Source organism: Dermacentor andersoni, chromosome 10 (genome assembly GCF_023375885.2).
Source record: "Dermacentor andersoni chromosome 10, qqDerAnde1_hic_scaffold, whole genome shotgun sequence".
Taxonomy (NCBI): Eukaryota; Metazoa; Arthropoda; class Arachnida; order Ixodida; family Ixodidae; genus Dermacentor; species Dermacentor andersoni.
In genome coordinates, this window is record NC_092823.1 from 30930083 (window position 1) to 31002171 (window position 72089).

At 49.3% G+C, this 72089-nt stretch overlaps 1 long non-coding RNA gene across 1 annotated transcript; it reads left to right on the plus strand.

The window, feature by feature from the left end:
• Window positions 1-20729: 20729 nt before the first annotated feature.
• Window positions 20730-24547, plus strand: LOC140213714 (uncharacterized). The gene is made up of 2 exons (XR_011890610.1): window positions 20730-22009; window positions 24367-24547. It is a non-coding gene; the product is annotated as an uncharacterized lncRNA (long non-coding RNA).
• Window positions 24548-72089: the final 47542 nt, after the last annotated feature.

Consider the following 72089-nt stretch of genomic DNA (forward strand, 5'->3'; position numbering starts at 1 on the left):
ACACAAACGGAATTGGCAGCTGACGTTAAAGCGATTAAAACTGGACAGAAATCAATTGAAACCAAAATCACAGCGATTCAAAACCGTTTGGATGAGCTGGAGGAAAATTATAAAAGGTTAGATGAACTCAGCCAGGATATTGCCACCATTCACACTCAAACAGACGAACTTTCTGCACTGGCCACCACTTTGCAATCACGGCAGGATGATCTTGACGACCGGTCACGGCGTAACAATTTAATTTTCTATGGCATCCCAGATTCCGATGAAACCTGGCAGGCGACTGAGGAAAAACTGACTTCTATCCTTAGTGCGTGCCTAACTGACCCCCTTTCCCCTCACGAAATTGAACGCGCACACCGTTTAGGAAGATTCGCACCTAACAAATGTCGCCCTATCATTGCAAAATTTTTGAACTTCAAAACTAAAGACTTAATACTCGCCAAACGCAACAGCCTGAAGGAAAGTAAGGTCACCATTAGCGATGATTACTCGGTCGCAACACGTCTAGCACGAAAAAAGTTGCTCGACTTTGCGAAAATCCAACCTGGATCCCCAACCCATAAGTTGCGCCACAACAAGCTACTTATGAACAAGAAATCTTACATGTACGACCCTATCACTGCCACTGTCATTTCCACTGATACGAAAAGCGCACATGCCAGCCCGCCCTCTGCTACTATCTCTGCTAATACTTCCTAGGGACGAGTGAGGGGTAGTGGCCAGTCATCCTCGGCTTCAGTATCGCTTCTTTTTACTAATATCAGAAGCGTCCTTAACAAGTACAACTCACTCACATCAGCAATCGATACATGTTCTGCTAAAATAATCGCGCTAACCGAAACATGGCTCACTGCGCATGTCTGCGACGCTGATATCTTCGTCAATGCTCACCGCTTCTCATTCTATCGCTGTGATCGTAGCACGCAGAGAGGTGGCGGTGTGCTTCTCGCAATTTCCAATGATATACCATCATCATGTATACACGTGCAGACTGAACTAGAATTAGTATGGTCAGCAATAACACTTAATCATCAAAAAGTTGTAATAGGGGTATGCTACCGTCCACCTTCGTCGTCACCAAGCTTTAGTAACGAACTTTATGACGCTATTAACACCGTTGCAACACGCTTTCCTTCATCACCGCTGTTCCTACTTGGCGATTTTAATTTACCAAACATCCCATGCAATACCGACCCCCCTTTAATATCCCCACTCTCACCTCAAGCTCGTGACTTTTTAGATGTGTGCTCAGTATTCTCACTCGTGCAGATCTGCGTTCAGGCAACTAGAATAACAGCTACCACGGCGAATACACTAGATTTAGTCTTCACTAATCAACCCGACATAGTATCGCCTGTAACGTTCCTGCCAGGAATTAGCGACCACTTACTTCTACAGTTCGATATTAAACTAGACCGTCCGAAAACTAAAAAGAAGAAAAAAATAATACGAGACTACTACAGAGCAAATTATCAGGCCATAAATAATGCACTATCTTCGTTTATTGACGTTTTCCTTAATGGCTTTGAACACCGTAGTGTACAAGCTAATTGGAACATGTTCACAGCTACAGTCAACCATCTAACTGAACAGTACATTCCTCAACGCACCATTACAACTCACACAAACTCTCCCTGGTACAATAATTACATTAAGCGTTTATCAAATAAAAAGAAGCGTCTTTACCGCATTGCAAAGCTTTCACCCACAATTGAACGCTGGGCATCGTATACTGCGGCGTCAAACACATATGTACAAGCGCTCAAAGACGCCAAAAAGCACTTCGAATCACAGCTCCTCCCTTCAATGCTTACCACTAATGTTAAAAAATTTTGGCGTGCAATTATTCCTTCGACTGACAACAGCCTTGCCTTAACAGACTCTTCCGGTGTTCCAATTCCTTATGACCTTTCTGCCACAATACTAAACCATACATTTTCAGAAAATTTCACAGCCACATCCAGCACACTTATGCCACGTACACAGCACCGTAATTATGTTACCATGCCCTCCATAACTGTTGCTCCATCCGGTGTCGTTAAGCTTATTGATGGACTAAGCATTCATTCTGCTCCCGGATACGACTGTATTAACTCGAAATTCTTAAAAAACACTTCATATTATTCTTCCATTATACTATCCAAACTTTTCCAGCAATCCCTTGACCATTGTACGTTACCTAATGAGTGGAAAATAGGCAAAGTGATTCCAGTGTATAAATCTGGCAGCAAAGCATCCCCTAATAATTATCGTCCCATCTCTCTCACCAGTACATGCTGTAAAATGCTCGAACATATTATTTTTACTAACCTGGTTAATTTCCTTGAATCGAACTCATTTTTTACGTCAGCACAGCACGGTTTCCGGAAATCTTACTCTTGTGAAACCCAATTAATATCATTTACACATGCACTACACCATATTCTTGACAAATCATCACTAGCTGATTGTATATTCTTAGATTTTTCAAAAGCATTCGACAAGGTGTGTCACAAACTATTACTTCATAAACTAAAACAACTTAACATAGACGGTAACCTTTTGAAATGGATTGAATGTTTTCTTCTCAACCGCTCGCAATTTGTTTGTGTTAACGGCATTAACTCCGGTTTTACAGAAGTCCGTTCAGGTGTTCCACAGGGTTCCGTCCTTGGACCCCTACTGTTCCTAATTTACATTAATGATCTTCCCTCGCTTATCAACTCCCATATCCATCTATTCGCTGATGATTGCGTCATCTTCAGAGAAGTTACCAATGCTAACGATATTGAATTACTCCAGTCAGACCTTACCACGATAGGGAACTGGTGCAACGAATGGTTAATGGAGCTCAATATTAACAAATGCAAAGTCATGCGTGTTTCTAGGAAAACATCTATTATACCGTCGTACTACATTAACAACATGTCGTTGGAATCAGATTCTTCATATAAATATCTTGGTGTTTACATCACTTCTAACCTAAACTGGTCTCTTCATACTGAAAACATAATCAAAAACGCTAATCGCATGCTTGGATACCTACGTCGCAACTTTTTCAACGTACCTACTAATTTGAAACTTTTGTTATATAAAACACTAATACGACCCAAACTCGAATACGCGACTCCAGTATGGGACCCTGCTCATGAAAACCTAATCGCTGACCTCGAGATGGTTCAAAATAACTCTGTACGTTTTATTCTTGCTAACTACAACCGCACAGCGAGTATAACTAACATGAAAACTAATCTTTCCCTCCCATCGCTGGCATCTCGCAGAAAAGTGTCTCGTATTGCCCTCTTCCACAAGTTGTACCATCACCATACTCTACGAGATCACCTCATCCCCCATCCAATTTATGTATCCCGTCGCATTGATCATCAGTACAAAGTTGGTATTTTGTCATGCAACACTAAAAGTTTTTCACAATCATTCCTGCCGCGAACCTCGCGTGACTGGAACCATCTTCCCGCCGAAGTTGTAGGCCTTATTAATTATGAACAGTTCCGTGAAGCCTTAGCTAATATTGTATATACAGGTGCCATTTAAACACTCATGTAACCAACTGTCTTTGGCTCCTTTTTGTATTTACCACTCCCCCTCTGTAATGCCCTTGGCCCTGAGGGGTATAATAAATGAAATGAAAAATGAAATGAAATGAAATGAAAATATGTTGGGGCTTCCCTTTCTTTCGCAGCCATGATATGGTTTGATTTAATGGCGTTCAGCGTCCCAAAACAACTCAGGCTATGAGAGACGGCGTAGTTTAAGGTTCTCGATAATTACGTCCGCCTGGGATTGCATTTCACAGCACACGTGATATGAATATGTAGCTTTCACACTGAGGCAAAAGCATATTGCTATGTGATATGTGTCTGGTGTGGTTGCAACCCTTCTTTAAAACAATGTGCAGGTCGAGTGGATGGGTTGTCTCTTTGTTCATGATGTGCTTGGCGTGTCATTTCTTATTTGAATTCCACTGTTATGGCAAAGTGTCAGCTGCGTCTTATGAGCAATGTTTGCAGATACAATCATCTTGTCTAGGTTTAGAACGCCTATATGACATGCCAAGAAGCAGAAAACATTCTGGTGTATTGCTTAACAATGCCTGGGTTTATTTTTGTACTCAATTTTCTTGCTTGGGTTTTGACATTTAAGATTTTTCTGTGCCCGTGTTTCTATCCACTTTCTAGCTATTTCTCAAATGTGATAAAACTATCGCATAATCAAATAGGGAATTATTGTTGTCCAGGGCAACATACGTGTACGTCGGGGGCATTAACCTCAGTGATAGCATTTTCCTGTGCATTTAGTTTAGAACTGACATCATAAATGATTTCCATGACTGCGATACACTTGCGCAGTTTTCACATTAACGCAAAAGAGCATCTCTAGGTGATATGTGTCGTCTTGTGACCACATTTTGGAGCAGTGTTCAATGCCTATGTGTATGGGTTTCCCTGCATACATAATATGGTTTCCTGTGCCATGATTCCCTACCTCAACTTGTGCTGTTCTGGCACCATGCACCACTTTAACATAAAGAACAAGATTTAAGTTCGCAATCATCTTTTGTATTTGAGGTTAATTACATACATGAAATGATAAGCAGCAGTAAATTTCTTGCGGGACTTTTTGTTAACATTCACGTTTTCTTGTGCAATTGTTTACCTTTTTAATCTTTAGTTTTTTGTTGTGTACACAAACAAAATAAGATGTGTTCCTGTTCACTGTCAAACTGTGTCGGCAATTATGACAAAAGCACTGCACATTCAGCAAGGGCTTTCGTGAAGACCAGGGCATGATATGTTAGAACTGTAACACAGAGAATAACATATTTCCCCTTTTCTTATTTCAGAATTACATAAAAAGCTTGATACTTACACTGAGAGAAGTGTTGCTGCACTAGTGCATTTCGCACTGTGTTGCCATCATCAGCCATGTCACTGGGAGGAGTTGGCACCTCTGGTGGAAGCAGGCATTCATCATCACTAGTGCATGCGTACAGCTTGGCAATGTTGTGCAGCACACAGCAGGGGACGGTGACAGCTGAGCACCGGTGAGGTGCCATTCGCAGTTCCCCAAGCAAACAGTGGAAGCGCCGCTTCAGCTGCCCGATCGACCTACAAATGCAAGGGGACACTCTTAATTGGCCCAGTCACACCCAAACATAGTAGTAGCATGCAAATATTGATCCATATGTCTACATCACACTACGTGTCTTTCCGGCTGTTATCTGTAAACTGCATATACTGTACATTCACATTCTGAAAGTTACGTTTTCTATTGAGCAGTGCATATTTTCACTTGGAAGAATATCACAACAAAATGCCGTCCCGCCCGAAGCGTACGCGCCGCTGCAGCTCCTCCTCGCTGACGGCGTCAAGCGGATTTGTCCTGTCGCGAAACAGACGTTCGCGGCGCAGCAGGTGCCCCGAGAGCATCTCGAGGCAGGCCAACCGCAGGGCAGCCATGTTGGAAAACACTGAATAAGATTTTTTCGATAAGTCAGCTTGAAGCAGCCTAGATTCCGGTCTCATTTCAATCTTCATTTTGTGTCTTGTTCCCGTCTAGTCTCTTGTGCAAGCGACTTATCGGCTAGGGAAGATTAAGCCTGCAACAATATTCGATTGAGCCTGAATATCAGAATAAGACCGGACTAAAGAGTTTTATGCAAGCGGGCTCTGGAGTGTATACGAAAGTTACAGTAATATACAATGCATGTTCCTACACTGTGTTGGCTCTACGATGCCCGGCGTCCAACTACGCGTTGCCTACGAACGCCGTCACACTGCCGCTTCGGAGCTCCGACGCTGAACGCGTTGCTTGCCGGCGTTTGATACGCACAACGAAGTCACCGTACAAAAGCTGTTGTGGATCTCCACTTTAAAAAAAATATGCAAGAACTGTCCAGTATATTGCTTTGAGAACGCTTAACTACTACACGCAGAGAAAAAGCAACAGCGCGCGCATGCGATCCCATAGATGAGATGGATATATATATATTATGGCAAAGAAGTCCGACACGGCCGTGGACGACACGAAGGACGCGGACAAGAAGACGCAGCAGCGTAGGCTTAGCCAGTCACACACCAGGAACAGCGTCTAGCCCGAGCCCCACTTCAGTAGCGCTGGCGATCCGGCTGCGGAGCTCGGCACGGCGCACTTCTTCTTCCTTACAACTTCCCCCCTCGCTGAAGACGGAGCTGCACAGGAGGCCTAAGGCGTCGTGAGGACGAAGGGCTCGTGATACGGCTTGAGCCGATCTGCGTGCACAATTTCACGGCCTCGGCGACGCAGGTCCGTAGGGGGCGTCAGAGGTTCGATAACGTAGTTCACCGGAGAAGTTTGGCGTAGAACCCGGTAAGGTCCATGGTATCGGGATACAAACTTGGAAGGGACACCTTGTGTCGAAGTAGGAGGCACCCACAACCAAACAAGAGCGTCAGGCGAAAACTGGTGGTGGGGGCGCCCGTCGTCATGACGAAATTTCTGTAGCGCTTGTTCTTGTGTTGTAAGGGAGCGAGCTAGTTGCCGACATTCTTCTGCATACCGGGCGGCTTCGGAAACCGGTGTACCTTCTGATAAGTCGGGACGGTAAGGGAGAATAGTGTCAATGGGAAATGATGGTTCGCGGCCATATAGAAGAAAGAAGGGAGAAAAGCCCGTCGTTGACTGGGGTGCCGTGTTGTAGGCGTACGTGACATAGGGAAGGATGAGGTCCCAGTTGGTGTGGTTGGAGGCGACATACATCGAAAGCATGTCGCCAAGAGTTCGGTTAAAGCGCTCTGTCAATCCGTTTGTTTGCGGGTGATATGCGGTGGTACAGCGATGAATAATGCGGCATTCAGCGAGAAGTTCTTGAATGACATCGGCGAGAAAGACGCGGCCACGGTCGCTCAGGAGTTCGCGGGGAGCGCCGTGACGTAGAACGAAGCGTTGAAGGAGAAAGGAGGCAACGTCACGAGCCGTCGCGGCTGGCAGAGCGGCCGTTTCTGCATACCTCGTGAGATGGTCTACAGCTACAATGACCCAGCGATTGCCAGCAGCTGTGTATGGCAGAGGCCCGTAGAGGTCTATCCCAACCCGGTCAAAGGGTCGCGAAGGGCACGGCAAAGGTTGCATTGGTCCAGAAGGGCGGCAAGGATCAGGCTTCCGGCGTTGACATTCTGTGCAAGAGCGAATGTACTTTTGCACAAATGTGTACATACCACGCCAATAAAACCTATGACGTAGTCTGGTGTAGGTCTTGAAGAGACCAGCGTGCGCGCACTGAGGGTCGGCGTGGAAAGCGGCGCATACATCAGTGCGGAGCTGCCGAGGTATTACAAGCAGCCATTTGCGGCCGTCGGAACTGTAGTTACGGCGATAGACTATTCCGTCGCGGATGGCGAAGTGCGAAGCTTGTCGGCGTAACGCTCGGGATGGTGGGCGTGTAGGTGAATTAGAGATGTAATCAATCAAAGATGAAATCCAGGAGTCCTTGCGCTGCTCCAAAGCCATGTCGACAGAAGCGAATGGGAGAAGTGGGTCGTCTAGGACGGACACACTGACAATGTCGGCGTGGACAGGCGAGCGCGAAAGAGCATCGGCATCGGCGTGCTTCTTGCCTGAGCGGTAGACAACCCGGATATCGTACTCTTGGAGCCTCAGTGCCCACCGGGCTAGGCGGCCGCAGGGATCCTTGAGAGACGACAACCAGCAAAGTGCGTGGTGATCGGTAACGACATCGAAGGGCCGGCCGTACAGGTATGGGCGAAATTTTGTGATGGCCCAGATGATCGCGAGACATTCTTTTTCCGTGACGGAATAGTTGGCTTCAGCTTTCGTCAGAGTGCGGCTCGCGTAAGCAACAACATATTCTTGGCAGCCGGGCTTTCGCTGGGCGAGCACAGCGCCAAGACCAACACCGCTAGCATCCGTATGGAGTTCTGTGGGAGCAGTTGGGTCGAAATGGCGTAGTATCGGTGGTGTTGTGAGGAGGCGACGTAGCGTCGCAAAGGCATGATCGCAAGCCGGGGACCATGAGGAAAGATTGGGGTCTCCTCGAAGAAGCTCTGTCAGTGGTGCCATAATCGAAGCGAAATTTCGAATAAAGCGGCGGAAATACGAGCAGAGGCCAATGAAACTGCGCAAGTCTTTTAGTGACGTTGGCCTCGGGAATTCTGTAACAGCACGGAGCTTAGCGGCATCAGGGAGAACGCCGTCCTTCGACACGACATGTCCGAGAATTGTCAGCTTGCGTGCGCCAAAGTGGCATTTCTTCAGGTTTAGTTGGAGGCCAGCGTCACTGAGACAGCGTAAAACCTGCTCCAAGCGATGAAGGTGAGTAGGAAAATCGGGTGCGAACACTACTACATCATCCAAATAACACAGGCACGTGTTCCATTTGAGGCCTCGGAGAATAGTGTCCATCATCCGCTCAAAAGTCGCGGGCGCGTTGCAAAGTCCGAATGGCATCACACGAAATTGGTATAGGCCATCTGGTGTGATGAAAGCAGTTTTAGGCTTATCGTTTGCAGCCATAGGCACCTGCCAATAACCAGAGCGCAGATCGAGGGAGGAAAAGAACTCTGCGCCTTGTAAGCAGTCTAGGGCGTCGTCGATCCGCGGCAATGGATAAACATCCTTTCGGGTTATTTTGTTTAGGCGACGGTAATCTACACAAAAGCGGATCGAGCCATCTTTCTTTTTAACTAAGACTACTGGCGATGCCCATGGGCTGTCGGATGGTTCAATGACGCCACGCTTTAGCATGTCACCTACTTGCTCGTCAATGACGCGCCGTTCGGTCGACGATACGCGGTATGGTCGCTGCCGTAGCGGTGAGTGAGAACCGGTGTCAATCCGGTGACATACAGTCGTCGTTCGGCCCAGAGAAGTGGTATGGCTGTCAAAAGCAGGACGAAATTTCTCGAGGAGACGAAGAAGGTCATGGCGTTGCTTGGGGTTTAAGGCATTGTCGATGACATGGTTGAAAACGTCCTCAGGCGATGTGGCAGTCACGGGACTACAGTAGAGGGTGTTGACTTCTGACGATCCAATAGGAAGCTGCAACGTGGTAATCGTGTCATAAGGCTCCACAGTGCCGAGAGATTCACCGCGAAGCAACGTAATCGGGAACGGGAAGTAATTGTATACAGGAAGGTGAGTCGCGCCAGCTTGAAGGCCAAGCATCGCAGTTGGGAGTGGTGAGAGGTGGCGATGAACGAAAGCAGTTGAAGGTATAAAGAGTACGGTGGCGTCGGAGGCAACGGAACAGGATACAGATGCCAGAACGGATGCGTGTGGAGGTATTAGGATGTCGTCAGTGAGGGACAACTTGGTGCAGGAAAGCGAAACGTCATCAAATATGGCATTGCCAAGCGAAGAGAAGGCGACTTCTGCACGGGAGCAATCAATAACAGCTTGGTGACGGGAGAGAAAGTCCCAACCTAAAATAATATCGTGGGAACAGTGGGGAAGAACGACGAACTCGACTGTGTAGAGCACACCTTGAATTTCAAGTCTGGCGGTACACGCAGCCACCGGCTGGACGTGCTGTGCTGTGGCCGTGCGGAGTAAAGGACCGAAGAAAGGCGTCGTGACTTTTCGTATTGAGCGGCAAAGTTTTTCGGCAATTACAGATATGGCGGCACCTGTGTCAATGAGGGCAAGCACAGAGACACCTTCAACAGCGACATCAATAACGTTAGGCGGCGAAAGAAGAGGGCTTAAGCGTTGCGGCGATGACGCAGTTCTTGCCTCAGGAACTGCGCCACTTAGTTTTCCGTGTCAGCAGGAGAGGGACGTCGACGCATCGGGGAGGGCGAGCGACGACGAGGAGAAGGAGAACGGCGGTCAGAAACTTGACGAAGGCTTTGGCGGGGAAGGGGTAAATCGCGGTCAGGAGCGTAAGGCAACGGATGGTCATACGCGGCTGTGCGTGGGTCGTCACGTGGATGAAGTGGACGGCGGCGGCACAGGCGTGCAACGTGACCGGGAATACCGCACGAATAGCAGATGGGCCGATTGTCCGCTGTACGCCAGGGATTCATTACTCGATGGACTGGAGGTCGTGGCGGCGTGGGGGTAAAAACAGGGCTAGGCATTGGAGGCGGAGCCCGGAAGGTCGGTGGTCGTGGTCGTGCGACGGCGTCGGCGTAAGTCAATGGGGCGGTGAGTTGAGGCGCCCGTTCCTGAGGAAGGGCCTCGGACACTTGTTCTTCTATAACGTGTCGTAGGGTCGGACTAAGGGACGAACTTGACTCCGGTGGATTGGAGATGAGGGAGAGCTGGCGAGCAACTTCTTCCCGGACGAAAGCCTTGATTTGCGAGAGGAGGGTGGCATCAGGAAAAGGAGAGGTCAAGCCGGACAACGATTCCTGATGGGGAACAGGACGGCGGGTGAGGAGGCGTTGACGGCGGAGCTCGTCATAGCTTTGGCACAGTTCAATAACTTGGGCAACAGTAGAGGGGCTCTTTGAGATGAGCATCTGAAACGCGTCCTCGTCGATACCCTTCATAATATGCTTGATTTTATTGCACTCAGTCATGGATGCATCGACGCGTTTACAGAGATCGATGACATCTTCGATGTAGCTGGTAAAGTTCTCACCAGGCTGCTGAGAGCGCGACTGCAGACGCTGTTCGGCACGAAGCTTTTGAACAGCAGGGCGGCCGAAGACCTCGCTGAACTTTGTCTTAAACATCGCCCAGCTTGGGACTTCACTTTCGTGGTTCCGAAACCACAAGTGGGCAATTCCGGTGAGGTAGAAAGGGACGGTGGTCAATTTAGTAATGTCATCCCATTTGTTGTTCCGACTGACGCGTTCGTATGATGAGAGCCAGTCATCAACGTCATGGTCGTCAGTGCCGCTGAAGATAGGAGGGTCCCGCTGGCGGAACGTGCCGGGGCATACGGTATACTGGGGAGCAGGTGGTGGTAAGCTCGTGGCGCTTTCGGTGGTCATGATGGCAGGGAGAGTCCGGCTGCGCAATTCCAGGATTGCAGGAGACCCAGCAAACCTCCACCAATTATGGCAAAGAAGTCCGACACGGCCGTGGACGACACGAAGGACGCGGACAAGAAGACGCAGCAGCGTAGGCTTAGCCAGTCACACACCAGGAACAGCGTCTAGCCCGAGCCCCACTTCAGTAGCGCTGGCGATCCGGCTGCGGAGCTCGGCACGGCGCACTTCTTCTTCCTTACAATATATATATATATATATATATATATATATATATAATAACTTATCAGTCATATCTCTCGTAGTATAGCCCTCTGGGCCGTTTCCTTTTTTTTTCGAAAGTAGTCCGATTAGGGTTATTATAATTACACGAAGGTATTTCGCGCTCGTCAGCAGCAGTCCTTGAGATAGTTATTCTGGCGGCTAGCTTCCCACGCTACGCGTGCCGCCCTCGCACGTGGTTAAGCTGTTCCTAGACGCTAGAGTTATACTATGTCCGCGCAACCTTGAGCGATCGGAAAGCGCGTTTTCCCCTCTTGGCCGGCGGAGAAGGGAGGCTTTGTGTCCACCCTGCAGAGCCCCCCCCCCCCCCCCCCCCCCATCTCAGTAAGGTGCCTGGTGGTGGTCCCGTGCAGACGATGACCTCTCGGTGAGCGCATATTTCCCCCTCATCTTTTAAGAGGTTCAATACTTACAAGCATTTGTCTCGCAAACCATATTTATTTCAAGGGAATTTTCCACGTCTCAATAATTTCTCTCGTCGTATTCGAGTGCTGATTGCCGTGTTATAGTTTGTACACGAAGCTTTCCCTCAAGCTTAAATATTTTAAAGCAGTTTTCCTAGTCTCTAAATCCGCTCGAGCTCGCTCTTCTCCTCGGGCGGCCATTTTTCCAAGAAAGTATGGCTATCGCGGACAACATCAGTCCGTTTCCACGTAAATATGAGGCTCGGAGCAGGAGCTATTGCGCTTCAAAGTAACCTGGGGCCTGACCAACCAACCGAATTGAGCTATCTTTTCGGGCAACATCCAATGGTCACGAGTTCAAATCGCCTGTCATGTTCCTTTTTCTTTCCGCTTTTTCTTTAATTTTTCTTTCTTTCTTTTCCATGCATTTTCCTTTATTTTATCACTGTACGGGTACTCTCCTAAAAAAAATGAAAAAAAAAACCGTATATATCTTCAATTATGTATGGCCACACCATAGCCGCTGTGCAGGTCATAAATACCAGGTTCTCTAGCCGAGTGCCATCCGTGCGGTGTAACCGAGCTCAGATTGGTCCACCTTGACTGATCAAATAGGGCACCACTGTAGGTTAAATGAGGCGCACAACTCCTGCGGGACCCGCCGTGGTTACTCAGCGGCTATGGTGTTAGACTGCTGAGCACGAGGTCGCGGGATCGTATCCCGGCCACGGCGGCCGCATTTCGATGGGGGCGAAATGCGAAAACACCCGTGTACTTAGATTTACGTGCACGTTAAAGAACCCCAGGTGGTCGAAATTTCCGGAGTCCGACACTACGGCGTGCCTCATAATCAGAAAGTGGTTTTGTCACGTAAAACCCCATAATTTAATTTTTAATTTAACTCCTGCGGGGACGGTAGAGGATCCGCCTTCCGTGCAAGAAAACCGTGTATTGAGAAAATTGCACAAACAGGCCTGGAGTGCGGCCTGATCCCGGTGACCAGAACCGGTAACGCACTCTCTCAACAGAGCAGGATTGGCCACCCCGGTGCAGTACTTGGCCACAATATCCTATGTGAACCCAACAATCAAACCCCGGCCCTCAGTCCCAAGCGGCTGCGAAGCAACTGACCACGGCGGCGGTGCAGAGGGTGCTAAGAATCCCTGGCTCCGGACAGGCCGCCATTGGAATATGAACCTGGCAACGTTTAACGCTAGAACGTTATCTAGTGAGGCGAGTGTAGCAGTCCTATTGGAGGAATTAGAGGGCAGTAAATGGGATATAATAGGGCTCAGTGAAGTTAGGAGGCCAAAAGAAGCATATACAGTGCTAAAAAGCGGGCACGTCCTGTGCTACCGGGGCTTAGCAGAGAGACGAGAACTAGGAGTCGGATTCCTGATTAATAAGAACATAGCTGATAACATACAGGAATTCTATAGCATTAAAGAGAGGGTGGCATGTCTTGTTGTGAAACTTAATAAGAGGTACAAAATGAAGGTTGTACAGGTCTACGCTCCTACATCGAGTCATGATGACCAGGAAGTCGAAAGCTTCTATGAAGACGTGGAATCGGCGATGGGTAAAGTCAAAACAAAATACAGCATACTTATGGGCGATTTCAATGCCAGGGTAGGCAAGAAGCAGGCCGGAGACAAGTCAGTGTGGAAATATGGCATAGGCTCTAGGAATAGCAGAGGAGAGTTGTTAGTAGAGTTTGCAGAACAGAATAATATGCGGATAATGAATACCTTTTTCCGCAAGCGGGTTAGCCGAAAGTGGACGTGGAGGAGCCCGAATGGTGAGACTAGAAATGAAATCAACTTCATACTCTGCGCGAACCCTGGCATCATACAATATGTAGACGTGCTCGGCAAGGTGCGCTGCAGTGACCATAGGATGGTAAGAACTCGAATTAGCCTAGACTTGAGGAGGGAACGAAAGAAACTGGTACACAAGAAGCTAATCAATGAGTTAGCGGTAAGAGGGAAACTAGAGGAATTCCGGATCAAGCTACAGAACAGGTATTCGGCTTTAACCCAGGAAGAGGACCATAGTGTTGAAGCAATGAACGACAATCTTATGGGCATCATTAAGGAGTGCGCAATAGAAGTCGGTGGTAACGCCGTTAAACAGGAAACCAGTAAGCTATCGCAGGAGACGAAAGATCTGATCAAAAAACTCCAATGTATGAAAGCCTCTAACCCTACAGCTAGAATAGAGCTGGCAGAACTTTCGAAGTTAATCAACAAGCGTAAGACAGCGGGCATAAGGACCTATAATATGGATAGAATTGAACAGGCTCTCAGGAACGGAGGAAACCTAAAAGCAGTGAAGAAGAAACTAGGAATAGGCAAGAATCAGATGTGTGCATTAAGAGACAAAGCCGGCAATATCGTTACTAATATGGATGAGATAGTTCAAGTGGCTGAAGAGTTTTATAGAGATTTATACAGTACCAGTAACACCCATGACGATAAGGTGAGAGAGAATAGGCTAGAGGAACTTGAAATCCCACAAGTAACACCGGAGGAGGTAAAGAACGGCTTGGGAGCTATGCAAAGGGGGAAGGCAGCTGGTTAGGCTCAGGTAACAGCAGATTTGTTCAAGGATGGTGGGAACACTGTCCTAGAAAGATTGGCCGCCCTATATACACAATGCCTCATGACCTCAAACGTACCGGAATCTTGGAAGAACGCTAACATAATCCTAATCCATAAGAAAGGGGACGCCAAAGACTTGAAAAATTATAGACCGATCAGCTTACTGTCCGTTGCCTACAAAGTATTTACTAAGGTAATCACAAATAGAATCAGGAATACCTTAGACTTCTTTCAACCAAAGGACTAGGCAGGATTCCGTAAAGGCTACTCAACAATAGACCATATTCACACTATCAATCAGGTGATAGAGAAATGTGCAGGAATATAACCAACCCTTATATATAGCCTTCATTGATTACGAAAAAGCATTTGATTCAGTCGAAACCTCAGCAGTCATGAAGGCACTACGGAATCAGGGTGTAGATGAGCCATATTTAAAGATACTGGAATATATCTATAGCGGTTCCACAGCCACTGTAATCCTCCACAAAGAAAGCAACAAAATCCCATTAAAGAAAGGCGTCAGACAGGGAGATACGATATCTCCAATGCTATTCACAGCATGTTTACAGGAGGTATTCAGAGACCTGGAGTGGGAAGAATTGGGGATAAAAGTTGATGGAGAATACCTTAGCAACTTGCGTTTCGCTGATGATATTGCCTTGCTTAGTAACTCAGGAGACGAATTGCAATGCATGCTCACTGACCTGGAGAGGCAAAGCAGAAGGGTGGGTCTGAAAATTAATCTACAGAAAACTAAAGTAATGTTTAACAGTCTCGGAAGAGAACAGCAGTTTACGATAGGTAGCGAGGCACTGGAAGTGGTAAGGGAATACATCTACTTAGGGCAGGTAGTGACCACGGACCCGGATCATGAGACTGAAATAACCAGAAGTATAAGAATGGGCTGGGGTGCGTTTGGCAGGCATTCTCAAATCATGAACAGCAGGTTGCCGCTATCCCTCAAGAGGAAAGTGTATAATAGCTGTGTCTTACCAGTACTCACGTACGGGGCAGAAACCTGGAGGCTTACGAAAAGGGTTCTGCTGAAATTGAGGACGACGCAACGAGCTATGGAAAGAAGAATGATAGGTGTAACGTTAAGGGATAAGAAAAGAGCAGATTGGGTGAGGGAACAAACGCGGGTAAATGACATCTTAGTTGAAATCAAGAACAAGAAATGGGCATGGGCCGGACATGCAATGAGGAGGGAAGATAACCGATGGTCATTAAGAGTTACGGACTGGATTCCAAGAGAAGGGAAGTCTAGTAGGGGGCGGCAGAAAGTTAGGTGGGCGGATGACATTAAGACGTTTGCAGGGACAACATGGCCACAATTAGTACATGACCGGGGTAGCTGGAGAAGTATGTGAGAGGCCTTTGCCGTGCAGTGGGCGTAACTAGGCTGATGATGATGATGATGACCTGACTTCAAAATATTCCGCTTCTCTTCTGACTTTTCTTCCGTGCACTTCTGTTTTAGGTTTCCCCAGCACTTCTTGAATTGTTTGAAGTCGCGAGTAGTTAAGCCGTGCTGGGCGTTGTACTCCGTGCACAGCCGTTTCCATGCTTGCGTCTTCGCACTCAGAGACACATCTCTTTTCTTGCATTCTATGACTTTCTTGTACTTATTAACGAAGCTTATCAACATCGATTTTTCTTCTGCCGTGAATCGCAGCACCGGTTTTCGAGAGGCATGCAACGCAACGTTGAGTTCTGACCTAATGCTTGCTTTTCTGCTTGCGGGAGCTGCTGTGGATTGCTAGGATGCTAGTGTCTATTTGCGCACGTTGGATTATACTTTCTCTGAGGGTATTTCTTTCTTTTGGATGTTCTGAGTGGTCAAAACGCGCTTTTCAAACCCTTTTTGTTTAGCGTAATTTTCTGCGACTACAGTAAAGATATTACGTTCGAGTTACTATTATACTCTCGCTCCCAGATGCGCCGCACTGTGACTTGGCGACGACTTGACGAAGGACGGCAGCTGGAGAGTATGTGAAACGCAATGCCAGTCTCGATCGTGTTCAAGTTACGCGGTGCCTTTCGGCAGACTTGATCCACTCAACTCGTGGCCTCAAGTTGAGGCGCGTTTATAAATACGGTGGTTATTGTTTGTATGGCCTTCAGGAACCACTGCAGCTGTGGCATCAGATGACGCTGTGGAGGAGCGTGTGCAACAGCAGCTTGATAAGAAATTTTCTATATGCCACTGCTTGCATAGTTCTTATTATAGACGACTTGTCATTTGCTTTTAGAAAGTTTCCATCTGGAGCTGCTTGCATGGAAATATTTACCGCAGTTTAAATTTATTGCATCATAATAAGGTAAAACTTCAGCAAAACTTCTGTAGAGGTGAGTTGGCACATGTCCAGTAAAAGAGAATAGCTAAAACCAGAACGACCACAAAATGAGAGGGACACACACAGAATCGCTACTAACAACTACTTTTATTCATTGCCACAACACACAAATACCGGGTGTCCCACATAACTTGAGCCAAGAAGTTAAAAATGAAAGGCGCGTCGGAAGCGAATTCAACTAAACGCATACTATTCGCAATAGCCTAAAGTAACTCAGGCAGGTTTTCGTTTTCACCATTACTCACTAATTAAGTTTAATTACTCAACTTCTTAATTATTGGCTGAGGACCCCAAGTACGATACGCAGATTTGTAGAGCACCTTCAGTAACCAGTGATCGAGTTGTTTCCTTTACGATACGTCTCACGTACTCCTTTTTTTCCGGGTTCCAAAAAAAGCCCGCGAAATATGAAAAAAGCCACGTGACGGAGCACTTCTGTAGAGATATTGTGCTGCTCTCAAGCGTGCGTTCGGTGAATAAGGTCGGCTACATCGTGACTAGCGACGAAGAAGCGGCAGAGAGTTCTTTATCTCAGCGGCGGCGCTAGGCCGGCAGCATGCATTTTCGCCGTTATCCGACGGGAGCCGACGTTGTTCACCAAACGCACGCTTGGGAGCGGCACGATGCCACTGCGCAAGTGCTCCGTAACGTGGCTTTTTTTATATTTCGTAGGCTTTCTTTGCAACCCGGGAACAAGGAATATGTGAGGCGTGTCGTAATGGAAACACCTCGATCAGTGGTTTCTGAAGGTGCTCTACAAATAGGCCTGTCATACTTGGGGTCCTCAGCCAATAATTAAAAACTTGGGTAATTAAACTTACTTAATTAGTCAGTTATGGAGAAAACAAGAAATTGTCTGAGTTACTATATGCGAATGCGAATAGTATGCGTTCGATTCAATTCGCTTCCTACGCGCCTTTCATTTTTAAATTATTGACTCAAGTTATGTGCGACACCATGGCCACACATGTGCAAACGTAGTCAGAATGAACACATCACTTAAGCCAGGCAGTTCACAGATATGTGAGCTTAAAACTGACACTCTGCAGCGCAAGGAGATAAGGATGTATCACTTACACAGTCATCTGCTTTTTACTTTGTGTGATAAGCTTTAGTACTAATCGCGCTTGCTCGCTTTTGCTTCGCCCCAAATCAAGGTCTCATGAAGCCGTGGAGCACAAATAAACAGGGAAAGGTTTTAAAGCTTTATAGATACGTCGACGACTTTTTAGTGTTTTAGAGTGTGACTCCTTCTACCTGGATACTGTTAATGAGGTTTTAAGTGTTTTTAATCAATGTTGTCAAGGACTAAGATTTACCCATGATTTACCCCACCTAAGCATTTGCAGTTACTTGATCTTAACCTAGAGTGCTGTCAACGTCATGTTTGTTGGGTTTACCTTCTTCGGGCACAAAAGGAACTTTTGTCGTTCAAGTCAGAGCATTCAAGAATTGTCAAAAAGGTATAGCATCCCAATGCATGGAATTAGCTCTTAATAAATCGTGTGCGCATAAAATGCAGGCAAGGTTTGACAGTCAGGTTCGCCAGTTTTCGGCAGCAGCGTTCCCTATGAAACTTTTGACCACTATAGCCGGAAATCTGTTGCAGAGGTTGAAAATCAGAAAGCCGAGTACGAGGTCGACGACACAACGTGAAGCGTTATGAGCTGTGGCGGTGCCTTATATACATAAGGTTTCGCACAACATTAAGAAGGCCGCAAGTAGGCACGGCGTCCCTCTGGAATTTCTGCTCCGAATAAGCTCCCAAAACTGGGCCCGCACATTCAGTGATAACAGGCAAGGCTCCTAAATTAGGCATGAGATATCGTACGTTCCCTATGCAATTGGAGTGGTTTACGCCCTACCTTTATCATGTGCGAAGACGTACATCAGTCAGACCGGGTGATGCATCAACGAGCGAATGAGGGAACATGCCAGAAAAGCAATCAGTAATGCTGACAGAGGGGCACATATTGTGTCCAATTTGAATATTTGTTGCTGTTGTGCACCGCGCTTTGATGAGACCTTCATTCTGGGGCGAAGCAAAAGCAAGCAAGCGCGATTAGTGCTAGAAGCTTATCAAATAAAGAAATGAAGCAGATGACTGTGTCAGTGACATCCTTATCTCTTTATGCTGCGGGGTGTCGTATTTTAAGCTCACATATCTGTTAACTGCCTGGCGTACTTGATTTGTTCTTTCTGATGACATTTGTGCATGTGTGGCCATGGTGTATATATGTGCGTTGCGGCGGGAGAATAAACGTAGTTGTTAGTAGCGCTTCTGTGTGTGTCCCTCTCATTTTGTGGTCGTCCTGGTTTGCGCGATTCTCTTTTCCTGGTTAATAAGGTACTTCAGGCCCGTAAATTGGTGCCGCACTCTGTCCAGGAATGTCCAAAGTATGTAGTTACCACGATACCCGCCGTGGTGACTTATCAGCTTTGGAATTGTGCTGTTAAGCATGTGGTTGATAGTTCGATTCCTGGGCATGGCAGCTTCAATTTGAAGGGGCGAAATGCAAACACACCCATGGTATTTACATTTAGGTGCACATTAAAGAACTCATGTGGTCAAATTAACCCAGAGTCTTCCACTATGACATCTCTCATAGCTCCAGTGTGGCTTTGAGATGTTGAACCCCATTAATCAACCCATCGGAAGAAGGTCCTGTTGACAACGTCAACATGACCGTAGATGCTATGTGCTTGCGTCAGGCATTGCCTGATGCAGTGGCCGGCCAAGTTGGGCCAGTAGTACCTATTTACCGATAAACACATTTTCTCGTCAGTAAATCGCTCACAAGGAGACTCAGGTTTAGACATTATGAACAAATGTGTACACGTGATGATCATGTCTAGAAAATAGTCCATAGGCATGTGCCTAAAACAGGTGAAAATTCAAGCAAAAGTTAGCGCTACACCCAATTAGCTGTCAGCACAGCTCTTGCTTACCATGGGCTTGTCCGCAGTGCACAAGTTGACAGAACACCGCGGGTTTTCTGTGAAATGCATCCCAGCAAATTTGGAAATATTCCAAGCAGAACAAAGGGAAGAAAAAAGTGGTGGAGCTTGTAACATTAACATATCATTAGCTCTTGGCTCGATTATGGGACAAGGCAGGAGAAGAACGTTGTGAATGCTGTTCAAGGCAATGAGAAAGTTTGCTCTGGAGTGGGTTACTTGTTCGAAGTCCAAAAGAAGTTAATCAGACATGGCATTGCAAGTTGCTGCATTGACATCTTTACTTTGTAATGTATGAAAGTAATTTACAAAGACTTGTCGGTGTGTTGACATTGCAGAGCCTAGTGACAGGTTATCTGGTGTGAGTGGGTCAAGAGCTTCGCAGCCTTCGAGTAAGATAATACTTCATGGACAGGGCCAGTTTTTTCTTGTTTGCAATCCTCGTGTGTGACTGTTGTTCTGTCTTAATTATTGTTGAAAGTGAAAAAATTGTCCTCCACCCTACAGCAGCAGAAAGCTACTAATTTCCTATGGTGCTTCATGCTACTGTTGGATGCATGACATTTTTTTTTACTTTCATGAAGCTTCCTCTAGTGCACGAATTTTCGCAGAATGATTTGCAATAAGATTGCTTGTGCATTATCTTCAGGATGCAGCACTGCTGCTGCGTTCTCTGACAGCGCCACAGTGGTCCTGCCCGACCAGATTGGTAAGATTCCTCTGACACCATTGCTTAGTTTTCAGGAACAGATTGTGAGACACTTGCTCATGCTAACCAATATTTTATGTGTGCACTCGCTCATACTTATCGAGTCACTTTCACCAATACTCACCTACATACCTGTAGAACTTTTGAAAGTACTTTCTCACACATTTATATGTTCACCCCCGTCTTTGTGGAAAACATTCAGATAAGCCCAGTCTTATCCAGATGTGCCTTGACTATTTCGAAACCAACCGCTTTTTTTTTTCAGGAAGCCATCACTAATCTTTATGCGCAATTTTTATGGATAGCTTTCGTTAATGTAATATCAGCAGTTCATTTGATATTTTCTCTTGTCTGTCAGTGTTTCTAAGTTGCCACTCATTTGTGGCGCTCTGTGGATAAAAGAAAGCCTTTGGACAAGTGAGACTCATTATATTTGTTATAACTTAGTTGATGCATAGTTTCCATAATTAGTGGGACTGTGTGCAAGCAGTTGTTTCACCAGAACTAATCGATTAGAAATGGGCAGAAAATCAAATTGATTTTTTTCCTTTGCCTCAATATGTACTGCCACGCAGCAGCGGTGCGCAGATGGTTCCAGATGAACTCCGTAGGAAATGTTTTCTTAAGCATGCTCTTTTTATGCATATATATATTTATGCATCTGTTTTTTTTTTTAGAGTACTCGCAATATTGTGCGATCATAAATTACACATGGCATTTTAACCAATGATCAGAATGCCTCTCGTCGATGCCATTTCCGCCACATAAAGGGCACAAAATCACTGTCATGATGGTGCTATTGATGCCGCTCAACAAGCTTTCTCGGAAGTTTTGCAGGGCTCCTTTCACGTCTCATGTGGATAATTTTATTCCCTGCTACATGATAGGTAGCTTTGGAGCTTAATATGCACTTTCAGCGTGGCTTGTAATGTTAAACGCCATCAGTTATTGATCACGTATCCATCCTTTTTTGTTTGAAATCTCTTTCTATGCACATGTGCAATAGATTTTGCAGGTGCGTCTCGTGTTGCAGAGCACCATTAAGAGTTGGCATCCACCCACTTCCTTTTTTGACTGCAGTTGGTTTGTTCTGCCATTATAATGAATTATTAGAAAGTAGCCTGGTTATCAGTTGTTTTGTTAGTTAAGGTAGTGCTGTAGAATGAATTGCCACACGTCAGCAACATTTTACAGGTTGTAAAAAATTAATGAAAATATTTAAATACCATTGTTCACAGCTAGCAGCATTCACAAATTACGAAGATAGTACTTGAGCTCTAGTAGTCTGCTACATCACAATTTCCTTTTGCTTTACTGAAGTCTGATCGCAAACTAATGCGACGCTCCAAGGTTTTACTCATAGGCAGTGCAGGTGGAAGCCTCGAGCAAAGTGACACCAATGAGTGCAAAGCAAAAAATAAACTGCATGTTGAAAACTGCACAAAGAATTGCTTCAGGATAAAACTACGGACTGTACACTTTTACTGCATTTATTACTTTGAGAGCTATCGTGGTCACGCTTTCGAATTGTGGCAAAGCTGTATTCATTTCATTTAAAATTTCTGCCAGTGTAGCTACTTTGATTTGCAATGTGTACTACGTAACATGTCCTTTACTTTTGTATGTGTCCAATTATTTTCCTTGTTAAGTGCTTGTCATTGTAGGAGAACCCTGGACCTCACAGTAGCTAGTGGCCGCTATCATGAGCGACCTGCCAGAGGGCCTCCAGACTGTGATCCACAGTGAGAGAGATGATGGAAAGGTAATTTCATTAGGCATTTGGCTCTGGCTTTTTCCTTCATGGCAAGAGAAGTTATGGTGCAGGAAAACTTGCATTTGTGTCCTAGGCCATGTAGCCTGGTATTTGAAGGTACGCTTACATTTTTGAAAGCGTTGCATTGCAGTCATCTCGTAACTGCTCACTTCGCAAAACAATTCTGCTGATTGCATAATTTTTGTATTACCTGAGCCGATGAAGCGTGCACCTTGGGGTTGATGGCTATGACACAAGTCCATGCATAGGTCCTTCAAGATAATATACCGTATCGTGGGCACTGCCTTATCTCTGGGCTCATGCTGGACAAGTGGTAATGCCAGCATTTTCAATTTTAGTATAACAATATGGTTGATCCCTCTTTCCTAGGAATCTTTAGAACACCAAACTTAAGTGTGTCTTCACGGAAGCTCTTCCATGTTTGACTCCTGAACTCATGGTCCACTGCAGCGAAAGGCCCAAGATTTGCAGGTTTGTGACCGTGTTGCAGGCTTGCTTGGGAAGAGCGTCCTATCGGTGAGCGGAGTCCTGCTGCCGAGTCGCTTTGGCGACGGTATGAGCATTTTGGCCCGACTCTGTAATGCCTTGGGCAGCCAGTTGCAGCGCACTCAGCTTCAGGATTGCAAGTGGCAGGGTTCGCAGCTTGAGCTGCGAACGTGCGAAGGCGTTCTGTTACATGCTGGCGTGTCGCTAGCCGGACTAAAGCGAGATTCACCCGTCAACATTCTTACCTTTCTGAGCCGCTTAGTGCACAGTTTTCCTAGTTGGTGCCATCATGAGCGAAGCAGTAGGCGGTGTGTAAGCACTGATGATGCATGTTGAAGCTGCAATCCATAGTCGACGATGTGTCCTAGGCTAATCGGACCGGAAAGACAAACCATGTGCGGAAGCTGCGTAGTCACCTCAGCCGAACGCCTATACTGCCTACATCAGGCTGAAGGAAAAAACCAGTCACAAAACACAATGGACAAGAAGAGAGTTTCACACCACCACGACTGGAATATCAACTGAGCTGTATTAGAAACGGCGTAGTCTCAGGAAGGCCAGCCGAGCATGCGCAACAGCAGCATCACTAATCAGAGCATGAAAAGTAAAATTATTGCATCTATCGTAACCAATCTAAAAAGGCAAATTCTTTTTCAAGTAAGCGCCCCGCGGTTGTACTAATGCAGCCGTCACATAATAAACTGATGTAGTTGGCTTCCAGGATGTCTCGCTCTTCTGTGCCTTGCCCCTACCAAGAATCATTGCATTGCTGAACAAAGGGCAACAACCACATTCATTGCAATTTCTAGGCAAGTTTGCACCGTTATCGGACCCCAGGGTGGAGTGGTGCTGACGCAGGCGGTCATTAATACATCGACCAGTTTGGCCTATGGAAACTATTTCGCGTATGAGAGGGAACTAAACACAACCACGGTTTTCATGCTGCGTTGTGCAAACGTGGTTCCTTGCCCTGCCTCGAGAAATGCGCGAGCACAGACCTGAAAGCTTGTAAGGGGCAGAAAGCACTACTTACTCCCTGTTTGGTGGCAACCTTCTTGATCTTGTGGTTCACTTTATGCACATACGGCACGACTATGTTTCCTATGTTCCTATGTTCAGTTGCCCCAACATCTGCCAGCTTCGTACGTTCTTTCTTAAGCCTCTGAAGTAGCGATTTAGCCACCGGTTTCAAAAGGGGCTGAGGAAATCCTGTGGCTTCCAAACGTTGGAATTGTGCGTCAAAGCTACTTTTAATAGTGTGGTGACAGCTTCTTTCGAGTGCTATGCGGAAACAATTTATTCCAATCCCTCTTTTTACAATCTTCGTATGTGCTGAACTAAATGGTAAAAGAGCTTTCTTGCCTCGAAGTGAAAACATCCAGCATGAATGCCCGTCATCAAAGAATCTTAGTCGCAGTTCTAGGAACCTGATAGTATGATTCCTAGGAAGTTCATGAGTGAAAGTAAGAGTGCGTGAAGAAGCTTTAAAAGCAGTCAATACATCGTGTACTGCTGCGGGCAGGGTGTCATTAGATAAAAGCTCTAGTCTTTGGGTATGTGGACGATATTGTAGTACCTTTAGAGCTTTTACATAATGCGAAATGTGAAATTGTGCAAATGTGCAAATGTGAAATAGTTCAGAAAGCCACCTTGCCTCTTTCAACCCCTATAACGCAGCTGCGTTGCATTCATGGCCAACATGCCACCTAAATTCACTTTGCACTCACTTTGACTAAAATAGCACAATAGCACTCGAGCCTCAGTTATGCATATTTATGGAACACTTCGCTTTATACATATACATTCCGACTGCATTGATAAGCATGTTTTTGAATTTGATCCTCGCTTTTTACTTGCAGCTCTCGTGGATTTATATACATGGGCAGCGATGTGCCCGACGAAGACCAGAAAAAATGGATGAAGAATGTTAGAAAGCACCTTGCACAGAAGCCGGCTGACGTGCGACGGAAGTGATTGTTTGTGCCGCAAAACTTTTTTGCCGACTGTGGTACTTTCTGTAAATAAAAATAATTTCAAGTATCCAGAGAAATACTCATTTTCTACCAAATAACACAAGGCTGTGTATGTCCAGGCCTAATAGGCTTAGGCCATGAGCTCAAACAGGCCGATAAGCATACAGACCGATATGCCAACAGGCCGACACGCCTACAGGCCGATAAATTACCAGGCCAAGAGGCCGATAAGCCAACAGGCCATCAAACCGACAAGGCGATATGCCATATTTGCGCATAGCCTGGTATAGACTGGAAACGACTGTACAGACTGTACGTACTGTACAGACTGGAACAGACTGGTAGCTTGTTGGAATTTTTGACTGGGTACCGCCTGAGCAGTTTTTCTTAAAGCCCTCGTCGACGCATGGGGCTCCCAACCCACACTTTAACGCTTGGCTGATATGTAATGTAGCGGCACCGTACATTCTAGCGTTGAGCGTCGTAGTCCTGTTGTCGGGCGATTCTGACGCGGGCGAGTTTTCTCGCCTCTTCAGCACGTTGAGCGAAAGCTTCAGCGTCCCTGCCTATATCACCGCACTCATGTAGCAACATCGCATAGAGCATCGTCGTCACTTCACGGCCATAAAGAAGGCTAAATGGTGCCTTTCACGTTGAGCAGTGTTGTAAGCGAATGTGATACACGATAGATTGTCATCCCAATGTTTGTGCTCCACGTCTACGTACATACTCAGCATGTCGGCGACAGTCTTGTTCAAGCGTTCTGTTAGGCTGTTCGTTTGCAGGTGATAGGCTGTGGTCTTTCGGTGAGCCGTGCCGCTCAGGTTAAGCACTGTCTTTAGGAGTGTAGCCGTAAAGGCAGTCCCTCTGTCCGTTATTATAATCGCTGGTGCGCCGTATCTCAGAACCGCGTTTTCAAGAAAGAATCGCGCTGCTTCGACTGCGGTGCCACTTGGAAGGGCCTCGGTTTCTGCATAGCGCGTCAGTTAATCGGTGGCGACTATTACCCACTTATTGTCAGTATTGGAAGTCTGGAATGGTCCGAGAAGGTCCATCCTGATTTGGGAAAATGGGGTCGTGGGCACTTGGACTGGTTGCAGCACGCAGCTGGTTTCATATCTGGTGGCTTGCGTCACTGATAATCGAGCCACGTGCGCACGTAATGTTTCACACAGGTGGCTATCCTTGGCCAGTAATATTTTTCTTTGACTCGCGCCACTGTGCGCGTGTAGCCGAGGTGGCCAGATGTCGGTTGCTCGTGGCAGGATTGCAAGACCTCTTGACGGAGGCACGTTGGGATGACAAGTAGGTGGCTGCTTCCGCTTGCAGAGTTCTTTTTGTAAAGAACATCGTTACGGAACCAGAATGATGGCAAGCTCCTTGCAAATGTTTTGGGCGCGCTTGTAATCCGGTCTTCTAAAAATTCACTAAGTGGAATCAGTTCGCTGTCTTCCAGTTGATTACGAATCAATCGTGACCGTGTCTAGAACACATATAAAATCCATGTGTTCGTTACCTTCTGTGACTTCCTGCTCAATAAGTGACATTGAAAGGCAGTCGGTGTCGGAGTGCTTTCGTCCGGACTTGTACACCACTGTCATATCGAATTCTTGAAGCCTTAGGCTCCAACGCGCTAGTCGACCGGACAGATCCTTCAAGTTCGTCAGCCAGGAAAGTGGGTGATGATCGCTGACAACAGTGAAGGAACGGCCATAGATACGGGCGAAACTTCATAACTGCCCGTACCACCGCAAGGCATTCCTTTTCTGTGGTTGAGTAATTAGACTCAGCACGTGAGAGCGTCCTCCTTGCGCATGTAATAACTCTCTTGGCTTTGTCTTGCCACTGCACGAGCACAGCGCCTCGACCAACGTTGTTAGCGTCCGTATGAATCATAGTAGGATCGTCCTCGTCAAAGTGAGCCAGTACAGGAGGGGCTTGCAGGCGCTGTCGGAGGTCATTAAACGCTGCTTGTTCTTCTTCGCCCCGTACTAAGGCAACGTCTTCTCTTGTAAGGCGCGTTAACGGTGAAGCTATATGTGAAAAATTGGCTATAAATTAGTAATACGAGGAGAGACGTAGGAAACGCGTCACTGCCTTCTTATCCGTTGGCGTTGGAAACTTTGCGATGGCCGTGATCTTGTTGGGGCCAGGGCGGACCCCTTGATGACTTACAGCATGATCTAAGAAATGCAGTTCCTCGAAACCAAAGTAACACCTTTCTGCTTTCAGTGTTAAGCCGGCGGAACGGATCGTTTGTAGAACCGCCAGCAGCCGTCTCAGGTGTTCCTCGAACGTTTCCGAAAAAACTATGACGTCGTCGAGGTATACTAGGCATGCCTGCCACTTCAGGCCTGAGGGAACCATATCCATGAGTCGCTGAAAAGTTGCTGGAGCTGAGCATAAACCGAAACGCAGGACCTTGAATTCGTAAAGCCCATAAGGCGTTACGAAAGCAGTCTTTTCTCTCTCTCACTCGTCAGCCTCGATTTTCGGATAGCCACTTTTGATGTCCATCAACGAGCAGTAGCGGGCAGGCCTCGGCCTCTCGAGAGAATCTTCGATACGCGGTAATGGGTATACCTGTTTCTTTGTCACCCGGTTCATGTTACGGTAGTCGACACATAAAGGTAGACAGCCGTCTTTCTTTTTGACCACCACTACCGGCGATGCTCACAGGCTTCTTGATGGTTGGATAAGGTCATAGCCGAGCATTTTCTTCACTTGCTCTCGGATCGCTTCACGTTCCTTTGGTGCTACACGGTACGGGTTTTGTCGGATTGGTCTCGCTGTGTCCCCCGCGATAGTCTGGTGCTTCGTCAGTGGCGTCTGACCAACTCTGGATGTCGACAAGAAGCAATCGCGAAACTGGTGAAGGAGGTCCACAAGGCGCTGAATTTCCGCTGCTGATAAGGTCACGCTCACGTCAAGAACAGGAAACGGACGGTGCCAATGTGTCTTGCTCTCCTTGTTGTAATGCAAAGCATTCACCGAATTCCGCAATCTCGTCGAGGTAAGCGACTGCTGCGCCTTTTGCAGTGTGTCGTCGTTGCTTGCTGAAGTACGTCAGCAGTAGGTTTGTTTGCCCATGCATTACTTAGACGAGACTTCTGGGCGTGGCAATACCTTGAGTGAGCAAAAGCGTAATTATCTGCTGCACAATACCTTCCTCATCGTACTCTGTGTCACATGTGACGCAGAAAAGAAGGCAAAATAATGGCGGTACGCTTACGCCGTCTATGATGCGCAAAGACTTGCGTGGTAATTCTCCGCTTTCGTCCCCAGAAAAGGGTAGTATACCTTCTGGTATGTTGATGACTGCGCCGTACTCGCGTAAGAAGTCCATACCTAAGATTACGTCTTTGCAGCAGTCGGGGAGAATAAAATTTGCGACGAATGACGAATTCCCTATGTTGACCCTTGCAGTACACTTGCTAGTCGGTGTCAGTAGCTGGCCTCCAGCACCTCTAATGTGCGGCCCTGACCATTCCATTTTCACTTTGTGAAGTCTGTCCGCCAGTTTTTCAGTTACTATTGAAAAGTCCGCGCCAGTATCGTCGTGGTGGTCGATTGATACAGTAACATCGGCGCTAACAATCTCGTCTGTCAACAAATCATCCGGCTGTATCGACTTCTCGTTCGACGGCAATGGGGGATTTTCGGCACGTCGACGTGTGGAAAGCTACCGCCCAGAAGTCGCGGCCTTCACTTTCCCCGGTGTGGGCTGGGAGATCGCCCTCGGGCCACGTCGGTAGAACTGCGTCTTGCAGCTGGAAAACGACGTCCCGATGAAGGGGAGCGCGACCGATAACCGGGAGAATCGGCTTGCCAGCTCATCGAATTCGCGTCGATGTTCGCTCGGCTGCCGTCAAAAGAATGACGAGAAGCAGTGGATGGGAACGCTTGGTACCCTTCGACGCGATAAGCGCTATGACGGCAGATGTGGTCCGCTTCCCCACAGTGGAACAAGGGCCTGTAGTCAGCTGTGCGCCAAATGTCGGAGCTGCGAAGCGGTGGTCGCGTCGGTTGTTCCCTATGGTACCAAAGTGATGCCGGTGCTGACTGCTGGGGATACTGCGGCGTCGGCACCGGAGGTCGCAGTCGACTGACAACATTTGCGTAGCTGGGTTGCCACGTCTGGGAATTTGGCTCGGAAGGCGCAAACGCTTGCTTCATTTCGCGCGGCAGTGAGCTTCTTAATTTCTTCCTGAACAATTTCGCGTGTCAGCCGGCGCAAAGAACCCTCGTCTGTGACCGTCATCACTGCGGCGCTCGCCGGCCCAGTGCTCGTCAGGTGATGACATTGGCGGCTGCGTAGGTGTAACGTGTTCTCTATTACCGTCGATTCTTTAATAAATTAATCGACGCTCGTCGGCGGGTTCCGCACAAGATCGGCAAACAGCTGCTGCTTTGCGCCGCGCATGAGGTGGCTGAATTTTCTTGCCTCGGGCATGTCGAGGTCAGCACGACGACAAAGGCGAGCCATGCCCTCGGCGAACTTGGCAACAGTTTCATTAGGCTTTTCAATCCATTATTCGAGAAGATGCTGAGCGTGGTCAAGCCTTTCGGTGCTCCCGAACGTATGGAGGAACTGGCGGCGGAACTCATCCCAGCTTGGCCAGATTCCCTCGCGATTTACGAACCACGTGCGGGCTTCATCTTCAAGAGAGAAATACACATGGAATAGCTTCTGTCCAGCATGCCACTCATTATACTTGGCTACGCGCTCATATTCCTCGAGCCAGTCTTCTGCATCCTCGTTGGCATTGCCGTGGAAGCTCACGGGAGATCGAGGAGTTGAGAGTCACCTGTGCGGGGCCTGGGTCTGCCATGGCTTGGGCATTCGTGGTAACAGGCAGACTTTCTGGTAGGGAACCAAATTCTGCGCTTAGGCCTAGTAGGCGACGGCTGGAGCGGTGAACGGGTGTTTTGACACGCGCAAAATATCCTGGGCTTGATGTGGGGCTCTTGAGAGTCGTCCCAAACATTTACCCAGCGCCTCCACCAGTGTCACGATTCACAAGCAGCAGCAATTGATAAAAAAGGGTAGCACACTTTAATTGCAGGCCAACTGAAAAACGATCGCGCAGGGACCTCTACGTGCCGCGTACTGGATGTGACATTATAATTAGATCAATAGTGTCAATGAGACAAATGTATAGAAACATGAAAACCTCTCTGCAGTTGTCTGTTGCTCAATACGTGCTAAATAAGTGTTTCGCGAGCGTGAAAGAAGCCTGCGAATACAGGAAGAATTGCCGCGTGACTGGAAGCTCGAGGCTGTTGGCTTCTTATGTATTATTACGATATGATCAAGCGATGCTCAAGAAACGAGCCGCCGCGAGAACGACGACGAAGTTGGTCGGTGCGCTTGGCGCGAGCGAGGGTCGGCCTGGCTGCCTGGCTGTGTAAATAGCCTGTAAATAGCCTGTAAATAGCGTCTTCTGTCTGTGTCTTTCTACACGCAACATTCTGGTGGAGGTCAGCGATCCCCGTCCTCACCACGGAACTCAGAAGTGGTCGGCACACCGAGGTTGTCACCATGCCTCCCGGTGACGCGCCCACCTCTGCAAAGGCTTCGGCTTGTCCCACTGCTCCAATCGTCACGGTCGCCCCACCTCGCGACCCAGGTGTGTTCTCTGGCCTGAAGGAACAGGATGTTGACGACTGGATCAAACTCTATGAACACGCCAGTGCTAATAACAGGTGGGACCCAACGGTTATGCTCGCCAATATCATATTTTATCTCGGCGACACCCTACGCCTGTGGCGCCAAACGCATGACGACGAGATAACCAGTTGGGACAATTTCAAAGAGAAGCTACGGGAACTGTTCGGTAACCCCATTGGGCGCAAGGCTGCCGCGAGAAAGGCTCATGCGTCTCGTGTTCAGTCATCTACGGAGCCCTACGTTTCCTACATCCTCGACGTCTTGGCTCTATGCCGCAAAGCTGACGATGCTATGTCCGAAGCCGATAAAGTGTCACATGTTCTAAAAGGCATCGCCGACGACGCTTTGAATTTGCTTGTTTTCGGCAACGTCTCGACTATCGACGCCATCATCAAAGAATGCCTGCCGCCTTGAACAAGCTAAGAGCCGCGGAATCACCCACCACATCACGCGGCTACCCAACACTGCTGCTACGTCGACATGTGAGGGTCGCACACGTCAGACCAGCACCTGTGACGACGTCACCCGTATTGTTCGCCGCGAACTCGAGGCCACCTGTTCGCCAGCTTTCTCCACGACGCCTCCCGATGCGCCAGCAACCACCATTGCGATGATCCAGGCCATCGTCCAACAGGAATTTGAGAATATGGGTCTGAACTCCGTGTGTTCCACGTCTCAACCCAGCGTTCCCCAGTTCTCGGTAGTCCTTTTCCGCCACATCTCGCCGCAACCCGTCCGATTGGCTTCCCCTGATGACCGGCCGATCTGCTTCCACTGCTGTCGCATCGGCCACGTTGCTCGTCACTGCCGCAACCGATGGCCACCACCTCCTGGAACATACACCGCCACTTATTCCCGCACCTTTGGACCTTCCGTTCCCTACACCATCCGCCATGAATCCACTACCGCTGATGCTCCTGCTCCGAACCTTCGGTACAGCCGCTCGCCCTCACCTCGACGCCATCAGTCTCGTTCGCCCCAACCCCGTCGCTTCTCTTCGCCGCCTATCGCCACCCGAATCCAACCGGAAAACTAGGCACTGTAGCTTCTGGAGGTGAAGCTGCGTTGTCCACCCTGCCCTCAAATCCTCTGCTCACGTTACCCACGAACCGAAACCTCCTTGACGTTGACGGCTATCCTGTCACGGCACTCATCGATACAGGAGCACGTCTTTCAATTATGAGTGCTGCCTTCCGACGACGACTCAACAAGCTCCTCACCCCAGCGTCGGCACGCGTCGTCCGCGTTGCGGATGGCAGTACTCTGCCCATCATCGGCATGTGTACGGCACGCTTCAGCATCGCTGGCCGCCACACTCCTGTCCTCTTCACCGTAATTGCTCATTACCCCCACGACCTCATTCTCGGCCTCGATTTTCCCTCCACACATTCTGCTCTTATTGACTGCTCTTCCAGTACGCTTCGCCTTGAGTTGCCGATGCTCGCAGAGCCTTCTGACGCACCCCACTGCCGCTTACGTCCCACCGGCTTTCTTCGCCTGCAGCCAAAGTCAATAGCCTACATTGAACTGTTGTCTTTCCCACCAGTTCCTGATGGCGAGTAACTCGTCACTCCTCTGCCCGACATTCCAATAAGGTATGACGTTACAATGCCTCACAGTATACTTCATATTACTGGGAACCGCACTCGCATGCCTGTCTGTAACTTTGGATTGGCAAAGCAAATTCTACCGCAAGGTATTTGCCTTGCCACCGTTGATTATCTCGGCGACCAATACGTGGCAGCGTTATCGACCAATGGTTCTCGCGAGCTTAGCAGGCCCCTCGCGCCAGCCTCGGGTGCCGATCCCAATATAAAGAAAATGGTTGCGACGGACCTGTCCTCGGCGCAGGCTGAAGAGCTTTGCCAAGTATTATCGTCCTACCGAGATATTCTCGACATCAACGATAGCCCTTTAGGCCAGACGCTCGAGGTCGAGCATAGGATTCTTACTGGCGATACTACGCCTATTCACCGACGACGGTGTCGCGTTTCTGCGTCGGAACGCCGAGTAAATAAAAACCAAGTCAACAAAATGCTCGATGAAACATCATTGAGCCTTCTTCGAGTCCCTAGGCGTCAGCTGTCGTGTTGGTTAAGAAGAAGGACGGCACTTAGCGCTTCTGTGTAGACTACCGTCATCTGAACAAGATTACTAAGAAGGACGTCTACCCACTCCCACGTACAGACGACGCCATTGACTGCCTGCACGGTTCCAGCTATTTCTCGTCTATTGATCTTCGTTCGGGATACTGGCAGATTGCTATTGACGATATCGACAGAGAAAAAACCGCGTTCATCAAACCTGTTGGCGTGTACCAATTTAAGGTAATGCCGTTTGGAATATGCAACGCCCCTGCTACATTCGAGCGCATGATGGGCTCCTTGCTCCAAGGTTTCAAATGGTCCACATGCCTCTGCTACCTCGACGACGTCATCGTCTTCTCGCCAACGTTTGACGCTCACCTTGAAGGTCTCACAACTATAGTTGATGTATTTCGAAAGGCGAAGCTGCAGCTTAACTAGTCCAAATGTCGGTTTGGCCACCGGCAAATTAATCTTCTGGGCCATCTCGTTGACGATTCAGGAGTACAGCCTGATCCCGACAAAACTCGCGCTGTCAGAGAGTTTCCGGTTCCGAAGACAGCCGCAGACGTTCGAAGTTTTGAAGGGCTATGCTCGTACTTTCGTCGTTTTGTTCCAGATTTTGCGACAATTGCTAGACACCTAACTAACCTTTTGAAGAAAGGCGTACAATTCTCGTGGGGCACTGTAGAGGCCGCCGCCTTCTCTCGTCTCGTCACTCTTCTAACCTCACCACCCATTCTCGCCCACTTTGACCCTCATGCCCCTACAGAATTGCGTACAGATGCCAGCGGTGATGGTGTAGGTGCCATCTTAGCCCAGCGTCAGCGTGGCCAGGATCGCATTATTGCTTATGCAAGCCGCCTCCTATCACCATCGGGGCGCAACTATTCCATTACGGAACGAGAATGCCTTGGTGTTGTCTGGGCGGTTGCGAAGTTCCGTCCTTACCTTTACGGTCGCCCTTTTTCCGTAGTCACTGACCATCATGCTGTCTGCTGGCTCTCTTCCCTAAAGGATCCTACAGGCCAGCTTTGTCGATGGGCTTTGAGGCTACAAGAATAATCATATTCCGTGGTGTACGTCTGGCCACCTCTACCAAGACGCTGACAGCTTGTCGCGTTACCCTGTTGACGGCTCTCACACCTCTAATATTGCCAGTGCTTCTTGCGTATTCTCTGCATCACAGCTGCTTCATTTCGGCGACGAGCAACGCCATGACGCCTACATCAGAGCACTCATCGACCGTTTTGAGCACTCTCCGGCCGATGCTACTCTACGCCTCTTCGTCCTCCGCGACGGTACTCAGTACCGTCGTAACCTTCATCCGGACGGCTCTGAGTTCCTGCTTGTAGTACCTAAACACCTCCGCTCCACCGTTATAGAAGAGCTCCACGACGCACCAACGGCCGGACATCTCGGCGTATCTGGAACCTATGACCGTGTATGTCGCCGTTTTTTCTGGCCGGGCCTTGCCCGTTCCGCACGACTTTACGTCGCCGCTTGTGAAGTTTGCCAACGACGCAAGAAGCCTTCCCAGCTCCCCGCTGGTTACCTGCAGCCGCTCGACATCCCTGCCGAGCCCTTTCATCGTGTCGGCTTAGACCTTCTCGGCCCATTTCCGGAATCTACATCAGGGAACAAGTGGGTTGCAGTCGCGGTGGACTACGCGACCCGCTACGCCTTAACTCGTGCTCTTCTGACCAGTTGCGCAACTGATGCTGCGGACTTCCTCCTACATGATATTATTTTGATGCATGGTGCTCCGCGTCAATTGCTAACAGACCGTGGCCGTACGTTTTTGGCCAAAGTCATCGACGACATCATGCGTGCCTGCTCAATACGGCATAAATTTACCACCTCCTACCATCCCCAAACGAACGGCCTCACTGAGCGCTTGAACCGCACCCTTACAGACATGCTATCTAAATACGTTTCCGACGACCACCGTGACTGGGACCTGGCTCTACCTTACATTACCTTCGCATACAACTCTTCCCGTCTCGAAGCTGCTGGCTTTTCCCCGTTTTACCTCTTGTATGGCCGCGAACCAACGCTACCACTGGACACTGTGCTTCCGTCCGCCACAGCTTGAACTAGCGCTTATGCCAGTGATGCAATCGCCCATGCTGACCACGCTCGCCAACTTGCACGCGCTCGTCTACAATTATCTCAAGACAAGCAGAAGCAACGCTACGACCTCCGTCACGGTGATGTCCATTTTGTGCCCGGCAGCCTCGTGTTGCTTTGGTCACCTTCGCGTAAAGTTGGCCTATGTGAAAAACTCCTTTCTTGTTACACAGGCCCAGATCGCGTGCTCCGCAAAGCGACCGATGTCACCTATGAAATCGTTCTAGCCACACCCACTACGTCCTCCGGTGTGACAACCAGTGACATTGTCCACGTCGCCCGACTCAAGCCCTACAACTCTCCACGCACCTTGGATATTTAACAGCGCCGTGACGGTGCTTTTGCCGCCGGGGGGGGGGGGGGGGGCTAGTATTACGGTATGATGAAGCGATGCTCTAGAAACGAGCCGCCGCGAGAACGACGACGAAGTTGGTCGGTGCGCTTGGCGCGAGCGAGGGTCAGCGTGGCTGCCTGGCTCCAGTGTAAATAGCCTGTCAATAGCGTCTTCTCTCTGTGTCTTTCCACACGCAACAATATATATATATATATATATATATATATATATATATATATATATATATATATATATATATATATATATATATATATATATATCAGCCAGAGAAGAAGTGTGCGAAGGTGTTTATTGGCGGAATAGGAATAAGACAAAGCAGCTTTAAGAGATAAACGTCAGGTTGCCCTAGTCGTTGAACGCATTGATGTTCTTCCTAAAGACTTAGTGAGATGATTTACTGCAGTATATCATTTTATTTTGCTTGCCTCTCCGCATATAATTTTCGCTTCCCACTTATGCCATGACAACAAATATGTACAATAATTGCATTCCACGAGAGCTATAATACGAGGCCAAAACTTGAAAGGTTAAGGGAGAGAATAAAAGACAGACTTACTATAGAAGTGCATAGAAGTCAGCTTAAGCTACAGCTTGCCCTAGCCCGCTACTCAACGCTATGGAAGGGAGACAAGAGGAAAATGAATAATGTAGGTTCGAATAATCTGGTTCGAATCACAAAGACTCTCACTGAAAGGAGCCCTTTATTACGTATTTTGAATTTGTCCCGTGTACGCTACAGAAAAACAAAAGCTTCTTTCTTCCATCGCACACATTTGTAATGGATGGCTTATCTGACAAGCTTGTTTTAGTGACTCGACTGACGCCTACAGTGGAGCTGCAGTTGTGAGCGCACAAAGCCTTTCTACAAGCCACAGGGCTAGACGCACAGCTTTAGAGTTGCCACAACGTGATGCAATGGTGATGCGCACGTACTTCTCGTATTAACAAAGCAGCTTGAGAAGTTGAAGCCCGCGCGACGGCCCATAAAAGAAAAAAAATGTAAGGCATAACTCTAACAGACAGTAAGTCACATCTGTGCATTAAGAAACAAGGGGGGGTCAGTCGATATTCTAGTTGACATCAAGAACAAAGGATCCGTGGATTCCTAAGCAGTTATGAGTTCTGAATGTGAAAGCATTCAAGTCAAATTAAACGCCACTGAGCGGTGCTTCCAGCGTTGTGCTGCGATTAATGTATCATAGCGGTACGCACTGCCCCAGCCAGCAAGCAGTAGCAGCAGTAGCCATCGCCGCATACTACCGTGGTCTTGCTTGACGAGAGACCGAGGAAGCAGCAGAGGCCACCGAGACCGGCAGGCTCGCGCAGCAGCTAAGCGCAGTGGGCGTGAAAGAGCCAGACGCACACGGGCAAGTTCAGAATTGCGTTTTGCAAGACGCGGCAACGACGCTTGGCGTCCCGGGTTGTCTGGTTACATTCGGCACTTCTCGTGAAAATGCGCGCTCTGTTCAACCGATTTCGTCTTTCATCGGAGGTGTTTGCGTTTATTTGCGCCAGTGCCGATCACGCTCAGCATATCGGATACGGATGAGGAACTAGCTACTGGTGACTGTGAACATGAGAATACTAACGTGTTCTTGTGCGACGCCTGTGTGCAGGAAAGTGGACGATAAGGTTTTGGGTCCGTCGATCTGAGATACAGCGACACTGAGGGCGAAACACACATTCTGTTGCCCCGCTGGGCACGAGAGATGAAATATACTTCAGAGAGTAAGTGATGATAATTATTTCTTCAAATTAGTGCCTGCCACCTGACGGTTATCGAGGCTCTGTGCCGTTTCTCGTAGCCACCTGCGAATGACGCCTAGTGTCCTCGACGCTTTGATAGGTCTCGTGGGGCTCCTGATTGACCGGCAGATGACACCGTTCCGGGATAGCATTTCCGGTCACGTTGCACGAGCACTGATGATACGGTAAAAGCTATTTCAATCATGCCTTTTTCTGTAGCCAAGCAATGCTCAATCTATATGCTACGCGTGTACTCATATTCAAGATAAACCTTATTTACACGCGCAAAGCTTACCGCAAAGCCCATGGTTGCATTGGGACATCAAGGCAATAAAACGTCTGTGTGCGTTTCTTTGGTGTACGCTCAATAATCCTAGGCGATCGAAAATTAACCCTCGCCTCTTTCTCAACACACACACCTAACACCTACCAATGGTGTGCTTTCGTACGTGAAGTCCGAGTTTATTTTAAGTTAGTATTCTCGGCTGTGCAAAAAGGAACATGCGAGTCAGCGATTATTTACTTAACTGATTATGCTATTACTGAAATTCTATTTGTGTTATTGTGGAATACCAAGCGAGTATTGTGTGGGGCACAATATTGACTGTTAATGTGTGAATAAAGAAATATAGGATTTTTACAGGTTCTTTGCAAACTAAGACACCTTAAGGAGTTTATCCTACAATTTCCTAACACGGAGGTCAACATCATGTGAAATTGTCGGGCAAAGAACTCCCGCCCTTTGGGGCGCTCTTCAGTCAATGCATTTAGGATTTCCCGCAACTTCACAGGAATGGCTAAGGGTAAGCAGAGAAGCTCTGATTCTTATCTTGTATGAAATCTGAGAAAGCAAGGCATTTTAGTGGTTTTTGAGGATACTGTGCTGTAGTTCAATATTAAATCCGTTCTGTTACACAGCCTTGTGCTGGTCAAGTACGTATTTTGAGTGATATGTTTGGAAAGAATATTGACTGCAAAGACATTGCGAACATCATTTAATGCAATAAAGAATGATGCACATCAAAACGCTTCTGTTAACTGATAACTATGAACTGTCTTCTGTTAACAGTGATTATTACTTCCACAGCTAAGTTACGCATTTACATGAGGATGTATTGACTACAACATCAAGACGATTAACGAGTAAAACCAACTGATGACCTGTACTGTAACTACGCCATCTTAAGATTGCAGAAAGCACGGGAGAATTTCGGAACTTTCCTAACTGCAGACGAAGCATCGATGGCAAACATGTGCACGAACACCACTGAGGATCAAGGAAATGTAAATTATCAGAAAACATACAGTGTTTTCCTTCTAGCTGTGTGCGATGCACATTCGAAATAAGTCAATTCTTCGACTACGTGGAGTTTTACTCTGTTTATCTCCTTAGCCTGCACTCAAGTGCTTTCGTGACGCCACAGAGAGCATAGCTGTCGGTGTGCTCTAATTTCCAATGCGCGCATTCACACACTGTGCCTATGTGTGAACCCAGCATAACCAGTTCAGCAGCCAAGTTTACCACTGCAGAATAAATTTAGTGTGTACGGAGATGTGATCTTCATTTATTGTCCTGATGTGTGTCGGCTTCCAGGTTCACTTATTGGCCATTACGGCGAAGACGACAGTGGGGTCTTGCAGCGATCACCACTGCTGGAAGTGCTGGAAAACGGCGTGTTCGGGATTCCTCATCCAAAGAGCGTTGGCTCAATAGGTCCCATTCCATACCACATGACTGGCGATAAAGCTTTCCCACTGAAGCCATTCATGATGAGGCCTTATCTACGACGAGGTCAATTGGAAGTCATTTCTACTTCATATATCTGCATTTACAGCACTATTTATGCTGCCTTGCTACTAGAATATGGTGTTTTGTTGCCTTCATTTAAAATGATAACTATAGCTACATCAAAGTCTGCATGTAGACTGCAACGCTTTCAATTGCCATACATCAGTGAGATATAATAAGCCTGCACGGTAGATAAGAACAACACTGATTTAGTCACTTGGAACGTTTAGTAAAATGTAGAATTGCTGTTGATATACCGTTTCTCTATTTCTCAGATCTGCATAAGTTCACAAATGACCCAGGTCATTGGCAAGAGTATTTCAAAAGGGCTAGATTCAACTATCGCCTAAACCGTGCAAGACGGTTGATTGAAAATGTTTTCGGAATCATGTCAAGCAGATGAAGAATTTTGCGGCGACCATTTAGAGCATCAGAGCAAACGACCGAAAATACTGTAAAGTCTTGTGTTGTACGGCGCAACTTTCTGCTGAGTTATTCACCGCAATGCGATCTGCATACAGCCCTCCAGGTTTCACTGATCATGGGGACTGGGATGGCAAAATTGTAGATGAATCTTGGATAGATGTCAGTGACAGTCTGCTAGGCATGGGGGATGTCAGTATGTCTGGATATCATTCAGCAAGGTTAAACTATCTTGGAAGTGAAAGCACTCACAACGAAAATTACCTTCTTCGGATTCTGATGGTACTGCATTTTTGTTGCCTTTGCCGGGCAGCTATGCATATGCGCAACCACTTGGCAACCTATTTCATCAATGAAGGACGGGTGCCATGGCAGGAGAGGATAGTGACCCGTGCAGGAATAGAGGTAATGACGCATAGCTTTTGAATCATTTGCTCAAAACCAGTGTTGCAGATTCATAAAGTCACAATAAAATGCATTGCTTATTGTACGGATGTAAATGGGCATACATAGAAATCTTCATTAAGGTAGTTCCAGCTCGGCTTCGAAAATAGGCGAATGAATTTTAATAATTATTTCAGCGCGTTTTCTTGTTGGCAGCTTTCGCAGCTTTGTGGTCATTCGGGCTAACCTTGCCAGCAGCCGCGACGCCTCAAAGGTTTTAATTCACCTCATGCTCGAGCAGGACATATCGTTTGCTATGATATCCGACCCGCACAGGCGAGACCACAAAGTGATCAATGTGCTCCACGCACTCCACACTTTCCATGGTAACGAACATCCACGTGTGGTCCTGCTGGCACGGGCTCCGTGCCTCCAGTATTTCCCCATTTACGTATCGCACGTGGTTGTGGCGGTAAATTGCGAGGGTGCGGGCGTTTCCTTTGTGGTCGTTGCTGTGTATGCACCGCTCCATCGTCCCCTTGGGCCCATACTAGACGAACTCAACTAAGTATTCACGCGATATGCATCTTCCAGTTTTCTCTTGGGCGGGGATTTCAACGCGAAGCACACGCAATGGGGACCCGTCTCAGGGGATGAGCGCGGAACACAGCTTGTTCAATTTGCGTGCGGTAACAACCTGCTTATATTTAATCTCCCAACATTTGAGACGCCCTATGCCCGCTCATGGATAGACGTGACCCTGGCGTCTGTCTCAATTGTAGGCGGTGGATACCGTTGGTCAGTCTTGGACGAGGACACCTTATCGGACCACCGATACATTGAGTTTACACTGAGGGATGCCACGAGCGCGCCCGAGAAGCGGCTCACTAACTACGCTCAGGAGCAGATCTTGGAGATTCTCAGCCGCGATCCCTGTTTCCATCATATATGTCGCTGCCGCTTCTCGTTGGCTTGGATGCTCGACGCCGCGGTTGAACGATTCTATAACACATATAACACCTTATGCAAGCGGAACGCCCGCAAGACACGGCCCAGTAGTGAGGGCGCCAAGACGTGGTGGACGCCTCAGTTGACTGCGGAACGGCCGCGAGTGCGCGCGATGCGCAGGCGTTATCAGCGCGTACGTGACCCCGCCTTGCGCGAGGTGTTTCGTTTACAGTACGCACAGGCATTCGCGGCATATCAGCGCAGCCTCCGTTGCGCGAAAGATGCCGCCGACCGAGCGCTGTGCTCGGACATCACGTCGCGCAACCTCTTCGGCCGGCCTTTGCAGTCGGCGTTTGCCAGGCTGCGACCTATAACCTGCATTCCCCCGCTCGAGACCTCGGACGGCGCCCTTACCACCTCGACCCAGGCGTCAGCAGCGCTTTTATTACACACGCACGTTGCGGTTGACGATCCCGCGGCGGACAACGACTACCATAACCGCATTCGCGTGATCGCGGGCTCTCCTTATCCAGAGGTACCCAAGGATCATACTTTCACCCTACCGGAGATCGAGCACTCCCTACTTCTGCAACCTGCGCGCGGCGCCGGGGCTAGATGGGCTGACGGGCATGTTTGTGCAAAATATCTTTCAGATACACCCTCACTTCTTCTTAGACATCTTTAACGCCGCTCTTCGATTAGGACACTTTCCCTCTACCTGGAAGACGGGTCGCATAATCTTTGTTCTCAAACCTGGCCACCCCCCCCCCCCTATCTTCCGTCAGCCTATCGTCCGCTAGTGATGAATTCACTTTTCGGTAAAATTCTGGAACGCCTACTTAATTCTCGCCTCTATTATTTTCTTCATTCTCGTCACCTCATCCGCGAAAACCAATTTGGCTTTACCCATGCCCGGAGTGCACCGCTGGCCCTATACGCCCTAAAGCACCGGCTCAATTCACTTAAGGCCGCCAAGACGCCCGCAGTGTTAATTTCACTGGATTTTACGGGCGCATTTGACAGTGTCTGGCATGATGCCGTGTTGTTTTTTCTGCGCAAGCACCGTTGCCCGACGAACCTATATCGCCTCCTCCAGTCATTTCTTACCGATCGGACGGTCGTCCTCCGGAGTAAGACTAGGGACATCTCGGCTCGCCTTTCCATCGACAGTCCGCAGGGATCGCCTCTTAGCCCTCTGCTATGGAATTAGATAATTCATTTCTTACTAAGTCTCCAGCTACCAGAGGGCGTGCATATACAGGCCTACGCTGATGACACCATCGTATTACTCTCTGTCTCGTCATGATTGCAATTGCAGGCTTGCAATCCTTGCAGTCAGGATTGGGCCAGGCAAAACAAGGTCAAAATCAGCGAATGAAAATCTTTGTGTTTTTCAACAACGTACACATTGGTACACCTAAGCGCCGTCCGTCTATCCGACTGGATGGCGATTTTCTAAAACATCAGGACCACATTAAGCTCCTCGGCGTGGTCTTCGATGACAAACTGAACTTTGACGCCCACGTTGATTTTCTAAAGACTAAAGCCGAGATATTTGTTACTCGATTGCTAAATTTCATTCGCATGCATTTTATGCATGCGCCCAGTACTTCTACGTCGTTTATATAGACAGGTTCTGCTGCCTGCGATTACATACGCGTCCCCGGTATGGTGGCCGCCTTTCCCAACGACGCATCTCCAGACGCGCGTCCTGTCGGTGCAACAGTCGTTGTTGATCGCGTTAACAGGCGCATACCACACAACCAGGACTTCCGCCCTACAGATATTGGCCCACTGTCCGCCTCTTACGGTAGATTTAGAACGCCTCAACGCGGAGTTCTCCTTGTTTACGCTCCGTCAGATCACCCACTACGGGTCTGACACGTTTCACCCAAGCGTCATTGACTCTCCATTTAATCGATGGTCCCACCACCCGTGCGAAACATGTCTTTAAATGTTCACGCGCCTCACCCCAGCAGACGCTGCTAGAATCGCTGCCCGCTAAGCTTTCGATGTATATACTGACGGCGCGTTCACGAGTGTCTTGGCGGGTGCGGCATTTGTTACGTTCAACCCTAACGGACGCTTGACAGCTGTACGAAAATTCAGCGTAATCAACGCCACAAGCACGTATAACGTCGAGGCTGTCGCTTTCGCCGAGGCGCTCGGGTACATAGCTTCGCTGCCGGCCAGAGCTCCCGTCCATATCTACACGGACTGCCTCTCTCTACCGTCCGCAATATCGCATCTTCGCGACACAGACTCTCGAGTAGGGAGGTGCAAACAAGCGCTCACCCTGCTTGCTGGCTACCCCTGGCGACCAACTGGCTACCCCTCGCCTACCCCGAGGAGCGACCGCTAAGACCTGCGGCATCTACGACCAGCCATGTAGGCTACATTGGCCTACCATGGGACAGGCATACGGAAGATCACTTCGCTCACTCGGCATGCTGTTAATCAATAAATTCGCCCGTGCTGTGGATGGCAGCCGGAGTGGTGAGTGGGTGGTTGGGGGGGGGGGGGGGGGGGTTGTTGGATTTGTCCATTAGGAGCACATTATACATAATGCGCTTAAATACGTGTCCTAGTCATGATACTCACATTTTTTTCTTTTCATAACTTATACAGGCTTGCCTCCGATTTTTATTTAACTAATTGGCTTTTATATAAATTTTATTTGGGATAGCATAGGCTTCCCCAGTTCATTTATATTTTATTGGATTACGCCTGCTATACCTAACTGGTGGTGCGGGCTTCCCCACTTTATTTTTATTTATTTTTACCTATTCGGGACACACAAAGCCATCGAGGCACGCCCGTGATGTGGCGTCGTAGCGAATAGAAATTTAGGTGCTGTTTCGCTGCTACGGACACCAGCTTTTTCGCTCATTTTGGCATTTTATATTTTCGCATCAATAAACGAGTTCGGTAGGCCATGTAATGTGTAGGAGAAATATTGGGTGGTCCATTACAGTTACATAACGCATGCCAAGTGAAGAGAAGGACAGCTGAGTACGGCAGAACGTAGGAGGTGATATTATGAAATTAGAAAATTTTCAGACATGACATGGATCAGCTGGTTTAAGACAGGAATACGTGGAGAAAGCGGGGTGACGCTTTCATCCCCAAGTGGAAATAAAAATAGGCTGATGATGATTGCCCTGTTGCCCCTCCACAGGGTATCCAGCTGGTCTGTGCACTGAATGACTTCCGTGTGCACTGAATGACTTCCGTGATGTGGTCATTGCCTATCCAACACGTGCCTGCTACCTACTACGGAGGGTTGGCCAAAGAATAAATGGATTATTCCAAGACATAGATAAAACAAAATTTTCCTCTTTCCCTCTCCTCCTCTTCCTCCTGCTGAACGAGCACTGATGGATATCAATTCTTCAAGAGAAAACGTGGATGGATGAAGCCGGCAGACGACAAGGGATTAGATTTCCCAGAAACAACAACTAGTGAGCAATTTGTTTACTTAGCCGTGGTAACATAACCCGAAGTCGCCATTCAACTTCTCAACACTACGTGTCGATACATCACATCACTTCTTTTCTTCTCAACAACAGAGAAATTTAAATCACCATTGGAGCCACCGGCACGTTTTCAAGCGCCGCTCTCGACACAGCCAGCTGTCTTCTCCGCTGCAACGAACCTCGCTGCTCCTCTTGAAGATTTACGCCCTACACGGGGAGACGCTACGGGGTGCGTTGTAGAGAAGTCGGTTTCACATCGAGCTCTGACGTAAATGTCCATATCCTCGGAAGTTTGAGTCCTACAGTGAAAATTCAAGAAGGCGAAGAACCGCGAACACCAAGGGATCAAGGAACTACCGCCATCACCACGGTAGGACCACTTCTCTAATCTCTGCAAGAGTTTGCATTTTCGAGGCAACTACGCCGCTAGCTAAGCTTAGCACTGAGGGAACGCAACGGCGTAGCAGCTCGCATAGCTGCTGCGCCGGCGCAAGCATGATGCAACCACGGACAGCGGTTGCAGCGTCGGCGGCGACGCCGACAGAAGAAAGAAACGCCTAGGGAACGCAACGGCGTAGCATCCCGCGCAGCTGCTGCGCCGGCCCAAGCTTGACGCCGCAACGGGTAGTTGTTGCAGCGTCGGCGGAGACGCCGGCAGAAGAAACGGAGCCGCAACAGCTACGGCAACTGCCGGAAGGAATGTGCAGCCAACGTCTTCGGATAGAAATATGCAGAAAGAAGACCTCACCACCCTGGAGAGCAGGAAGGAGAAAAGATGGACATTGGCGCTTTCGCTGATAAAGAAGAAACCCAAGAGGGCTAGTGCCACTCCATAGGCGGCAGATACGTCCCGGAATAGAAGGTGGAAGAAGTATTAGCAAGAAGGGCACGAAAACCCTCAAACCTGAAGAAAAACAACGCCACGGCAGAGAGGACGGTAGACAAGCTTCAAGTTCGCCTGCCATCGGGCACAGAGAACATTATCCTCCGACCAGCAGGAGGAATCGACAGCATAAAGAAGAAGCTAGGGGTTCTCACCGGAAACGTCATCCTTGAGGCGGCCGGACTACCCCCCCATGGTAAAAAGGACATTATCTAACCAACCCCGAACAAACAAAGGGCAGAAGCTTTCGGCAAAATCAAGAACATCCGAGCCGGAGAAGAAGACATCGAAACGACTGCCCACCTGTCGATGCCCGAAGGGGGCAAAGGCGTCATCAACGGCATTAACCTGGAGCTGACGGAAGAACAAATACACAAGGCGTTGGACAACCCACGGAAGCCAACGTATACGACAGTAAGAAGACTAGGAAGGACATCCGAATCTGTCATCATTAACTTCAAGGATCTGGAAGTACCGAAGGCTGTAAAATTTTTCAGTCAGTGGATTCTATGTCACGTGTATAAGAAAAATTACGACATGTGCTACGCAGTAGCAAGATTGGATACAGGCAAGACATCGGCCCGGATCCAACAAGCACCCGCTACAGAGGCCGCGGGCTAAGAAATCAGCCGGAGGAGCACGCCTGCGACCCGAAGTCTCTCCTCCGCGGGAAGAAGCACCAGCTAGAGGACCGGACATGCAGGGAACTCTACAGGAAGCCCCACTAAGTTAAACAACGCGACCCGGCCCGGGCCGAGGCCAGGGCCGAACAAGACAAGGAAGGAGAGACCGTGGATAGAAGCAGGCAGACAACGAGGGTCACGCTACCGCCTACGGCCAAAAAGCAACGATCCGAGTCCAGGGACGGAAGTGCATCCAGGCTGCCACCCAGGGACGACCAGACGCACTGGCTGGGCCTTTAGAAACCAGGAGACAAGAGGACCCACTCTGGTATGCCTGTCACCTTTGCAAGCGCGGTCTCCCAAAGTAGGATACCCGAATTGGAGGCACAGGCTATTTTATTTAAGAAGCAGATAGAAAAACGAGATGAGAAGCCAACTAAAAAATAATCAAAACCTTAACAGAAACGATAAACCAACTCCAAGAGCAAGCAGGGCAGCTAACGAACACAATAGTAGAGACTTTTAGCTCAGCGGGTTTACGTTTCGCTCCGCTCGCGGTCTCCACCGTTGCGCCAGCGGAGCGGCTCGCGAAAAAAGAATTTTAGCCCGGCGGATCACTCACCCGCTCGCGCGGGGTAAAGAGCGGGGCGCTCTGCTGCCCCGCCTAGTGGTCCGAATAGGAGTTACTGAAAAATGAATTTGAATTACGCTTGCTTTTATTATGCAAGAAATGATGCATAAAGATATATTACATGTTCTCAGTACATTATTTGTTAATAATGTACTAAGTACTAATGTACTGGTGAGCGCCGCAGTCGCCGTCGTCGATGCAGAACTGCCGGCGTGGCCGACGTTCATGTTCGCGGCTGCCATCTTGCATTTCCCATAAACGCCCGCGCGCGCTTACGCACGCTCGCGCGCTGCGTATGGACAAGAACGGCACCGAGAGCGGCGCTCCTGCGCCGGCGTTGAGAGCGCCGCATGCGAAGCAAAATTCTATTAGCGGGTGGTACCCCTCTCCCATCTCTCGTTCGCGCCGCCTTGATTGCCTCCTGCACTGCGCGTGTTTGGGCACGTTTCGCGCCGCGCGCGGTGTGTGTACTACGTGTGTGCGCGTGAAGGGCGGTGTACAGTCTGTTTCACATTTAGGGGAAAACTCGGAGCGCATTGCATCGCGATGCGGCGAGCGCTTGAGTCAGGCGGCGGCAGCAGCTCGCGCAGGTGCTCGAGGGGCGGGATCTTGAACGGCGTCGTCTGCTACAGCGGCGCGCGCTGGCCGCATTGTCGGTAAACGTTCTAGTATCAGTTGCAGGGCGCCGATCTCATCGTTACGGCGTGAAATGAGCCGGTATTCTTTACTATGCGTTGTGCGACGCCAACTGATACGCCTCGAAGGTAAGTTCATCGCTGCAGGGCAGTCATAGACGACGTACTGATTCCATACATTCTTGACGGCCCGTTTATGGAAGGCGACTATATATTCTAACGTGATAGGTCGCCGATCCACACTGCTCGTGTGGTGCAACAACTGCTAGAAGAGCGCACAGTCACTCTCTTGGAGTGGCCGCCTCAATCCCCGGGCGCCGACATCATTTAAAATGTCTGGGGCTGGTTGAAAGTATCGCTGGCGCACCATCCCCACTATCAGTCGCCCGAGGATAGGCTTCGATCCACCATCGTCAGCGACTGACACGTGCTGCGAATGAACACATCCCTGATCAAGTCATTCTGCACTTCACTGCCTTCCAGGATGAGCGCTGTCATCGCTGCCGCCGGGGACATGACGAGATACTAACTGAAGTTCCGAGCGTGACGTGTCCAATTCCCCGCCGGCGGGTAGAGTCTGTCTGGTGTAGCGAATGATTGTCGAGAAAAATCATTTCCAACTCATTGTCTGAACCTAAAACATTCATTTAATCCTATCCGTTTGTTTCATCGTGTTCGACTCCCATAGTTATCATTGTTGAGTGCTTTGTTTTCCTTTCGAGTCAAACAAAGACTGAACACGTTGCGCGCACATCTTGGTGCGTCTTGTCGCTGCTTATTACGGTAGCACACACAGTGAAGAAATATACGTGCACTGCCCCCTGACAGTAGCACGCTTCCCGACAATGCGGCCAGCGCGCGCCGCCGTAGCAGACGACGCAGATCACGACTCCGCCCCTCGAGCGTCTGCGCCTGCTCGAGCTGCTGCCACCGCAAGACTCCATTACTTGCCGCATCGCGATGCAATACGTTCCTAGTTTTCCCCTAAGTGTGAAACAGACTGTACACGCTTCTATTTGCCTTTAAGAAGATCGGTACGCTTGACGATTATTTTTATGGCTGCAATGCAGCGAAATGGCAGCGTCTGCTTAACCATGTAAGTGACGCTGAGCAGCTGATTGGAAACGACATCGTATGTACCGCCGAAAAAAATCGTCAGCACATACGATGCGGCACATATATACGGTACATACGAGCTAAAGTCATTTTTGCAGGTTCTCACAATATGTTTGCTACAAATCCGTGTTGTCTCTGATGGCGACAACGGTCTTCCATCGACACTGTGCGGAAATAAACAAAATATATCGATTACTTAAATGATATTGCGCGACAAAAAACGACACGGACGTGAGAGACGACACACCAAGCGCATGTCGTCGACACACCAAGCGCTTGGTGTGTCGTCTCACGTCCGTGTCGTTTTTTGTCGCGCAATATCATTTAAGTAATGGATTACCGACTTGCCCGGAATGCTGCTCTCAAAAATATATCGCTGCATAGCACAAGTACGACATGCGCACACAACTTTAACTAGTGCGTCCCCTACAATATGGAATAGAAGCAGCAATGTAGACAGCTTGGCCATTTTTTAACAGTGCTCAAGAGACGGAAGTTGAAAGTATTAGTAATCATTCCTGCTTCAGCAATGCCGGCGCGACCAAGACATGGGCGTGTATCCTCCAGCAACTCGATCGATCGGTGCAGTGGGGAAGCGGGAATGAACTCCGGTCATGTTCAATGCATCGTGCACATATTCAATTTCTCGGCACGCCTGAACTTCGGCCACTGCTAGCGCATACAACAGAAGTGGCTTCCATTCTTGGGCAGCGCACACATAAACGAAACACGAGAAAGTAGACAGGACAAGCGCTCGTCGAACAACTTAAAGTTTTTATATGAATAAAAGGATTATGTACCGAGTAATTATTAAATTCATGTGGGTTACATATAAAAACCGTCATACACTCAGGAGTGATCAATGAACTAGCTCGCTTCGTTTGCCAGTTGTTTACTTCGCTCGGCGCACCGCAATATTCCATGTGTGTCGTCTGCTCATTTCGTACCATTTTCTTGTGAATCGGCAGAATTTAACTGGTGGCATCAACCATATCGTGTTTACATTGCTGTCGTGACAGTTAACAACACAATCATAATTTCCGGTCATCCGAAGAGGCGCCGTCGCAAACAAGAGATGTTTCGCGCGCAGCGCGAACTGAACGCGGGCGCGACCGCGGAAGCGGCGGCGGAAACCTACACCCGTTGGAGATGAAATCGTTCCGCCAGGGGAGAAACGAGCGCTGGCGTCTAGGATGAAACTTGGCGTGCGGTCGTCCATACCCTCCGCTGGGGAGTGCTTTCCAGCGGGCGTAAACGCTGCTCCGTAAAACCGCTGGCCGCCTCAGCGTGGTGCGCATGCGCAGTCGCGTCTCCGCTCACCCGCTCCGCTCCGCTGGCCGTAAACCCGCTGGGCTAAAACTCTCTAGTGGGAGCTACGCAGGCGGCGCCTACAAGGCCGCTTACCCCAGTCCAGCGAATACGCGCCCCCGAGACGCAGGACGAGGGCAGCGTGGTGGTAGATACAGTAGGCACCGAAAAAAAAAGGTACAGTGGCACGAAACGACTCCAGCCGAGAGAAGAAAAAAGAACAGAAAGATTAACGACAATGAACTAGAAGCACGCCTCAAAGAACACGAGGAAAGCATGCCAACCAAAGTAAGCTTTATTACAGATAAGAAAGTCCAGGCTATATCAAATCATATGAACGCACTTCTGACCGTGCTAGGAGGCGATGACGAGCTCATCCCGATTTCAGGTCTAACTGAAAATGTCAGGTCAACCTAACTTTCAGGTCGAGACGCTCACGATCTACCACGAGGTCATAGAGCACTACAGATTAGGTCGCCGGAAATATGCACTCCCGGATAGGGCCCTCACGTCCACAGAGGCAGTCATCTGGTGCCGCCTGGAAGCCAGGAAACGTCTCCCAGATGGAGATACCTCACGCAAACGGGAAATCCGAAGGACCAATTCTGCAGATTCTGCAATAAAATGGGAACTTTAACACATATCCTATGGGGTTCTTGCATTGCCCAGGGGGCGCTGCGAAAAAAGGTGCTAAAAAGCGCCCTCTGTTCTAAAATGGGTCGTACCAAGCTCGGTCGTCTGCTTCGGAAATCACGTTTACAATATGGACCCGCCAATTTCGGTTGTGTTGTATCACGGCCTGCAGCGAATATCGGGCGCCGAAGATTTTTTCAGGGGTGGCACGCTGCGTAAAGGCAAGAAATTATGCAGTGCCGAATACGTCTACGCCGTTCAAGAATTAGGCGGCGAAGTTTTAGCACGGTGTCAATCGCAAGTGAAGCGAGTCGCGTACGAAGTGGAACTTCAGGTAAGGTTTGCACGCTGCTAGATTCAGGCGCACAAACACGAGGAAATGCTTCCTATAAATGAATCCACAGCAGCGATAAGCAGACATCATGTGTACGGAACTGCTTGAGCACACGATGGTACGCGCCGCAATGTACGAACTGCTCGAGCGCGCGATCGTACGCGCCGCGACGGCAGCGGTCTTTCGACATGCCGCGAAACGGCGGGCCTCCTGCACTCTTTGTTGACCGCATGCCGCTAAACTAGTTATGCCTGCGTTGTAGTAGCGGCCATCTGTCCCTTTTAGTAACTGGTAATAACTGATGCAATGCATGTGAGCTCGCACGTATGTAGGTGCGAATCGCGCTGCTGCGCGAGCTCGTGCGCTGCTTGCTTGATGTAGGTTTTAATGACAGCGCTCGAACATCAATGTGCTGCAATCAATACTGCCTTGCTGCGCTGCCTCAACGTGCTGGCTTGAGATCAAGGATGAGCGTATTTAACTCTCATAACCTGTGCTGTTCGTAGTGGAGTAGTGAATTTGTGCTCATTTGCACACACCTGGTCACTTCACCACTTCACATCGGTTGAATGGTTAATTGTCGCTGTGGCCGGGTCTCGAATCGTGAATTACCAGCCATGCCTGCTGCTATCTCGGTCTGCTGTCGGGACTGTAGGTGCAAAAGACCGAACTTTAGAACGCAGATAATCAAGCAAGCTTCAAGACAGGCGAAGCAGTCAGCATGACGCGAAGTTTCGCTTACTCAGCGCGACGAACTGCAGCTATGCAGCGCGCCCGACGCTCCACTTTGTGAGGCCTTGAAGGAAAACGGTAGAATCTGATGTTGGGATTCAGGCCTTCTTGTTCATGGCGGTGTTCAATGACGGTGGCGCATTTTCGAGGCTGGGCTAGGTCTCTCCGGATCGGCGTCACCGATTCCTTCTGCTCCTAGCATTACGTCCCACGGCACACGGGGAGTCCGTTTTCGTTAAACTACAGGTTGTGGCGAGCTCGCAGCGTGGTCGGCGTGGTCTGTGAGAAGTGACGAGCCTTTTCGCACTCGCAACAGGGCAGAAAAAAGTGCGAATCGACGCGAAACTCGGCCTAGAAACGTGCTTCGCCACAGCCAGGGCTCAGTACGACCCAAGCTGGTAAGACCCAGATGTCGTTTCCCGCGCCGCCACCAGGCGCCGCTCCTATACCTCAAACTCCAGCGCAAGACGCCCATGGGAGTGCAGCTACTCTACGGGATATAATTTATTCAAGGACGAAGAAGCAAGGGAGACCGCGCTTCATAGCGAAGACCCGGCAGCACAGGCCAACATTGTCCGTCTGGCAGCCGAAGCGGCAAACCGCTTCGTCTACTAACCCCTGCCTCTTATGGTGACATCGGGCTCCTTCGACGCCTACGAGCGGTACCGGAACTCCGGTGTCACCCCTTACGGACAATAAGTTTTTTACACATACATACACATACGCCCTACAAGGTCTTTTGCCTGAGTGACAACTCGACCGAGCAGCCTAGTGACAATCATGGGTAAGGGCGTTATTGAAGCTTCACCGTGAATTTGAACGCACTCGCTTCTGCCTATTAAACGAATTGTTTACAATATATCAAGCCTACGCTCTCTACACTACGATTCAATATTCTTTACCGAATGACATGTATGGTGTGTCTCGCATCACTCATTTAATTAATTATTCCAGGCAGTGGCCACAATTGTGGGGCTGTAGTTCGGAAATATGATCATGGCGACAACAATAGGCACGTTGGCATGCTCGAATCTTGCGCTATAGCGGCGTCGCGAAAGCGCTTCGATAATGTTTTACCGCATTCACAATGTGGTCATGATCATTAGGCATGAGCAGTATGATCATGCCCAATCATGATATAATCGGCATGATCGAAAGTTATTTGTCCATGACTTTCTTTCGCTTTATTCCTTAAGTGGCGGACAATTCACTCGCACCTTATCGTAAACGCGCATACATGTATCATAAATCTCATATTCATTAATTCCGTAGGATATGTATGAAGGTACGTGCTTTATAATGGACCGTCGTGTCTTTCATCTGCAGTCGTTTCATTGCGGACACCGTAATGCTTGGATTTTGTCCAGCCAAGCGAAATCCAGAGAGCGCGAACATATACGACCAACTGTGATGCATCACGAGCAGTGTTCGATACAGCTTCATGCCCTTCGCTATTCTCTTAGTTACACAACAACACGCACTCGGTTGTTCTCATTTTAATGGCGACAGGTAGTTCATGTACGAGATTATTGGATGTGAGGGTTGCAGGGCATGTTGGTATTTTCGTTAAATGCATGTTACTGTTTTTCAAGACGCAGAGCTAAGTTCATGTCTGCTACCGATGCCTATACGGGTAAGATTTATTTCCTTTTTTTACACTGGTCGCTTGAATGATTTCGCGTACTTTAACGCCCCAGAGGTAAGAAGGGGCACAGCAAACGCCGTAGTGCACGCATACGGGATATCTTGGCAGGGCGTAGCTCTTGCATGATACACTAATGACCAGAGAAAATTTTGAGACGTGCCACTAAGTTGTTAAAATTTATTACAAAAAATTTAATGAGAAATATAATTTGTTACCATGACTAAAAAGGTCCTACATACGAATGATGTTTGGCGAAGCAGCCCTGAACTTACCGCAGCCGTCTACCCTTACGTAACAGGGCATCGTTGAAACGGACTTGGGTAATATTGTTTTGTCGGTAATTATGGACTAAATTCCATTGTAAAGAAACGAAAAGACTATACTTAGCAAGTTCTGCAAATTTTCACTGAGCTGTAATAGCGCATATACAAAAGAAATCTTCCCACCAATGTCACAAACACGTTATCTTCTAATGGTCAAGCTATTATCGTTTAAGTAACGAAGAATCTGTAAAACATGGTTTATCAATATAATATTTCCTGCTGTTTTCAGTGCCATTTAATCAGGCCGACTAAACAAGTCTGAAATGCACAGCGACAGGGAAAAAAGGCACATGGTCACCTTTACAAAAACTTTTGTTAGTGTTATTTTTCCGTCCGTGTCCACTTCAGTCTTTCTTAATCATCTGTTAAGAATAACAACTTTCCCAAACTGCCTCCCTAGGGTTCCTTTAATGGGTACTGAAACACTGTATGCGAGCGGTTTTAAAACCATTAGGCCTTTGAAGAGCGTAAACTTTATTTTCAAATCAATAAGGTTTGAGTCCGGCGCCTTTTTGGTGGGTGTGGGCACCCGCCGCGGACGCGGTTCCCAGACCTTGTAGCGAAGCGGCTTCCTCGGCTCGCTGGACGGCCCAGAGTTGTGCTGTCAGGTTCGAGCTGAGCAGTGCGGTCTTCCAGCGCAACCGGAGGCTGGCGGTGAAAGAGACGGAGGGGTTGGCACTGCCCGACTTGTTTGTTAAGTCCCGACACTCCCATAACATGTGATTTAGTAAGGCAACCTCGCCACACGATGTGCATCTGTTTGTAGTGTACATGTCTGGATATATGGCGTGCATGAGTCTGGGGTTTCTGTAAGAATCTGTTGGCAATTGTCTGAAGTGTGCTGCTTGCATCCTGTCTAACCTAGCGTGAGGGAATGGGTATACGCGTCTTTGTAACTGGTAGTGTGTCGTGATGTCGTGGAACCTGGTCAAACGATCCCCCCCACGCCCAGACGTTTGCAGTATCCCGCGGGGGGGGCCCTTCCTCCGATGATGCTCGGTGAGTGAGGCCTCTAGCAACGCGGTGAGCCGCTTCGTTGGGGATCCTCAAAGCACGGTGTGCCGGGATCCATAGCAAGTGCCTTCGGGTATCGAAGTCGGCCTCTCCCGGGTGTATTGGATGTCGCTGGACTATCGATACGCCTCTTGCGAGATGCGCCCATTAGCAAAATTGCGAATTGCCGTTTGCGAGTCGCAGATCACGTACGTTGCATTGGTTTGTGTGAGGGCCAATGCTATGGCCGCTTCCTCTACCGCTTCGGCATGTGCCGTGTTCACGGTGACGCTCGTGAGGTGTTTGCCTCGATGGCTAGTAGCTGCCGCCACGAAGCTCTTCCTGTCTCGATAACGGGCTGCGTCGCTGAAGACCGCCTCCTTGTTGTTGGAGTAACTTTGGTTCATGTGTTGCGCTCTGGCTTTACGTCTCCCCGTGTGTTGTTGGGGGTGCATTTTGCGAGGCAATGGGGGTACATATGCCATGCTGCGTGTGGTACGTAATGCCGAGCTTTTCGAGCACGTGTCTGCCCGGGGCGGGTTTCGGATAGGCGGTCGAGTTGGGACACTTGTTGCGCCTCCTCGAGTTGCTCGAGCGTATTGTGTAGACCTAGTTCTAAGAGCTTGGTTGTGCTGACTCCCGGCGCAAGTTCCAACGCACATTTGTACGCCTTGCGTATGAGGGCGTTGAGCTTGCTTCTTTCCGCTACCGTCCACTTGTATAACGCAGCCGTGTACTTTATTTGAGAAATGACGAAGGCTTGTATGAGTCGTATGACGCTGCCTTCGCGCATACCCGCGTGTTTGTTGGCGATGCGTCGAATGAGCTGCATCGTGCTGGCGGCCTTTGCCGTTATCTTGCGAAGTGCTTCGCCATTGCCGCCCTTGTGTTCGATCACCATTCCTAATACCCGGATCTTATCTACCACCGGGATGGGTAGGCCGTTCGACGCCATTAATTGGATACGGTCCTTTTCCGGGGGGTTGTAGCCTTTAGGTGGGCGCCCCTTTCTCACCGATCTGTATAGCAGCAGTTCGGATATTACGGCTGAGCAGGCAAGTCCCGTGCCCACGAGGTAGTTTTCCACGCATTGGATAGTCTGCTGTAAACGTTGCTCGATCGCTCCGTCACTGCCCGTTGTCGTCCCGATGGTAATATCATCCGCGTAAAGCGTGTATTTCACTCCTTCAATTTGAAGCAATCGGTCGGGTAACCCTAACAGGACGAGATTGAAGAGCATCAACGAGATCACCGAGCCCTGCGGTGTGCCCGAGCTCCCCATGTTCATTTGATCTGACTCTAGTTGTCCCACTCGCATGAGAGCGGTTCCTCCAGTAAGGAAGTCACGGACGTAGTTGTACGTTCGCAGTCTGAGAATTAGCTTGTCTGTCGCAATATGGCATCGTGAGGAACGTTATCGAAGGCCTTCTTCAGGTCCAGCCCGAGGATGGCCCTTGTCACGCGAACCGGATTGTCTATAATTTGATGTTTTAGTTGCACCAGGGCGTCTTGCGTGGAGAGATGTCTTCTGAACCCAATCATGGTGTGTGGAAATAATTGGTTGTCCTCGAGGTAATCCGTGAGTCTATTGAGAAACGCGTGCTCCATCAAGTTGCCCACGCAAGACGTGAGGGAGATGGGGCGCAGGTTCTCGAGCTGTAGTTTCTTGCCGGATTTCGGTATCAGTATGAAATTTGTTTGTTTCCATTGCTGGGATAGCTTGTAGTGCGCCCAACACTCGTCAATGTATTTTCTCAGTTTCTCTATCGATCCGTAATCGAGATTGCGTAGTGCCTAATTGGATATTCGATCTGGGCCAGGGGCCGACTTGGTGTTGAGTTTCACGAGGGCCGCCTGGATTTCGACAACGGGGAATTCCGCGTCTAGGGTGGCGTTGCTTTTCCCCGAGTAGTCCGGATAGATTTGCGGTGGCGTTTGGGATATGTAAAGGTGTTCCACATCCCGTAGGAATTGTTGCTCCGTTCCCCGTAAGCCTGTATGATTTTGTATATGCCTTGCATGTGCGTGGTATTGGTGTTGGTGGGATCAATCAGGTACCGCAGTATCTGCCACATGCAACGCGTGGTGAGTTGACCGTCCATCTCCGCACATTTCCCTTCCCATTGTTGTTGTTGCAGGTTAAGCTCGTGCTTTTCTATTCCTTTGTTAAGTTGCGCTATCCGTTTACGTCGTCTCCTGTTGTGTCTCTGTTGTTTCCATCGGTGCTGCAGGTGGGTTTTGGCTTCCCACATGTGCAGCAACCGGGCGTCTATTGGCTCGAGCCCAGCTCTTCACGGGATCGTAGCGTCACTCGCTCGATATCCCACCGCAGTTGCTCGGTCCATTGGTCTATGTCTTTGTTGCCTTCCACCTGTTGCTTGTCACGATGTTTGCGTAGCTGATTCCAGTTGGTGATCTTCATTTGACGACCGGCATTGTGTTCCTGCGGGCCGTCTTCTGTTTCTATGGAAACAATGTAGTGATTGCTTCCCAAGTCTTGCATGGTGTTTGTCCAAGTGACTTTGCGTGTGTTGCACGTAAAAGTAAGTTCCGGCGTCGTGTCAGTGCTGACGCTGTTGCCCTGCCTTGTTGGTGCCGCGGGGTCGGTGACCAACCAGCTCGAGTCCGGCGTAATGCGCCGTTGCCCATAGATGCGTGCCTTTGGGGTGATCGTGCTTGTTACCCCATGCCGTGTGCACCGCGTTGAAGTCCCCGCCAATGAATAGCTGTTGCCCCTGGGCGATGTCAATTTCCTGTTTGAAGAGGACATGGAAGCGGTGCTGCCGGCCTCTGGGACTGCTGTAGCCGTTGAGTACGAAGATGCTGTTGCGCGTCTTGCGCGGTGGACTTAGTTCCACGAGGACGTTTTCAATGTCTCCGATTTTGGTATCGCGTTCGATAGTTGTGTGCGCTCGCTTGACCACCGTAGTGACGTTTGGTTTCTCGGCCTTGCCTGTTATAGACTGGTACCCCGCGAGTTTGGCTGGACCGTTTGTTTCTTGCAGTATGATGACGTCTAGACGTTCGGGGATCATTTTCAGGTATTGTTGTAAGTGCGCTCGTTTGTTTTGCTAACTTCTGCAGTTCCACTGCCATATCGTGTGTTTTGCTTCGATGGGTGTCGGGGTATGTTTATATTTGTTACATGTGTTGCGCCGCTTCCCTATGCGGCGTTAGGATCGTGCTGTTGGCGGCTTCTAATCTGGACAGTCTGAGGTGAACGCTCTCCAAACTGCGCTGGATGGTACGCATGCAGGACACGATGATAGTTTCGTCCAGATTGCTTAAGCGAGTCTCGAGTGCATCTATTCGCGCGACGCGTATCGCTGCGCGGGTGCGCTTGGGTCGTGTTACCTCTGTAAGGGTGGGAGTGGGACTCGGTTAAGTATCGGGGAATTCGACCTCGTCGTCCTCTATGGGTTCCTCTTCTGTTCCCTGCGTGGGCTGTGTGGCCTGTGTGGCAGCGGATCTGTGTTTAGTGTCGGGGCATACGACCTCGTCGTCCTCTATGGGTTCTTGAGTTTCCTGCATGGCCTCTGTGTCGGTGTCGCTTTTCAAGGCATGCTGAAGTTGTATGAGGTCGTCTTTTGCACGAATCTGTGTCTGCATGTGTTCTATTTGCTTTTGCAGCGTTTGTATCGTCCGTATTAATTTGGTTATCTCCGTCTCTCTCTTAGCGGTTGTTTTGTCGCCAGCCTTCGCGGTTGGTGCTCGTTTTCCCGTGACCGCATCTGCCCAGCTCACCTTCTCGGTGGTTTCGGTGTCTCTCGTTGCGGTCCTACTGGGGGTGCGGCTGCGAGACCGGCATTGCTGCTGCTGCAGTCGGGGGTCTGCGGTGCGGCTCCGGGACCGGGAGCGGCCTCGGCTGCGGGTCCTGGATCTTGAGCGGGGCTTCCAGGCGGGGCTGGTGCCTTCGGCGGCCGCCTCCTCGCGGGCCCTGTGTCGTTCCCATTGCCTTTTTGTCACGACGTAGGGGGTCTTGTGTATATTGCGCGGCAGCTGCGATCCGCCGTCATGTGTCTTCCCCCGCACAGCTGGAAACAGGGGGAGCACTGGTGGTCGGGGCCTGGGTTAAGGGCGTCACAACCACGGCACACTTTCTCCTGAAGATTGGGGCACACGTCCATGCGGTGACCGAGTTTCCCGCAGCAGTGGCACATGTCGATTTGCTTGCGATACAGGGCGCAGCGAAGGAGGGTGCCACCGTACCTCACGTAGTAGGGCACTCGCGGTCGTTGAAAGGCCACTATGACCGTCGTGGTATTACTGAGTCGTTTGGCTGCCAGGGCGTGGGGGTTGCGTGCGTGAACGATGTTGGCGTGAATGGACTTGGCGTCCTCCTCCAACGGGATTCCCGTGATGATTCCCTTCACCGTGTAGTCAGGGGCCCTCTCATAGGCACTGACCTTGTGGCGGCGATCACCGATGGTGATGGCTTCTAACTGTCTGTACTTAGCGGCGTCAGTAGCTTGGGGTGTACTTACGACTATAATGTTCTGGCGGTTGTTGGAGCACACCGTGTCCTCCGCAGCTGCTTGCGCCGGCACGTTGGCCGCCCGGTAAATAGCCGATGCGAGGCGCACGGTTCCGGTGGTGGCAACGTCGAGGCCTCCTCTTGGTCGTATCACGATCTTGAAATCACTTGGTGGGAGTAGTGGCATTTTGCTGTTCCTGATGACTTGCTGCTTGGCGTTACGCTGTCTTTGACGCGAACGCTGTCGGTCGCCGTTCGCTCCCTCTCCGGTGGGAGAGTGGCCTCCGTTCTGGGTGTTGCTTTGCGCGGTCTCGCGGTTGAATTGGGTCCTGTATCCGATGGTGCAGCTACCGTTGCCCTCGAGAAACTCTTCGGGGAAGATGTCCTCCCCGTTCACTTGAACTTGCATCGTTGCTTGGGCGAAGCGAGCGCCCACGTGAGCGAAGGGGCTCGGCGCGTCCCCTCGGGTGGCTGGTGAGGCCCAGCGTGCGAACTACTCCGGTGAGGGTCAGCGTGGAGCCGGTCAAAAGCCTCTGTAATTGGGAAGGAAGTCGTTTCCCAGCTTGAATATGGTACCACTAGAATCTTGGTGACCTCTTGAATACGATGCTGTCAAATTCATGGGCTGAATGACCGATAATCACAGCGAAAATCTTCTTCGAAAACTTTGACAAAAAAATTTAATTATGTGCCAAAACCACGATCTGATCATGAGGCACGACGTAGCGGGGAATTCCGGAAATTTGGACCACCTAGGGCTCTTTGAACGTGCGCCTAAATTTAAGTACAGGGTGTTTTCACATTTGGCCTCCATCGAAATGCAGCTGCCGTTGCCGAGATTCGATTCCCCGAACTCTTGCTCAGCATCCCAACCCCATAGCCGCTAAGCAACCACGGGGGGTATTAGCTTTTTCAGATACCCCGTAACGCAAACCTTCTACTAGCTTGGGCGACTAAATATGTGCTGGCTGTTTTCATGCCGAGCCGGCAGCTTGAGCCACTGGGCATGTTGCCGAATAAACAACGTGCTGCTGCCTGCCCTCTGGCCCACTAGCAAACTTGGACCAATGGGTATGTGCCCTTGGGTATGTAGCGGAGCAGATAACTAGGCGCCGCGTATGTGATGTCGGTATGTGGCCTTTCTTCGCCTGTCCTCCATAACGGATGTGACCAGGTGACGCGAAGGGCATGCAGCCTTTAATATATTAAGACGTTAGCCCGTCGTTAGCAACAGACACCCGTGCTTCGAACGTGGCCGTTTGATCGATAACCATTGCATTCAAGTTGCAGCCATTACATTAGGGGGAAGTCGGGTGTTGCTACGGAATTTCAAGTGGGATGCAGCAATCACAAAATATGACGTGTCGTGGCATTGTAATTGGCAGCAAGATCAACTCCTCGTCCCTCTGCTGATGTGCCCGTAAGTCGCCCGATTCGTGGTTGTCATTGGGGTATAATATGGCGATAAAGTGATCGTAATCATAATCATCGTAACGTGTAATGCACATAAATATGTCCCTAAATACAGACCCATCATAAGAAATATTGCTAACTGCTTTAACAACCGCAATCACCTCCAAAGGGGACACTCGCAGCCATAGTCTTTTCATCGAGCCCCCCTCTAGATGCGGCAGGCGTATCTGCGAATAAGAGTCGCGTGTTGTTCTGTGCAGCAGGATGCCATGCCCACCAAGCTGCAGCCACAGATTGATTTATGTTCTAAAAATTGGAGATTTACTTTGGCGTTCTCATGCGCCTATTAGTTTATTTTTCCCTTGTGTTATTGCGGCTATGTAATTTCGTTTAGTTACTGTGTTGTAGGCACCAAAGATGCCAAGTTTTGGTAAAGTACGCCGACCTTTGGCGAGCCTTTGAAAGCTTTCTGTCTGCGCCTATAACACCTTTGTGATTTGAATTAAATGAAGACGGACAAGACACCGGGCGGCCTCTCTCGATGAGTATTCGGCCCATGCTGTGTAACTGAATGACCACAGGAAGTGGCAAATTGAATCTTTTCGGAAAACACAATTATGAGCTACAAGTTGATCGATTATGAAAACCAACATCTTTTGTGGACGTCTTTCGCAAATGTGAGACATGTGGTAATAAAATCTTCAGGTAACTGCATACAGTTTTAATTTGAATGTTCGACGTTCATGAAACTGCCAAAAATTAGTGCCTGCAAATGTGCCATGGCGCCAATTTCCCTAAAGTACGATGTCGTCCACACTTAGTAGGAACATGGTGCAGCGTGGCCGCGTAGTGTTCCGGTATATGCTCCCGCAGGGAGCAGAGTTGCGCATAACTTTTCCGGCGCCGCTCGCACCGCTATTGGCCGAGCGCGAAAAAGGACGTCAAATGATCCACGCCGCTGCGAAGCCAACTTTACGGGCGCATCGCCAACTCATGCGAACTCGTCGTTTCCGTCAGTACCATCGCCATTGCAATCAGTGGACCGTCGATCGTGCGTTCAGAGGAGCAGCTACAAGCTCTTGCATCTTGAATCTTTTTCTACTTGCAGATTTGCTACTACTAAATAGTAAGCACTACTAAATAGTAAGTACTACTAAATGGTAATAGTAAATAAAAGTAAGCTTTGCTTAAAATGTGCGCATGTCAACATTTGAAATGCGCTTAAATCTGTGTCTGCACCGCATGTATCGAAAACGTGCAGCTGTTGTGAACGATGGTTAGTGATAAATGGCGCTCTGTTAACGGTCACTGACATAACTGCAGACACGATAGCTCTCTTGGCGACGGTCATTAATCGGCTGGTTTCGGCAGCCAAAATGCGCTAAGTGTCCACCTTACGTGGGTGAAGTTCTAAACACTCTTTAAAACATTTCTTGCTTTCTGACCATGATAAGACAACTTCATATGCATGCTGAAAATCATTGCACCGCTTTTCGTGGCAACGTACTGCGCGTTTGCGAGCGAACTTTGGAGCTGTTCGAGCCACGGGAATACTTTATTTTGGGGAATCGAAGGCGGTCTACCCCCTATTTGTACGTTCGTGTGTGTGTTTGTATATGCGTGTATACAATAGTACATACGAAGTTTCGGTTGGTTGGAAGCCCACCCCCTCCGGCTGCACGAATGACTCGTTCGAGCGTAGCCTGTATTACGAAGTGCCCTTTGCTAAGCGCCTGCGAACAATTGGCGCTTGTAGCTCGCGGCCACTAGAGAAAAAGGCGGAACACCGCGCGGCATTTGGCTCCTGCGCACCCGAGGAGTGGCTTCGCTGCAGAGCTGGATCACGGCGGCGGACCTATGCGCAACTCTGCTCCCTGCGGGAGCATATACAGGAACACTATGGCCGCGCGGCGCAGAGCGCCAGCGGAAACGGCGCGGCCGCGCATCGAAGCTAACTGGCGCAGGCGCACAGGGACTTGGAGGCGGGGCTTACTGTCGTCTGCTCAAGCACGGGAGAGCACAGTGCGTGCTTTGCCGTGAAGCACACCTAACTATCTGCATGCTTTTAGCACCTGGGCACGCCGCAACCGCGTTACAGGAAAGCGAACTTCACTCACTGCGGCGTGTTGTGTAGTTTCCGCATACGACAACTGAGCGGTTCCTCTATTCAGTGCCATAATTCCAGTCAGATGCATGCATTGTGCCAAATTAATCAGGATTCGTTTGGTTTGGTTTATTGGGTTTAACGCCGCAATGCCCCTCTGGCGATGAAGAGCCTCTTGAGGGGCTCCAGGTAATTTAGATCACCTGGTGCTCTTGAATGCGCAGTGACATCGCGCAGCACACGGGCGTTCTTGTAGTTTGGCCCCTTTGAAACGCGGCATCTGCTGCCGGTATGGAACTTGGGTATCCCGGCTCGTTATAGCCGAGCATCGTAATCACTGAGCCACCGCGGCGAGGAATTCTCAGGACTTGCCGCACTCTTGAAGTAACGAGGGTTTAAGGAGCAAGCCACATTTTCTGCATGTGCTCTGTAAAACATATGTTACGTTTTATAGCAGCAGCTGCCAATACCATGTGCCAGGATAGGAAGTTTGCCTCGCTTTTCTCGGCCAGTGGTCACGTGCTCAATCTTTCTGGAACGCGATCGCGGATCGGTTGATGGGGCTACAATTCTGACCAGACAATTTGTGGAAATCGGCAACACATGCCGCAAATATTGACAAAAAACCTAATTCGTTCAATCAACAATACAAGTGTTTGTTTATATGCGAGTCATTGCTTGCATTATTAAGCATGGTGAACGGCAATGTATTACGTCGGAAGCACATTCTCTCAGTCACAGCAATTTAATTGTAGTGCTCAAACACCTTATAATGGGTCAGCCTTTCTGTTGGTCTTCAATGAAGGTGTTCCGTAGCCACAGCTCTTTCTTGGGAGCAGCGAAATGTTGCACAAAGCGTAGGCAACAAGCGTAAAGGAGAGCTGCTAACTCAGAAGAAAATTCGTACCGTTGCTGATGCCACTGATGCTTTACTCGTGCGAAGTCTAACTTTCCCGTGTGGGGTGCGCTTCCGAAAGTTCCCGAGGTTGAAGAGCGGGTGGATTCGCCTTCAGCGCCTATCACAGCCTGCATTCTGTAGACCGACAAATGTTGGCCTTTGATCTAAGCCGCTCCCACTCCTCTTTGACAATAAGCCCCAGCGCGTCCGCTAAAAGGGCACGGAGCTGCCGGTGGCCCAGAGAAGGTTTCATGTTGCCCCAGATATCTGCAATGATATTGTGGTCACGCCACTGGGGAGGCTGCTCGAGGCTTGTCATGGTGACGGCTCTCTAGGAACACAGCAACTTTTAGAATTTGTGTATGGGCGACATCCATGCTGCAGGACGAAATCATATTCCGGAAATGGCTCCCCAAGAAGGTATGGGGGCAGCACATCTTCGAGGACGGCACAGTACGAATCTCCCTCGAAGCAGTTCTGGAATCTCACGCGGGATCCCAGGCCTTCCACTTGGACCCCTCGGAATTCGTCTGAGATATTAAATGCCTAGGACGAGGGGTCCCATTTGTAGTCCGCCGCGTACAGGCGACGCTTCACGGTTGTTTTCGACGCACCTGCCAACCCTGCGCTATTCTTAATTTCCTCAACAGCTGCAGTTGGACTGTCCACAGCTGCCGCAACAATGGCCACGTCGTCGTCTCCAGTAGTCACTTTTGGGCGCGCTTTACGTGGAGCAACCATACTTATCCGCTCTTGTCGGTACGCTTGGATGAGTCGGTTCATTGTTGAAAGTATTCGTCATTGCAGATATGTGCCTTTGAGTGTAGGCTTGTCGGCTTAGATCTACAATGTTCCTTCTTTTCTCTTCTAGAACACGCGACCCCGCTGCCTTCTCGAATGTTCGTCGAAAAGTGGTATAGCCCTGCAAGGTTGCAGCGGTTTTATTACCGAGCGAGTGTGAGAAAGAACCAAGAAGACAAAAAAGTACCATTCGTAACTTAAATGCAAAAAGCATGAAGCTCTTTCAGCCGATAAAAATACGCTGAATAAAACAACGTGCGGTAGCTTGAGCCTTCATACATAGTCCGATAATCTTTCCTTGGAAATCATTTTCAGCCCCGCATCAGCGTGGCCAACCGATAACAGAGTGCCATACTCATGCTAGCATGAACTGCCATGGTGCACTTTAGAGCAATTTTCGGAAGCGAGAGCTCGAAGGCGGGTCCGGTGACAGGGTTCTTCAGAAGCGGCCGCCAGAAAATTATAGGATAGTGTCCAAGGTATAGCTCGTGGGTTGAGCGTACCCAAGAATGTATTTAAAGCACTCATGTCACGCCGTACGATTCTGGAAGGCGGAGGTTATGAACGGCGGGACGCTGTCGCAGTCCTTGGAATTTAATTCCACATTGAGAACATATTGAAGATATGAATTTTTCTGTTCGTGGCGCTTGGCTAGCCATGCCTATGAGGATGGTGAAGAGAAGACTGCAGAGGTTGTGGACCGGAGAACGGATCATGAACCTACCATGAACGGAGAAGCTGTTCCACGATGGTGAGGCATGGAACTGGTGACCACACCCTTATTACTTGCACAGGTTCATTGCGGGGAAGTGCGCGTTAAAACAGAAAGGAGGATAGCAGATTACAGTGAAACGACTCCAGGCCTCTGCCAGTGAGAAGGACGATCATGCTGGCCATGAGACACCCGCTTGCTCCGCGAATGCTTAAAACTTGTCGATAATGCGCGAAATTGATATATATGAAGAAACCCAAGAGACACTGAAACCAAGGTCAGACGATCTCAACCCAGCCACTGTGGCCGAATTTCCATGGAGGCGAAATGCAAGGACACCCATGTGCTTAGAAGGGTGGTTGTTGTGACTGCTACCGGGCAGGAACGGTATCCGGCCGGACGGCCAGGGGCATAATGACCCTCACAGAAGCACGGGAACACTGCGCCCGTTTATTTAGTGACCGCCCCTTTTCCAAGACGTTCCGAAGCAAATGTGGCACATGTGATGACGTCAGCGCAAACGCGGTTTTTCTCTTCTTCGTTGTCACTTTCACTTTGCAGCACCCTTCTCTCCTTAGGGTGAGTACCGCTGTACGGATTTTCTTATATGGGTCTATCTCCGAAGCACAGCTGGTTCAGCCTTTTCTGTCAGCGTCGGCACACCAGCCGGTTGATCTTACGAAGGTTGTGCCGGCACAGGACTCTATCGAGGACGGACTTGATCCATGTGACGCTCAAGCTCACCTTCTGTCATTTCAACCGTGATCACTCGGGATCCCCTTGTTTCTTTCACTGTGGCTGGCAGCCACTTTTCTCCCTCCGAAGTTACGAGCCCAAACATAAGTGCCCGGGTTCAGCTTGCTTTCTTGATATGACAGTGGACAGATAGGAAAGGTTACGGGAGGTGGAAGGCACATGTGTAACCAATAACGGATCTTATATCCCAAAAGACGTTGAGACGGTGATATTCCATTATCCAGGGGCGTTCTACGTTAGCTGAAGAGCAGTTTAGTCAATCGCTCAGACAAGTCACCTGACCGAACCTTCTTGACGCCATCCGCACTGCGCGTTCAGCAAGCCCGTTTGATTCGGGGTAACATGGTGCCATACGAAAATGCCTTATGTTATTTTCTGTCGAAGTTTCTGACGTGAACGGAGTTCTGTTGTCTGTCACAATGGTTCTTGGTATGCGCAGCCTGCAGAAGATTTCACGCAAGGATGCAACTGTCGATTGCGCTGTGGCATGACGCATTACAATTGCTTCGATCCATTTCGAATGTGAATCTATGACCACTAAGATCATGGTGTTATTCACTGGACCAGCATAGTCGAAATGTACACGTGACCAATTCTCGTGCGTTAGTGTCCAGCTTACTAGTATTTTGACCGGTGGCATTGCGCTTGCTCGTATGCATGTTCCTACTGATTTGTTCGATAGCTCCGTCGATGCCGGGCCACCAAACGACCGTAAGGGCCAATGCCTTCATTGCAGACATTCCCTGGTGCGTCTCGTGCAGGAGTTGCAGCATGTCACCAAGAGCAGCCTCGGGAATCACGACTCTCTGACCGCAGTAAATGAGTCATTCGTAAACGGTTAGCTCACTCTTTCGTGCGAAGTATGGTTCCAACCGCGGATGGAGTGCTTTGCGCTCCTTCGGCCAACCATGAAGTACGCAGGACTTGACATTTCTAAGTGCTCGGTCTCGGTCAACTGTCTCATTGCTTGCGAATAAAGGGGCGTGTCATCCAGCTGCTGCAGCGAGTGCACGTACTCGTGTAGCTCCACTGATGTGTCCTCGGTGGTTTCTAGAGGAAGCCGACTAAGTGCGTCTGCATTCAGGTTTTCCGAGCCAGGTTTGTACTCTATCTTGTGCGGTTATGCTTCCAGGAGCAAGGAACAACGCAGAAGTCTTGCGGCCCCCTTGATGGGCGTGGGATGATCTTCGCGAAATAGACGCACCAGCGGCTTGCGATCTGTGATCAAGGTGAATGTTCTTCCCAGTATGTAGTCCCGAAACTTTGATACCCCGAACGCTAGGGCCAACGCTTCACGCTCAAGTTGTAAATAATTACTTTCCGCTTTGTGAAGTCTTCGAGAGCGAAAGCCTATAGGCTTGTCAACATTGCAAATGCGATGGGACAGTACTACTCCGATTCCGATCGGTGACGCATCGCACTCCAAGCGCAGCGGCAGTGAGGGATCGAAGTGAGTAAGCATTTTGGCATTGCATAAAGCGTTTTTTTCTTTACTTCTGAAACGCTTCCTGTTGTTGAGAGCCGCAATTCCAGCGACTTTCTTTCGTTAGCAGATCCTAGAGCTGGGATAGCAGAACGGCTATATTGGGAAGGAACTTGCTCTAATACGTGAGAAGACCCAAGTAGGAACGCAGTTCACTCACGTTCTTGGGTGTTGGCGCCTTCATGATAGCGTCCATGTTCTCCAGAGGATGCAGCCCTCTCGTACTGATCTTGTGGCCAAGGTACGAAACCTCAGGCATCCTGAAGGTGCACTTGTCCTTCCTAAGCTTGACGCCGTACTCTCGAAAGCGCTGGAGAACTGCCTTGAGGTTATTTCCGCCGTCACTCCCCTTCTCGGCAACAAGAACGTCGTCCAACAACGCCTGGACTCCCGGAAAGCCGTTCAGGACGCTGTCCATTATTCGCTGAAAGATAGCTGGGGCAGAAGACACACTAAATGGCAGGCGATTAAAGCAGAATAATCCCCGATGTGTGTAAATGACAGTCAGCTTCTTTGACTGCTCATCCAGGGGAACCTGGGTGTAGGCGCCTCGAAGGTCCAAGATGCTGTAAACGTCACCCTCGTGCAGTGCAGCAAAAAGGTCATTGATTACCAGGAGTGGGTAATGCTCTGTCACACAGCTGGCATTTACTGTTATCTTGTAATCGCCACACAATCGAACTGTGCCGTCTTTCTTCATTACCGGAACTATCGGCGTCGCCCACTCCGAGTGAGCCACCGGAGACAGTACTCCGGATTTAACAAGCCTGTCCAGCTCGTTAGAAACCTTTTCCCGCATTGCATATGAAAGTAGCCTGGCTTTAAAGAACTTTGGAACCGCATCCTCCTTCAGGTATAGATGAGCGGGCTGAACTTGAAACAGACCCAGTTCAGGTCCAAACACGTCCTTGTACTCGCAGAGGATCGCTTGCAAGTTTAGCCCTTGCTCCTCAATGCTGGACACGCTCAAAACCGCAGCCCCTTCACTGTTCAGTGCCTGGGTGAGATCACGGCCACACAAGCTCGGTCCGGAGTCCGGGTCAGTGATGCTGTAGCAGTCGTGCCACAGTATGAAACTGGGAGCCTTAGCTTTCCGGCTAACGGAGGCAGAGACCTCGTCAGGCAATCATGCCTTTAGGCTCTGGCACCCGCAGGATGATGTGATTTTCCTGCAAATAAAAACTGACTGACTGACTGACTGGCTATAAGCAGCGGACACAATTAGCATGAAAACTTCAAGCTGGATTTTTCGAAGCAGGGCCAGCTTGTGCGATGTTGGCAGTAGACGTCCCAGGACACCACGCACACGGGTGAGCCGGTGTCAGTTTCTATCACGATGTCGGCGCCGCCGCAGCAAGAATTGCGTCCTACCGGGCTGACGAGTCCGTCGGCTGCTGCAGTTGATTGCAACTTTAGTGTATACCACTGTGCGGAGAGCTCGGCTTCGGCATTTTCCATTGAGCCGCTGCTAAGTGCCAAACTCTGCTGCGGTCGCTTTCCTTTTCTTTGGCAAACGGTAGCTAGGTGCCCCTTGTTCCTACAGGTGAAACATTTGGCGTGTTTATAGGCACAAGTCGCCTCACGGTGCTCGCGGCTTCCGCACCGGTGACAACCTTTAGACGATCGACTCGCCTGACTGCTGGTTTTTCCTGCCTGTCGCTGCCGTCTATCACCCCCTAGTCTGTGAAGCTGCGGCTGTTCCTTCAGTTCCGTCTGCTTCATAAGCTCAACACCCTGCCGTGCAGCCTCTGCAGCTAGCACAATGTTTTCTGCCTCCTGCAACGTCAGTTTCGGGTGAAAGCAGCGCCTTCTGCACGTCACTGCTGTGAATTCCGCACACGATTCTGTCTCGCAGCAGCCGGTTCAACGTTGTCCCGAAGTTGCATTTATCAGCCAGGCGTCGAAGCTCCACAATAAATTGCTGAGCTGATTCCTCTTCCCTTTGAATGCGGGTAAAGAACTTGTAGCTTACGGCTATCTCATTTGGTGTGGGTCCATAAAATTGTTCGAGAATGATAGCCGCTTCCGCGTAGGTTAACTCGCTCACCTTCCACGGGGCACAACACCCACTCAGCACGTCGATAGGCTTCGAACCCAGTGCCGAGATGAGGAGTGCTCTTATTTAGCGTCGTCGACGATATCGTTACCCTCGAAGTACGACCCGACTCTGATGCAGTACGACGACCACTTGTCCTTGGCGTCGTCGAACTGTGGAACTTGGTACGACATGGCAGGAGTGTTCGCCGTCATCAGGGTGCTGGTTCTTTGTTCATCGCCACTGTTATGACTGCTACCGAGCAGGAACGGCATCCGGTCGGACGGCCGGGAGCATAATGACGCTCACACAAGAACGAGAACACCAGTTGCCAATTTTGCACGAAGAGTGCTGTACAATTAGGGTAAACCAGATGACGTAACGCATGAGAGTCATATTGCTTATGGGTTTAAGGGTTATTGCAGGGTTTCATGATTGACGCTGTTTCGCATTATTTTATTTTCCACTTTATCTAACCCATATCGCGGGTATATTGTTCCGGTTCGCCAGCGTTGCGGCAAGCCGCCATGCGAAGAAATAATAAAGCAAAGGGAAAAGTTAAATGCAATTGGTGTTTCCTTCCTTTATAAAACTCGGCGCCACATATCTCCACCAGCGAAACCTGCCCGTGACTTGTTAGCGTGCTGCGCGCGCCGTCATCAGGGTGCTGGTTCGTTGATCATCGCCACTGTTATGACTGCTACCGAGCAGGAACGGCATCGGGTCGGACGGCCGGGAGCATAATGACGCTTACACAAGAACGAGAACACTGCGCCCGTGTATTCAGTGACAGCCCCTTTTCCAAGACGTTCCGAAGCTGCTGTGGCGCGTGTGACGAGGTCAGGGTGAACGCGGTTTTCCTATTCTTCGTTGTCACTTGGTTTTCCATTAGACGGTGTGGTGCATCGGGTCACGAGACACAGGAAAGCGCGTGTCCTCGGTTTTTCCTGTGTCCGCTGTCCCGCTTCGCACTGCACTACACAGGCCAATGTGCTGCGTAATTTCAGTGCACGTTAAAGAACCCCAGTTGGTCGAAATTATCCGTAGCCCACCTCCACCCCCACCACCACCATTATCATCATCATCAGCAGCAGCAGCAGCCTAGCTACGCCCACTGCAGGGCAAAGGCCTCTCCCATGCTTCTCCAAGGATGCCGGTGATGTGCTAATTGTGGCCATGTTATCTCTGCAAACTTCTTAATCGCATCCGCCCACCTAACCTTCTACCGGCCCCTGCTACGCTTGCCTTGTCTTGGAATCCAGTCCGTAACCCTTAAAGGGAAGCTGAAACACTTTTTGAAAAAAAAAGAGTTCTCTGTGGCATTCTACAGCTTTGAGTCCCCTGAACACGAATATCTGGTTCAAAAAGGGCGGAAACTAACCCAAGCAGCGCCTCAGGGCATCGCGCGAACGCCGCTGTTGCTCGTGATTGGTCGGGGCCGCTGTGACGTCTTTCGCGGCATTCTCCGGTCGGCGCCGCCGTTTCAGAGCGTAGCACGCTGTTCTGTTCTGGCTTGATAGCTGAGTTGTAAGCATTATGGAACGTTCTCGCTGTTACGGACAGCTTGTACTTTCACCGTACATGTTCGAACCGACAGCCGATACGGAAAACGATGGCGGCAACGGCGGCAGCGGCGGCAACGACGACGTAGAGTGTGCCAACAGCGAGAGCGATGTGTGCACCTTCTCGCGCTTTGGAAATCTTAGCTGGTACTTAAGTTTTTTTTTTTTTTTTTTTTTTTTTCACGTAGCTGCAGGTTCCAATGCCGGGAGAAAAAATGCACTAAAGTGTCACTGGGAACTTGCTGCTGGAAGAATGCCGACGCACTAACTTCTCATTAGATTGTAAGCACGGGTGCAATTCCGCGATGACAAGCACCTTGCCGCTGCTTGTCTAAAGTAGTCCCGTGGTTTTTTGAGTGTTGATAAACGATCGCGAACATAAGTGCCGCGTTTCAAAGCGCGCACATGCAGTGCTGCGGGGTACAGTCATGGAAGTTGCTTATCATACAAATCCAGAGATGGCCAGAGGTATTATATGTGCAATATTCATACTATGGTTCGACGACTTTGCGATTGTGGCTCGGTCAAGAATCGGTATGCGTGCTGCATGCTAGTGTTGACATAAATATATTAGGCAGTTTTAGCACCGCCGTGTGGTAAACACGATAACTTCAGCCGTACGTCGAATGTCACTAGGCAAGCCTATACTCCATTTCATCCCTCAGGTGGAACGCTGTGGAAGCTACGCACGAAGTCCGGTCACAAATATTTATTACTGCGCGCGTTTCCGTCTATGCTTCGCAGCGTGCCAGCGGCGTTTGCTCGCGCGAACATGCACGTGAAGCTGCCGCGACGGGCTGCCACTAAAAAATACCGAAAAGAAAATTGATTTAAAAGAACGTGTTCGCAGCCGTATAAGTACACGGATTGTTTCTATGGGTAAATTCTTTCTTTTTTTCATTCAGAACTGAGCTTATATATGGAAACTTTTCTCAAAAATCGGGTCAAGCAACACCGAACTTTTTCTAAGTGCGAACGCAGCCACTGCAAGAAGTATCTCAAGCCTTCACAGCGTTGCACCTTATGTATGAACGGAGTATAGCAACGCTAGCAACAACGCGTTTCCGGATTTGTCGTAAGGCTATACGGCTACGCTAAAGCTGTGTTACCAGACGTTAATGGCCTCGAATGTTCGCATTTCTCGAGTGCATCAATGTGGGTCTAATCAGGCTTTCATTAAACTAGGTGCACCTGCATGTGCTGCGTGTTGATGGAAGATGAAGAGCACAGCACAGTTGATTTCATCGGCACGAACTTATCTCTCCTCACCGCACGGACCCACTGCGCTGCAAGCTTCTTGTCCTTCGGGAACCTGTGAAACACCACATCGTCTCGCCCGCCTGTGTTCGCGCAGCCGAATGCTGCACAGAACGAGGGCATGTTGGGCGCCCTTGGCTGTAGGCACTCACGCAGCACAGAAGGAAAGAACAGTTTACGAAAATCGAAAAAAAAACGTGATCGGCGGCGGCGGCGGCAGATCTCTCATAGCGTCGTTCAGTAAAGCGCAGGACGGAAAGAGGCATGCCAGCACGCCGGTCCGGCAGCTCGGTCCCCGCCAGTGACGTCACTCTCGCCGGTTCTCTCCTCTTGCAACCACCTCACCCGGCGGTCCGGGAAGCGATGGGGGCGTGTCCGCGGGGGTGATTTAGAAAGCGATTTCCGCCCCTTATGTTAATAAAACGAAGAAAAAAATTACGGAGTCGTAAATTATTAGGTCTGTTCTTCCCAATGCCAGCAATTCATGGAAATTGAAAACCGTTTCAGCATTCCTTTAATGACCATCGGTTATCTTCCCTCCTCATTAAATGTCCTCCTATACCCGTTTCCTTTTCTTGATTTCAACTAAGATGTCATTAACTCGCGTTTGTTCCCTCACTCAAACTGCTCTTTTCTTATCACTTAACGTTACACCCATCATTCTTTTTTCATAGCTCGTTGCGTCATTATCCATTTAAGTAGAACCCTTTTCGTAAGCCTCCAGGTTTCTGCCCCGTAGGTGAGTACTGGTAAGACACAGCTGTTATACACTTTTCTGTTGAGGGATAATGGCAACCTACTGTTTATGATCTGAGAATGCCTGCCTAACGCACCTCAGCCCATTCTTATTATTCAGATTATTTCAGTCTCATGATCGGGATCCGCGGTCACTACCTGCCCTAAGTAGATGTATTCCCTTATGGGGGATTCACACAACGGACTAAATCCCTCTTTTTCGCAACGGACGGTGCATCACGTGACTACGCGTCGCGGATTCATGCCATCCGTACATCGTCCGCGACCCCCACGGACGGAAAATGCCGAGCTATTTTTCGTATCGGGATTCTGGGGGTCGAGTGCTGCGGATATAGCCTAGCATGCTCAACAGTCTGGCAACAAGCGCAGCTTTGGGATCTTTCTGTAACAGCTTCATCGCTGTTGACGCCGTCCGTGCGTGTGTGTGCGCGCGACTCGCACAAGAACGACTGCAATGAACTTGAGCGACGAGGCAACTTTCTTCTTCTTGCATCTC